The sequence below is a fragment of the Nanorana parkeri genome, unplaced genomic scaffold (genome assembly GCF_000935625.1).
Source record: "Nanorana parkeri isolate BGI_ZX_2015 unplaced genomic scaffold, ASM93562v1 scaffold121, whole genome shotgun sequence".
Taxonomy (NCBI): Eukaryota; Metazoa; Chordata; class Amphibia; order Anura; family Dicroglossidae; genus Nanorana; species Nanorana parkeri.
In genome coordinates, this window is record NW_017306389.1 from 1,561,864 (window position 1) to 1,628,549 (window position 66,686).

The 66,686-nt window shown below is 39.7% G+C and overlaps 4 protein-coding genes across 4 annotated transcripts in view; 1 reads left to right on the forward strand and 3 right to left on the reverse strand.

The window, feature by feature from the left end:
• The first annotated feature begins 6,283 nt into the window (after positions 1 to 6,283).
• Positions 6,284 to 13,371, forward strand: LOC108784627 (xin actin-binding repeat-containing protein 1-like). Its single transcript, XM_018553494.1, has 3 exons — positions 6,284 to 10,451; positions 10,524 to 11,635; positions 11,693 to 13,371. Exons 1-3 carry the CDS (start codon positions 6,284 to 6,286, stop codon positions 13,262 to 13,264), a joined length of 6,852 nt encoding a protein of 2,283 aa, XP_018408996.1. The 3' UTR covers positions 13,265 to 13,371.
• Positions 13,372 to 15,389: 2,018 nt separating this feature from the next.
• On the reverse strand, positions 15,390 to 36,041 carry LOC108784634 (solute carrier family 22 member 13-like). Its single transcript, XM_018553501.1, has 10 exons — positions 35,612 to 36,041; positions 33,024 to 33,127; positions 31,727 to 31,881; positions 27,086 to 27,254; positions 24,332 to 24,452; positions 21,437 to 21,531; positions 18,996 to 19,210; positions 18,407 to 18,515; positions 17,641 to 17,850; positions 15,390 to 15,475 (listed from the first exon to the last, which is right to left on the reverse strand). The coding sequence occupies exons 1-10, from the start codon at positions 35,984 to 35,986 to the stop codon at positions 15,391 to 15,393; spliced, it is 1,638 nt and encodes a 545-aa protein (XP_018409003.1). The 5' UTR covers positions 35,987 to 36,041; the 3' UTR covers position 15,390.
• Positions 36,042 to 40,261: 4,220 nt separating this feature from the next.
• Positions 40,262 to 57,258, reverse strand: LOC108784633 (solute carrier family 22 member 13-like). The gene is made up of 10 exons (XM_018553499.1): positions 56,852 to 57,258; positions 53,581 to 53,684; positions 50,448 to 50,602; positions 49,911 to 50,079; positions 47,097 to 47,217; positions 44,676 to 44,770; positions 42,798 to 43,012; positions 42,318 to 42,426; positions 41,073 to 41,282; positions 40,262 to 40,372 (listed from the first exon to the last, which is right to left on the reverse strand). The coding sequence occupies exons 1-10, from the start codon at positions 57,224 to 57,226 to the stop codon at positions 40,276 to 40,278; spliced, it is 1,650 nt and encodes a 549-aa protein (XP_018409001.1). The 5' UTR covers positions 57,227 to 57,258; the 3' UTR covers positions 40,262 to 40,275.
• Positions 57,259 to 62,128: 4,870 nt separating this feature from the next.
• OXSR1 (oxidative stress responsive 1) overlaps positions 62,129 to 66,686 on the reverse strand; it is a 94,683-nt gene continuing 90,125 nt past the window's right edge. Inside the window, exons 15-18 of the mRNA XM_018553497.1 lie at positions 65,691 to 65,743; positions 65,436 to 65,504; positions 64,372 to 64,436; positions 62,129 to 62,703 (exon numbers count right to left, since the gene is read on the reverse strand). Of these exons, the coding sequence (XP_018408999.1) occupies positions 62,629 to 62,703; positions 64,372 to 64,436; positions 65,436 to 65,504; positions 65,691 to 65,743 (262 nt within the window). The 3' untranslated portion in view covers positions 62,129 to 62,628. The remainder of the gene's footprint in view (positions 62,704 to 64,371; positions 64,437 to 65,435; positions 65,505 to 65,690; positions 65,744 to 66,686) is intronic.

The following is a 66,686-nucleotide window of genomic DNA, read 5'->3' on the forward strand; positions in this document are numbered from 1 at the left end:
TTGAATGATCCCTTCCTTAAGCATCATAGAAGTAGTATGTATCTGTACAACCTATATCTCTATAGCCGTGTCTGGCAGAATAATATGGTCACACAATGCAGCAATCTATTTTTGGAGTTCTAAATTTCAGAGCAGCAGTAAAAGAGCAGGTGTTACTTTTATTTGCCAGCCAACTGAGTGCCGTTTTGAGGTAAATCTTCAAAAATCTTTTGTTTCTGCTCAGGAGCTTCCTGTGGGATCCTAGCCAGGGAAAAGCATAGTTGGCATATTTGAAGGACACATGATGATTATTTTTGGCAGCCTTATCTTCTGAAAAGTGATAAGGAACTGTTCTAAATTTGATTCACTACTGGGTAGATGTATGTAGGACATGCTGAATGATCTAAAATAAACAGACTGGACAATGAAGAAACACAGATGGAAATTGTTGCTGGCTTAACACATGAATTAGTGCATTAATGTCTACAAGGTGAACTAAGGACTCATAGTTTTTGTAGACTTGCATAGGACTCCTCATCCTGACAATGTAAAGGTACATCTGAATGTTCAGTATGGATGATTCTGACTTCCAGAGGTGTCACTTTGACAATCTCCATACATTTACTGCAGGCAAATCTTCCTGATGCATGCGTTTTAAATTATAGGAACTGATTCACCTGTGGTGAACGTTTGATGAATGATTGACTACATTATAAATATGCCTCTAAGTGTATATAAGTAGTATTTTGTTTCTTAGTTTTAGATAGAGTACAAAACGATTAAAATCTCTGTTGGTATATTTTTTGCTGACTCTGTCCTCTTAGAGAGACTTACCTTTACTTCCTGTTCCAAAGATGCAACAGTAGGTTTGAGGAAATGTCTTGTTCTGGTGACAACTGTATCATTTTCGATTTTCCAACACCATCTGTCTCGACAGCAATGGTTACCAGGCAGTGTTAATTTTGACAGCAAATTTCGATTTAGTTTTAGTTATAGCATTTTGACTAAAATGTCATTTAGTTTTAGTCATATTTTAGTTCTTTGAATTGTTTTAGTTTCAGTCGACTAAATAGCATAAGATTTTAGTCGACCAAATCTACAGTAAACTAAGTCTACTAAAATCTAGTGGGTTTGGTTAAAGAGTAATTTAAGAATTTCGCTAGAATTTCCAATCTCATTATATACCCCTGCAGTAAACATCTGTTATCCTGGTATTGCTTATGATATTAAGGTTTGAACATGCAATACAGACACAGACTTAACTGTTGTGATATATAACATGTCTTTATTCATCTTAAAATTAAAATAAACCAAATCTTATAAAGAAACAATAATATTGACTATTTTAAACAAATGATCAGTAAGATATGCATTGATTATAACAACTTGCATGTTACATTCTTCATTCTTTCAAGCAGAAGTGCAACTACAAAATATTAAAATGAAAAACTATATTGGCTGTAATGCCATTGCACATAATACCTAATATCCGTCCTTTCAGAATGGATCCGGAACTGGAAGTCCAAAGAGATTAGTTCTGAATGGATTTCTTCCCAAATCGTCTCTCCCTAACATTTTAGTCTAGTTTCAGTTAGTCGACTAAAATAATAATATATTTTGGTTATAGTTTTAGTCATCATAACGTCGTTTTTATTTAGTTTTAGTCACTGAAAAAGTGTTGTTGATGAAAACCATGACGAAAATTATTGGACAACGAAATTAACACTGTTACCAGGACAAATGGAGAAGGTCAATCTCAGCAGTAGGAACAAAGGAAGCAATACAAAACTGATGAAGGTTCTAATCCTTCTCTACACTATCCAAAACAACAGAAAATACATTTTAAGGACAAATAACTCACTGTGTTTGTGTGTTCAGAGGTCATTCAGCTTTCCACCTTCTGACTCTTTAGTTTTACTGATGGGCCTTTTCCATACAAAGCTAAAAATAGGACAGCAATGAAAATTATAAGCTGATTGTAAAACTAGAAGGGCCAGTCCAAGGCAAAGTGATATTCAGATATTTGTCTAGTATTTGGCTGAATTAGATCTTGGCTATCAATGTCCTGAACACTCCAGAACTTACTCCTCCTTAACATAATTTGTGACTCTGTTCCTGTCTATTATGGAATTGTATGTGTTCCCACTCACCTTGGTATGATCCAGCATCTCCTGTAACATTCTCCATCATATAAAAAAAATTATTAATCCAGCAGGAAACGTGAGAACCCCCATATGGGTCACAGCCGATGTGTTTTCCCAGGAACTCAAAAACAGTACATACCAAAGAGTGATAAAGAATTGAACCTGAATATCGGATAAAGAAGTCTAAAGTAGGCCCAAAGATAATGAGGTTCATTCTTGTCATGAACTCTCCAATATGTCTTGTGCTAATTTACAGAGGACTGTTCAATTGTTTTATGGCGTAGCCATCTAACACCATGTCAAAGGTTATCCTGTACCTGACTTATTATTATGCATGACGTGGCTTTCTTCGTAACCTGTTCTGTCCTAATGGGTTTACTTACAATATTATTACAATGCTATACTATATACATGCGTGTGTAACAATATACAAGGAGAGATATAATACAATATTGCATAAGAAGGATTTTCTTCCGGTAATGTAATAAAGCTTCTCACCTTTATGGGTTTGTAGAAACCAATAATTCTTATATAACGCTACTAAAGCTAAGCGTAAAGCGTCCTTGTTGATGTGTAGGGGCTTTAAAAGAAGAATGTTTATGATCACCTGTCCCATTGCCCATTCCTTCAAACTTCACTCTCTTGCAAAGCTACAGCCTCTTTACATCCAACATACTCTGGAGTGTGTCAGATGCATAAGTCCCCCACTTGACATTGTGGTTCCTCCTGCCAGCTTCTACGTCACCACAAGACATGAAGGGGCTAGTGGAACAAAACACAGGGTGCGGTGGGGGACTCATGCATTCATCATTCCTGGAAGTGTTGTAGTTGATGTGAAGGTAGGATGAAAATTAAGAAGTGTGAAAAAAAACACCTCTATAAGTAGACCCCCTATGTGTACGACTTTGATCACTTAATCAATCTTTCATTAATTATTCACTTGCTAGATGCACTGCATTTGGCAGTCCATGGGTACACCATAGTATAGGAGGGGGATATGGCACAACGTCTAATAGGACAAACAGAGTTTCCATATAGATGGTAGGTATGAATAGACCATAAGGAGACTTGAACATGACTTGTCCTGGTTTTCCTTCTCAGAACCCATCAAAGATCACATACTCCTTGCCTGCAATGGAGCTGGGATGACATATTAAATACTGCGTTCTGTTTTGCTCTGATTAGCTTACAGACTGCTAAGCGCCGTGCAACTGACAGAACACACAAGCACCCAACATGTATGAACAGCTTAGTTATGTAGAAATGTAACACTTAATGAAGAATGACTTGTAATGAGCGCAGTCTGTGAACTGTTCTAACAAGGAATCCTAATTTCTCCCTTGCAGATGAGAACATTCGTAACAGGAATACAAAAAAAAAACAGAATCCGAAGCGTTCAGCCAAGAAAAGCAGATTTATCCCCTCTGAGGGAATCTTCACACTTTTTTATTTTCATTAACAATTTCACGAAGAAGACTTTCATGACACGTTAAAGACATTTGCTGGATTTTGTGGGCAATAGAAACCCCGTAAGTATTATACAAATTTTGACTTATTTTGGGAGACAATGAATAGAGCAGTGCAGATACCCAAAGAGTAGAATCCAAAGGGTCTAAGTCATCAGATTTCAATTACTGCCTCCATTGGAGAAATTAATTATTTTTCCTATGAGTTACTGCATTGAAAAGTACAACAGCACTCTTAACACACAATCTTTTTTTTCTCTTTTTTTTTAAGTGACACTAAATCCAGGAGTTAAAGCTTAAAAATGCAATCAGGTACCTTACCTACCATTAAAAAAATGTATCTTATTTGTGTATCACTCAGCTGTAGATCCTCAAATCATCTCTGAATTCATACTGACGCTGCCCTTCCTTCTGGAGCCACCGCTCCAAGCTCACTTCTGTAATGGACTACAACCTCACATTTAGTTTTCCTATTTGTATTCAGATTGTAGCCCATCAGGGGAGCAAACTTGGAGCGGTGGCTGTTTTACAACACACACAGGGACCATGGGGAACAAAAGTAGCCACCCTTCAGATGGAAGGAGTTTAGTGTCACTTTAAATCCTTTACATTTATTTCCATTAATTTTATAAATGTTGTTGTTATCCAGTAAATATCTGATGTGTTTTTATAGAGATGTACAGTAAATGCTATCTCATTGATTTCAGTAAACTTGTTTCTCTTGGCCATTTTAAATATATAAACATATACAGGTGAAACTCGAATAATTCGAATATCGTGCAAAGTTCATTTATTTCACTAATACAACTTAAAAGGTGAAACTAATATATGAGATAGACTCATTACATGCAAAGCAAGATAATTCAAGCCGTGATTTGTCATAATTGTGATGATTATGGCTTACAGCTCATGAAAACCCCCAAGAACCCCAAATCCACAACCTCAAAAAAGTAGATTATTACATGCAATCAATAAAACAAGGATTGTACATAGAACAATATCGGACCTCTGAAAAGTACAAGCATGCATATGTACTCAGTACTTGGTTTGGGCCCCTTTTGCAGCACTTACTGCAATTACTTTTGCACGATATTCTAATTATTCGAGTTTCACCTGTATATAAATTATAAACTTTATGCATACCTATTCATTGTTTATGGCCACTTCCAAAAACCATTTAGCTCAATGAATAAGCTTTACTGTATTAATCTGAATACAAAATATAAGAAAATTTCTCTCTGTGAAGTTTATGTTGAAAATTGTGGGAATATTGCTGATGATTTTGATCTTAGCATACACAAAAGGAAAGATTGAAGTAAAGCAAAGTTAACTGGCGTTCAAAAAATATAGGCATGTTATATTATTTAATTCCTGTGCACACAATTAGTTTTCTGGCAGTGAGCGCATCATCACTTTACCTCATCTTTTGTAAATCATAACCATGGTGTTTAATACAATACCCTCTCCAGTTGGTTTGTATGATAGTTATGTTCTCACAGCAGTTATTAAAGTTCAAAATGCTGATTTTACAGTCACACATACAGAAAGATATGACGGATAGTTTGGCTGTTTGGCTAAACATTTTCAGTTATGTCATGTTATGTTTCAGTCATTATTATATGTTTTCTTTCAGATCCAGAAGACATAGAAGATAATAAACAAAATTTCTGTATAGACAACTCTTTCTGAGCTGTAAAGGTATAATAAATCTAATCTAGCATGCTATAGGAAACAATTGTTACTCATAGCAAACAATGAGCTTCTATCTCTCATTTCTGCGGCCCAAGTTTAAAAATGGAACAGGGTTTCTGACTGGGTGCTATGGGCAACAAGAAATGCCTCTGTTAGCACTTTTATTTACTTTTAAGCCCCAAAAGAGCTTAATATTTAATAAAACTTTTTGCTCCTGCTAATTTTACTTTTAAAATGGCATAATACTGTAAAATCCCTCTCATATTTAAAAACAAAATCAACTGACAGGGTTAAATTACAGGTTACAAGAGGTGCCCCATACAATATACCTGTAGCCGATTTTAGTCCACTTACTCTGACTAAAAGCCAGCTGTTCTGATCGGGTAAAGCTTCAGTACTTTCTGGTAGTGAAACATCTTGCAGCTTGCCTGCCACCTCCTACCTCCCGCAAGCTTCTATTGAAAGGCCATCACAGTAATGGGCTAGTTAGAGCGCATGCATTAATAGGAATGAAAATGTCAGCAGCTTTCTATTTTTTGTTTTATTTTGTTAAAATGACATCACTTTAATCCTCTCATAAACAAGAGATGCAACTCCAAACAAAATTCATCTCATGTTTATGGGTGCTGCAGACATTTATTAGCCAAAGCCTCTCCAGGGAACAATTGGATCAGGCAGGTTAAAGAAAAAAAACAATCATTACTGTTTTCTCCCAAGATAGGCAGTGAAATCTGACAATGCCAATCTCCTTTATTTATGGTTAACTATTCTTGGCTGACATTTTAGAAAATATTTTTTATGTTTACTAATACCAAATTGCATTTATTAGTTTCCTATCCCACACTTTCAAAATTAAAATGCACCAGTGAAAAGCCTGTGAATATATGATACGTTTTTGTATATGTATGTGCATGTGCATGCGCTAGTGCTAACCATTTTAATCAACAATATATTAGGAATAAAAAACTTTGGAGTGTTAAATGTGTTTTCTTACTTCCTAAGATGGCAGACAACATAATGAAATCATCTCAAGAAAAGAAGTTTGATGCTAATCTACCTTTACCACCTCCCCCCGAATCTGCACATCATACAGTAATGGTAACTGGTGCACAAGATCAAGGCTACCTGCCTCCACCACCACCAAAAGAGTCATTTTCCAAGTTCTATGAGCAGCGGCAAGTGAATGAGCTAAAAAGACTTTATCGCCATATGCATCCAGAGTTGAGGAAAAACTTAGAACATGCTGTAACCCGAGACATTAATGAATTATTAAGCACAGATGAGCCTAACCAACCAGCTTCAGTCAATCTGGATGCAGGATTGCCAGTAGAGGTGCAATCCATGCGTTGGATCTTTGAAAACTGGAAGCTGGATACTATCGGAGAACATCAACGTAATCGGAAATTGACTGAAGAAGAGGATGTACTTGGTGGAAATGTCAGAAATACATCTCTGATGTTTCAAGGTCAGACATGTGTAGATGATAAGAGGTCCTCTGCTGTCATACTTGGAACAGATCAAAGAAAAGGTGATGTGAAGACAGCCTTGTGGCTGTTTGAAACCCAGCCACTTGATTCATTGAACAAAATATATCCCGAGGGTACAGAGGTTCAAGAGGCTGTCTTAAAAGACACAGTCGAAAAAGGTGATGTGAAGGGCACCAAAATGCTTTTTGAGACGCAATCTCTAGATGAAGTAGGCCGCTGCAACTCTGTAGAAGAAAACAGTATCCTTCAGCTCAAATCTGAAATACAGGAGATGAAGGGAGATGTAAACAAAACTATTAAACTGTTCCAGACTGAGCCTCTCTGCGCAATCAGAGACAAAACAGGAAATATACATGAAATTAAATCTGTTTGTAGAGAGGAAACACAGAGCAACAATGTAAACACAGCAAGATGGCTGTTTGAAACCCAACCATTGGACAGTATTCACAAGGATACCTCTAAAGTGCAGATTATCAGAGGGATTTCCTTGGAGGAGATTGCGAAGGGTGGAGTGAATGCAACAAAGTGGGTATTTGAAACGCAACCCTTGGACACAATAAAAGAGCACATAGAAGAAGGAGTATTTCAGGCATCTGGAGACACAATCCAAGAAGGGGATATCTCAAAGCACTGCAATGTATTTGAGCAGGAATATCTGGACTCCATAAATGGCAACGCTGACATTAAAACTGCAACCAGAGAAGAAATTGTTGCTGGCGATGTGAAGTCTACATTATGGTTATTTGAAACACAACCAATGGAGACAATCAAAGGAAGCTTGGAAGTTGGCCAGATGAAAAAGGTTGAACTGTCAAGTGAAGAAAAGGGAGATGTCAAACAAAGGAAACATGTTTTTGAGACGTGTTCACTGGACAAAATTTCTAACAAAGAAGAATCTAGTGAACAGACTGAAGAAGACACAAAAGATATCGTTAAAGGGGAAGTGAAGTCATTTAAAAATCTTTTTGAAACACTTCCCCTGGATAGCATTAAATCCACTCAGAGTGTTCAAGTCTCTAATGAGGAAGATATAAGAGCAGGAAATGTAAAGGCAACTCAGGCACTGTTTGAAAATACACCACTGTATGCTATTGAAGACAGTTTAGGCAATTATCATGAAGTTACATCTGTCAGTCGGGAGCAAATAGTAAGTGGTGATGTTAAAAATTACAAATGGATGTTTGAAACAAAACCACTGGATCAATTTAATGACGGCACCCAAAAAGTTGACCTAATTAAAGGTATCACTAAGCAAGAGATTGTGTCAGGTGATGTAGGAACGGCCCGGTGGCTCTTTGAAACTCAGCCTGTTGATGTCTTTTCAAAAGATGAGCAATGTGCTACCCAGAAAGAAGTCTTACAGAAAGGTGATGTGAAGAAATGCAGATGGCTTTTTGAAACCCAACCCATTGATATTTTGTACGATAAATCAGAGAAACCACAAAAGGAAGCTTTAGTTCAGGGTGATGTTAAATCCTACACTTGGATGTTTGAAACGCAACCTTTAGATTCCATAAAAGACTCAGAAGAACATTACATTAAAGTGAGCAGTGCTTCTCAAAGTGATTTAGAATGTGTCAATGTAAAAACAACCAAACATTTGTTTGAGACTGAACCTTTAGACAGTATTTCCGCTTCTAGGGAGTTCCCAAAAATGATTAGGTATGCAAGTCGTGTTGAAATCCAAACAGGTGAAGTTTCTAGAGTGAAGGAGATTTTCGAAACAATGCCACCTGAACAAGTTCCTTTATGCAAAACAGATATTCCCACAGAAGAAAATATACAGGTTGGCTCTGTAAACAAATTCACCTGGCTTTTCGAAAATTGCCCAATGGATTCTATACAAGACAACAAAAATAGTTTTCAAGAACTGCCCCCTGAGAAAGATACCCAAGGGGGTGATGTTGGAGGGAAAAAATTCATCTTTGAAACCTTTTCTTTAGATCAGATCCATCAGGAGTTTGATGAGAAGGAAGTAAGTAAAGTGCAAGAAACTCTTACCAAAGCAGATGTAAAATCCTGTACCATGCTTTTTGAAACCAAGCCACTATATGCTATACAAGACAAAAGTGGTGATTACCATGAGGTGACATCAGTAAAAAAAGAAGAGATCCACAAAGGAGATGTGAGAGGTGCAAAATGGCTGTTTGAAACCAAACCTTTTGACAGGATCAATAAAGATGAGGAGGTATTTATTATCAGAGCTGTGACACAAGAAGATATTGAGAAGGGCTGTGTAAAGGCTGCACGATGGAGATTTGAGACAGAACCACTTGATACCATCACTGATATTGCAAAGCATGCTGTAAGGACCGTTGATGACATTCAAAAAGGTGATGTTCAAGTAAATAAACAGCTTTTTGAAACAGAACAAGTGAGCCAGAAGAAGTATGTCCGACTGGTTAGTGTTAGTGATGTTCAGAAAGGAAATGTCAGAACTTCTACATGGCTCTTTGAAAACCAGCCTATTGATACCCTGAAGGGGGAAGATCAAGAACATCAGGGTATAATTAAAGTGCAAAGAGAAGATAGCCAAAAGGGTGATGTCAAGAGATGCACTTGGTTATTTGAGTCTCAACCTCTAGATAGCCTGAAAGATATGGAAGATACAGTTACTCCTCAGACCATGGAAGTTATTCCAAAAGCTAATGTAAAAAGTACCACATGGCTATTTGAAAGTACGCCTATTGACAAAATTGACTTAAAATATTCAACTAGTACTCAACAAAGTGAAATAAACATAAAAGATAGCCTTGATGCATTTCTTTCCTGCAAAATCATTCAAAATAAAGGAATTGTCATAGAAAACATCCACGGTGGGAATGTGAAAATGATAAAATATCAGTTATCAACACAAACTAAAGTGGATATCCAAAAAGAAGAAACTGTTGGGGGTAACCTTCAAAGGATACTCTTACAGTTACTCCACAGAACTGATGTTGAACCCCATGGGCTCCTAGTTGAGGAAACCGATAGCAGGCATCTACAAATTACCAAGTTAAATATGTTAAATACAATTCAGTCAAAAGAAGAAGACACAGCATCTGTTAAAGATGATGTAGCTAAAGCCCTAAACATATTGCGCAATGAAAATGACTCTTACAAAACTGGCATTATAATGGAAGAATCAGAAAGGGGATCTGTAAAAATTATCATCTACTCTCTTTCATCACATTGTAATTTTAATAAGGCTGGTGAGGTTGTTGCGAAAGGGGATGTCAAATCCACTATCGGTTCTCAACTTCTTTGTGGTCAGGACAGCAAACCAAAGCTTTCAGTGACACATGAGCAAAATGAGAAAGGAAGTGTTCAGTTATACACAAGCTGTATTGAGAAAGGTGATCTGGGGTACTTAAAAAGTCTTCAAGCTGAGTCAGAAATAGATGCTCTTACATTATCTCAGAAAGATTCCGTTAACCAAGAAACAACTTCCACTGAGCAACAAGGTACAGCAGTACAAAAAGATAATCAAAGCACCAGAAATCCAGAATGTGTATATATTGCACCCACCCCTGTATTCTATGCTGTACAACCTCAGCAACAATTGCAAAAATGCAGAACAGTAGATACTACTGAAGCTACTAACAACCAAAAGGCTACAACAGGGTGCAAACTAGAGAAACAAGACATCACTCTGAATAATTCAAGAAAAATCAGCTCTATAGTGCAGAAATCAACAGCCAGCAAACACATAGCTGAAGAATCAAACCAGTCTACATCAGAGTGTTGTGCTGGGGGTTTCCCCTCCAATGCAGTGGGGAAGGCTTGTGGAGATAAGACTGATCTTCAAGCTGCATTGTTGGATTTGCGCCAAGTTACGGCTGAAGCTACAAGTATTCAAAAACAAGTTCAATGCAAGATTCAGAAAACCAACCAAGAAGTTCAACTTACAAAGCAGGATGAAAATACGGTTAAACCTGTTCAAGCAACATTGCATCAAGAATGTGCATCTGCAAAGCATATCATAAGTGTAACAACTAAAGCTCAAGAAACACGGACATCTTATGCAAGTCTTCAGAAATCTACCACCTCCACAAAAAAGGTCAGTGTTTCTCAGGAGGAGGAGGAGAAAGAGGCTGCACAGAGGAGTAGAGAGATCTCTGTTGCAGGAGATAACAGTTTTACAGATAATTCTGAGTCACCCAAACAAGTAAAAAATTATTTAAATCCCTTTATTGATGATGAATATACAACACAATTAGAGCAAGAGGAAAGAGACCAAGAAATTGTTAGAGGAGATGTAAAGGCAGCAATCAGAGCATTACAGAATGCTTCAACAGAACAAAAAGTAACAGAAAAGGAAGAAGTTGTAAAAGGTAATTTAACATCTGCCCTTCAGTCCCTCCAAAAATCTAATGTTAATGTATCAAAGGGTGACTTTAAAGCAGCTATGATATACAGAAATGCAGGCCAGTCTTATGCTACTAGAAAAAAAAAGGACAATGAACAGCAAATTAAAAATGAAACGTTCACTAAGTCAGTACAACCCTCTGACATTGACTCTCCTCCTTCTTCAGCTGCTGTAACTGGACAAGAGAAGTGCCAACCATCTAATACAAGTAATGCTGATTCAACAAAAGATGACTCTGAAAAGATGAATGATCCAGTACCGAAGTTTCCTGGTCCTATTACCCAAAAGGCAAGTGAAAACACATCTGACAAGAATGCGAAAACCTTTGAGGCAACACAAAGAAAAAAACCAGTGCCACCACCAAAGCCAAAACATCTTCTCCCAGGTAAATGCCCCCCTCCTCGTTACAGAGCTAAGGCTCCCATGACTTCAACACCAGCTTCATCTCCACCACCTACTATTCCAACTGGTAACTGTTCCACAATTTTAACATGTCCAGGCAATGAGTCCAAACAGGTTCATGCTAATACCGATGGTCCATCTAAACCTGCTAACCTTTTTCTTGGAATAGAGGAAAATGAGGTATCCAAAAAAGAAATATTTTCCCACAATACAGATTTGAAATTCAATGAAAGGCATAGAATTACGACCAAAAGCCAAATCTTTGAGGATGAATGTACATCAATGCCAAAAACTACATTAGTCAGCAATGAAAAAGCTTGTACAGCAGTACCAGGACAGTTAGAACCCATTTCAGAAGATAAATCCACAATCCACAAACCTATAGAGAATAAAGATAAAGCACCAGACAAGACAAGTATCACACTAACAGAATCAAAAGACTGTTGTAATCACAGTGATACCAAAGGCGTTGTAATGAGGGTAAAGAAAAGAAAAGAAACAGAAGATGAAAAGCGCAAACGATTATCTATCCATATGGATGAAATTATGAAGGATAATGTCAAAGCAGCAACAGACATTTTTGAAAACTTGAGAAAGCAAGATGAACTTGAGATGATTTTGAAAAAAGTTGAAGAATTGGAAGAAGAGACCAGTAATGTAGATGTGACGTCCGTAAGGGGTTTATTTGAGACTGTTCCAGATTGGATCGCAAGCAGTAAAGAAAGAGCAACCCCACTTCTGAAGCAACAAGAAGGGCGCAAAGATGAAAGCTTTGAAATGCTAAAGGATGATACAGAAAGTGTCTCATCAGTGGAACTTGCCTTTGAGGATCTTGAAAGGGCAAGTGTTGAAATTAAGTATTTAAAAGAACAGACATTAGCAAGGCTACTAGATATTGAGGAAACAGTTAAGAAGGCGCTATATTCTGTTTCAAGTTTAAAATCAGAGTCTGACATCGCAAGTCTTTCAAGCCTTTTCCGAGAATCTCTTGAAACTTCATCAAGTACAACCAACAATATTCGAAAAATCAGCATTGTTTCTAGTAAGTCAAAACCAGAAAAGACCACACAATCATTTGGACAAAAATATGTAGATGCTGTGAACAGTCAAGAAGTAACGGAAAATAAGAAAAGAGAGCTGGAGGTGAATGCTGTTCCAAGTCGTCTGTCTCCTACATCCCCATCATTTATTAGCATAGAATCTACAGCCAGAAAGTCATTGCAACAAAATGGAAACTGTTCATCCTCAACAACAATTTCAAACAAAAATGGTCAAGACTGCACAGACCCCTTTGTTCAGTTGAGTATTTCAAATGACAATGGTCAATGTCCCTCAGCTAGCCATCTTGGCATTCCAGCAGTTTATGAGCCAAATGCCAAAGTGAACATTAACACACCATCAAGTCCTGGCTCTCAACGCCAAAAAAGTGTTCTGGAATTGAAAACTGGACCAGAAGGACCTAAAGTAATTGGAACAACAATAGTGACAGAAAAATATGAAGAATCTGATCAATTTGGCAACAAAATTATAAGGTCTAAGACATCTACAACAGTAACTAAACAATCAGACGCACAGACTTCTTCGACGTATGAAGTAGTATCAGCTACTCCCCGGTATGAGGTGACTGCCTCTCCTCTTCTTAGAAGGCATGTAACGCCACCAGTGGAAAATTCCAACAGCCAAGGAAATGACACAGGTGTTGTGTTTGTTACTTTTGCCAACTCAAAACCAGCCAAAAAATAAGACTTTATTGGAGAGCCCAAGAACACATTCTAATTTTATTCTGAACTGCTCTAGTCATGATATACAAGACTGCAATGGATTGTAATACCTTGTAAATGTTAACTAAAGATTCTAGTAAGATTCTGATCATGGTTCACAGACAAAATTGTTATTAGGAAAAAAAATAAATGTCCAAATTCTGATTCCAGCTTTTACAACTTTAAGTTATTTTTAATGTCAATTTTGTTAAAACGTGTTAGTATTTTCACCAGATCAAGCCTTACACTCTGTGCTACAGAGCAAATGTCAAATGCTTCAAAAGAAAAATATTTTACCATTCAAACAGCAGTATTGAATACTAAGCGTAGAATTTCTTACAAGACAAAGACCCACTTATTGTAGGCCAGGACAAGTATTCCACATTAATAAGTCAGTAATTTATTTCCTGTTTTCTTCTGCTTTCATCAGATATTTAGTGTTAATGCAATAACAGTTTATTATTGTATTGCAATAATAAAGTGTAAGATAGCAATAACAAAGTGCAATATTATTTGTTATTGCAATAACTACTATTGCTGGTCCATGTGTTGTTTTTTTAAGCAAGGAGGTATTGTACAGATATATGAATATAAAACACAATGAATTAATAAATACTAAAAGTTATATTGAAAATTGTATACATAAGAATTAACATGTACATTAATTTAAAGACAAATGGGTTACTTTATTAATAGAAAAAAACTAAAGAAACCAGTCTGATGTTAACATTCATTTTCCACTCTGCTAGAAAAAGGAATGAAGTCTGGTTGCTAAAGGCAACTAACCCATCTTTCTTTAACCTAGTATTTAAATATGAAATTAGAAATAATAACATAAACAATCCCAAAGGGCTATGTAAAAAATCTACTTTATACTGTACCTCACAAAGTGGATACATTACGATCACCCAGGAAATACCATAAGAATGTCTTAATTTAGACAACACACTTGCCTTCTCAGTCCTATGAATTTAGTTGAACTATGACATATGGTATGCTGTGGTGGGAAATCAAAACTTATCTATACCATATTATGGCATGCAATCCCCCCACCTGACATACTTGCCAAATATTGTATAATTCATTTTTCAAGGCAATGTGAACATTTGTGAACAAATATTCAGCAAAATAAGGTCCTAATTTTTCAGCTTTACTTCTATTATAACGTGTATGCTTTTCTTAAAATACAAATGTTTTAGAGTATTTAAATATTCCAGAATAATTTATTATCATGCCAAAGTGATGTTTTTATAGAGTTGTATGCCTTGAAATGTTACATTTATAGAAAAATAATTGACCTTTGTATAGTTACTTTTCTCAAGAAATTGTTTTGTATCTCTCATGCACTACTGTCTGTGACAATCTCTTTGTTTTTACTCTTACATAATAAACAAACATATTTGCATTAAGTAATGGTGTTTTGCTTTATGGGGTTTTTTTTTACTTCATAGGGTCTCCAATAGATAATTGTATGCATTTCCTTTAATAGGGCATCCAATTAAAAGGAAAATGGTAGTTGCAGCCAAAAGATTTTATTTATTTTTAAGTAAAGATATAAACAGGAATTTTGCAGTTGATTTACTAATGGCAAATAGGTTGTTCACATTCCAAGGGAATTCACTCGGGAGTTAAACCTAAAAAAATGCATTCAAGTACCTTAAATGAGAACTATGAGGTGAGTGAAAATCAATCAACCTCATAGTTCGAGCTGACGTGTGACAATTAAACTGTCAGATGTCGGCACAATAGATAGGGAAGTGAGCGAACACATACCGTCGCTCGCTCACTTCTCGATCATGTCCCTGGGAAAAACACTTACCCCATAGTTCTCTTTTAACTATTAACAAAAATTTATCTTATTTGTATATCGCTCGGCTGTAGATCTTCAAATCATCTCTGAAATTGTGCTGACATTGTCCTTCCTTCTGGAGGGTGACTACTTTTGTTTCTCATTGTCCCCTGTGTGTTGTAAAGTAGTCGCCGCTCCAAGAACGCTCCCGGGATGGACTACAATCTTACATTCACTTTACTAAATTGTATTGTGGTTATAGTCTATCACAGAGTGAGCATTCATAGAAAACATGCTGTAACATTTGTTTTTGGTGCAGCTTATAAACGTGTACTCTTCTGCTCCTGCTCTGTGCTCAGTTCAAGATGTCCATTGATCAAGTGTTGTTCTCCATTGATATCACTTCTGTAAGAAACGGAAAGTTCAGTTTCAGTGGTGACCGTGGTGGACTATTTACACAATAATAACACTTTACTGAAACCTTAAAGGGTCAGTACACCTCAAACTGCTATTTCACTAAATGGCAGCAAGTTAAACCCGCTCACCTCTCCTATATTTGCTGAGTTGTATAGCTGTGAGATCTTTACACTTTAGCTCCTAGGTCTTCATGTCTACCAAAGCCATTGTAAGCGGGTCCTAAATATACCTTTTACAATTGTGTATGTATTTTTAATAATTTAGAGCACAGCAGAGGATAGGGAACTCCCAAAACTCCATTGTGGTTGGAAACAGAGCCATGACATACGTCAAAGAGATCTCCAACACTACAACTTTACCCATATTGTAGAGTACAAAATACTCTGCTGCTGAGCATCTGTTTACCACAGGATAATTAAACCGGCTACACACATTACAGCCAGTAATATATATAAGACCAAAATGATAATATGTGAGGCCCTCCTAAACATTTTATTAAATTTGTATCTTGTCAGGTAGGCACTTGCACAATATTATTTTTGGTAGATGAAAAGGAGATTGTACAACCAGACTGTATCGTGCATGTCTGATTTAAGCAAACCTTTCACCAGAAATCACTGACTACAGTATGCCCAGGTGATTTCATTCAGCAAGACAGTGTAGGGAGTTGCTCTTTTCTCTGGTGCCTGTATTTGCAAATTGCTTACAGATTCCTCCAGCTACGCTAAACTGTGTAGATGGAGGAATCTCCCACTGGGCCAAGCTTCAGTATCTTGCTAGTCAGCCCCGCTGGCTGTCCACATACCTGAACAATCTGATTGGATGCAGGCATTGTTCAGGTATTTTGAGAGCCAGCAGGGCCGCCTATTAGGCAGGTTTTTCTGAGGTCTAATCTTTTAATTTTTGCTACACATAGCTTATGTATGCATGTGACTTCTGGTACCTCTGCTCTATTATGATTTCACATGCACAGTGCCAGTGCCACATACCAAGGCCTGGGCTACTGTATGTGTGTGGTGGTCAGTGGTTAGGTAACCATATTTTTTAAAATTATAACTTATATGCAGCTCCTATCACTTTAAGGATCTGACATCCTTCCTGGTCTAGGATTCTTTAATTAGCTTTGGATCAGGGCTCAGTAAACAGCATTGGGGAGAGCCAGGTTAGGTATCCAAAGGTCCAAGGGGTCTCCCTAGCCCTTTCACCTCCTGGGCGGGTCGGTGTTTGCTGGTGGTGCATGCTGACTGGTTGCTAGGAGCTGGGCGGGACGCTGTCCAGAGCATCCCAGGTTGCTAAGAGCTTGTGTATGGCACTTACAAATATCCTCTTCTGGCTCTTAGAAACATGTGATGCAGTGGATAGAAAGGGGCAGCAGGCACACTGCACACATTGCCGCCCCCAACCTGAGATACTGCTAGATGACTGGTTGCATGTCAGATTTGAAAACTGTTAGGGACTGAGAACTAAAGTAGATAGGCTGACAGTGTGCTCCAGTGACACACCACTGCCAGTAAGACACTGCTTCTCGGGTTGGTCGAGTGCCAGCTGGAGGATTTCCTCATCACCATTTACCTAGTATTCAGCTCATTCAAACAGACATGGCACCTGCAATCTTTCCCCTCAGGGCCTCTACTTTCATCTGAAAGTATGTTTGCTAAATAATTGCATATAGCCAGATATACTGTATGTGTGCAATGCCATCAGGGATCCTGTTGGGCCCATTTGCTGTATATTGGATGTATGTACTATAAACTGGTGTTTTACCATGAGGCTAGTGTCCTTTGAAGTGACATTGGTAAGCCGCGTTGCCTTGAATTGGTTTTCTTTTAACTTTATTTGGAGTATACGAACTGCACACTCAATTCAGGTGTACTGCACTGTGGTGACCAGTGTTGCCATATAGTGCGCTGTGGAAAATTTGTAACTGTGTCGCAGTCTGAACAGGGCACATAGAAAACAACTGTTGTATATGTGTCTATGCAAAAAGCATTTTTCTACTGCTGAAAAATGCACCTCTATGCACATGTGTAAATGGGCCCTCAAACAAAGTGCAGTCCTAGTAACTATACACAGAAATAAGTGTTTTAAATCACTAGGAGACACTGATGATTTTATTTAAAAACATACATTTCATTTTAGTAATGTATTTGTACCTTGGTACCCCATTGGCTTCATGTGTATGGTCCTGCAGGTCTCTGTTTCTTGTCTCTGGTAGGAGGAAACAAAAAAGGCCTCCAATGATGGGGCCACTGCCATAAACAGCCATTGGAATAGCAGGATGATATTGGTCCAAGAGATTTATGAGTGGAGCAATTATTCCAGCTACACGGGATGTCATGGAGCAGAGGCCCACTCCATTTTGTCTGCAAAAAAAACAGCTTCACCATTGGTAAGGTTCAGGACACCCTAATCCAAGAAATCTATTAAAGCTGCACTCCAACCTTACATTTTTTTCCCATACTTGTAGCCGGTTTCTCCGGTGTTGAAACTGAATATTCTCAATTTCCTGTAAAATTGCACATCCACAATAGAACCATTTGAAACTGCAGAAGCTATCTTGAGCCCACTTTCATTTCCTGTCTGAATAACCTTCATCATTCATCCACCCCTTCTCCCCCATCCATACTGTCCTTGACCCTCCTCTCACAGCTACTAGCTTTCTCTTCTGCCCATTTTCTGGATTCTTCATAAGAATACATGGAGAAATACCTTAGACTGGTGACAGTAGCAGGTAAGCTAAAAGGTTTTTTCCTGGTGTGCTGCAGCCATGCCAAGGGTAAGGAAGAATCTAACCAGGAGAGTCATTATACAGTGTACATACAGCAGTAAACCCCCATGTACCTCAGCTGCATCAAAACTGCCCAACATGTATACATTCAAACACAGTCACAGACATGGAAGAATTGGCCTTTAGCTCACCGAATAACAGTGGGGAATACCTCAGCAGCATAAATATAACAAATTGAATAGGAAGATGCTGCTGCAAATTTTCCAATTACAGCAAGCACTGTTATTACAATGGAAAAATCTAAAAGGGAAAAGAATATGTGACATATTAAGAATTATTGTGCAAACTAAAACAATATCAACATATTTCTGATCTTCTGAGGGGAGTTTTCCATAGAGACATCTACACTATCTATATTGTTTAGGCATAATTTACAGACAAAAAAAAATAAAACTTTTTGGTATAGGCTGTTATTCGTCAATTGTTCCTTTACAACAGTTCCTCTGCTGAGGAACACCGGCTGTCAGTGTGTGCTTTATGACAAGTCCTGGATACAACATTGCATGCAGAAAGGATGTTAGATGGTGACATAAGGGTGCTGGAAGTCAATATTAATTAAATATTACATTGGTAAATCCAATCAACCTCCACCAAAAAATAATTAGTGGTAATAGTACTGGTGGTGAAATAGTTTTTCCTGGTATTTCTGTAAAGACATGGCTTGAAATAGTCTGTACTTATTCAATCTAACTGCATGCTCCACACCATTGCTGGTCTTACCTTTTGGTATTGCTGTAACAATAAGACAGACAACTCCTCCAAGCAAGAGACAGGTCGACTGGCTTGGTTTCCTTCCAATATACTGCACCATGAATATGGATCCTATTCGAGCTGGAATTTCTACTGCTCCAAATATGAGCTGGGTGAGATAAATGTCGACCCCAAAACTCCCAACACTGAGACTTAGACCATAATAGACCAGACTGTTCACAAACCTGAAAGCAGATTTGGAAATACATGGTGGGACCTTTCCCACAAACATAGGTTTATTACATGCATGCATTTATATTATATATGCCATCTGTCTGTGCACAAAGAAAGTAGAACATAATGAACAGAAACAAAGAGAACAACTTTTATTTAAAAATAAGTTGGACACCATTGTCTTTTGCTCCCTCTCAAAATTTTAAAAATCTGTCTGTCATGTTAAAAAAGGAAAACCATTGTAGTTTTTTAATTCCAGTGCTTAGTCTCTAAATGCCAATTTAAGCTTTTTGTTTATAAATATGAGTGGGGAAAGGTTAGATACTTTGCTATGGTTTTATTACTGTGTCCATCATGGTAACATTTGACCTTACTTCCTGTCCTGGTGACAGAGGGATAGGAATGCAGTGGGATGTGCCTCTAATGGGGACAAAGATAACACTTTTATAGGAGACTCTGAAAGAACTAGAATGTTAAGATTGTGTCATACTGTTCCAGTGGCACTCACTCTAGTTATTTGTTGGTATGGTGTCACAAGGGCAGTGAGTGGAAATCTCCCACAAGAGTTCACATACAGCAGTAAAAATCTATCCCTTTCATATGCTATGATAACAAAATAATTTTAAAATAATTTGGCTGGTGTTGGGCTGTAATCAAGAAATGCAGGTCTTCTGACCCTCTCATCAGTTTATCACCAAGTAATACTTGCCTTCACATCTGTCATCCCTCATCTCACAATCTGACTGATAACAGTGCCACAAGTGCAAACAGATGACATTACTTTACTGTATCAAAGATGAAAATGTGTATCTCACCTACTCTATACTTCTGATTGTTTTTGGGATGAGATGGGTGAAGAGTTATTTTGTTTCCCTTTATGTGGCTTCACTGGGGAGATTTTCCCCGACATCCTACCTGGGCCTTGAAAATTAGAGCTGTACCTATAGTTTCCTATAGCAACAGCATTTTTAGCAAATAAATGTAGGGTTTGGGTGGAAGAAAAATGTATTGATACAACCAGTTAATAATGTTTTAAAGGATTTTTATTTCACTGTCCTGATTTACAGTGCAATATTTATCAGGAAGGTGGTGGTACATCAAAGATCCCAAAGGTTTGTTGCCATCAGCCATTTACAAAAAATTAGATACTTATAAAAGTTGTACTAATCTGCTGTTTGTAACTGAACATGCACTATTCCACTGCAGTGAGTTGTAGAGAGAGCTGCAATTGTCCAATGGCAATGCACTTGCCTATATCCAGGGCTCATTTTGCAACATAGAGCAGATATCACTCTTAGCTCTCCGTTATACTACACATGACTACTGCATACTATGACCTGCCCATTCATAAAATGCACACCGCGGAATGCAGCATTTTGTATCCTACAGAGTTCATTCCGTGATTAAAGTCATGACTTTGATGCGTGAGGTGACCGGGCTTGTCCTGGCTTTTATCTTTTTCTTTTTTTTTTAACAGCTGCCCATTCTTTAGTATCTCATTCTACCAGCTTTGGACCCCCAAAAGTGCAATGGACCTTTGTAAGGCACACTGCTGTGCTTTATAAATGTAAGGAGTGTAGTACAACCATGCCACTGCTCTTTTAATAGACCAGCAAATTTCCAGGTTGCAAAATGAAATAATCCACCTTTCTTTTTGATTAGAGCTGCATAATAATACAGATCAGAATCAAACTACCAAAACTACTTTTAATTCTCATAAATGACAGGCAGTCCCATCTTAAAGAAAGCCTCTACTGAGAGAAAAGTCAAGGCTGTCATTGCTCATCTCTTGTTGCCTGGCTTCAATATTTTATGAATCACAGGCCCAGAAAAAGTATGTGGATTCAGAATAAAATTTGGACTCCTCTGCATACTAGTATCGTCAAAGATAATAAATCCTTTGGATCTTGGCAATTGCAAGTAGCATTTTCAAAAGGAGAGGTCAGCAGTGGCAGCCTTCATATTTTTCCAGGAAAAATGTTTCCCTTAAAGAGATATCTCACCATAATATCAGTTCCACTTCCAGAGTATTTTGCCCTAAAATATTGCATCTTTTTCTTTAAAAAAAAAAAACATCTAATATTGATAGCCTATTCCTGTACAGTATCAAGGAAAATCAGGCTTTTATTTAAACCTCAATGATTTAAATATTTCTGCAATACATATTAATATCTAATGAAAGCACATGCAATCCAACTTTAATTTATTTGTTACCTATTGTCACCTCCAAGACTTACCATATCAAACACATAATCAGAGTTACTTTTCTCAGATTTGGGATCCTAAAAAGATCTATCATGCTTCCAGATTTACTCTGCTTTTCTTCTTGTAACTTTAAATAAGAAGAGAAAAAGAACTGTTTTGGGAATCTACTGTTTTATCACTTCCCCAGCAAAGTGTCCTAGTTCACTAAATTTTTCTTAGTATCTTATGTGACAAGTGTTCTTCTTCCAACTCTTCATTCCCTTAAAGAATAACTACTGTCTTATAATTAGCCTTTATGTTACCCCCTTTCAGCATCACCCCAAAGTTTTTTACTTACCAGTCCATACTGCTGTGCACATTATTAATGCGTGTATTAACGCGCGTACATGAAGACGCGCGTTTTGTCTGGCAGCTCATAAAACATTACGGGCAATGGCATAACGTGCGTTTAAACTAGCAAAAATGCTCACGGAAGCTTGCAACATGCTTCTGCCGCACATTGTTGGGCATTTCCAATGAAGTCTATGGCGCACAAAAGCGTTTTTAACTGCCCAAAGAAGCTCATGTACCTTTTCGGGCGTTTGGCATTTTCCTGCTGGTGTTTTTCTGCTCAGGGCCATTGAAAATCATGGGATTTCTTGTGTTGGGCATTTAAAAGCGCTTTTCCAACTGCTCAAAAACTCCTAGGTGTGAACCAGGCTTTAATGAGAAATAGAAGGTCTGCTTTACCTTCACCCACTCTCAAACAGAATTAGCCTAAAATCTTAAAAAATTAAGTTTTGACAAAACGAGAAAAAAATACTGAAAAACTTACCTCAGCCCCGGCTTTCAACCGTTCTAGGAGGTGCGGATGACATCAGTTTGCCTCAATGCCGCTTTCTCGGAAATATGGGTGCTTAAAATCCCAGTAGAATGGCCTCTAGCCTGTAGCAGGAGCACATTCTTGCAGGATTTCAAACACCCAGAAAGCAATATTGAGGTACAGAAGCATCACATGCGTCTAACAGAAGTATCAGAAGTTGGACCAGGGTATTTTTCCCTCTTTTGTCAAATCCCTTGTTAGGGAACTAATACTTTTTTGTGGGGGGGACCGGCCCATTCCATTTTTATGGAAAGTCAACGTTAAAATAGTGAAGGATCGTGCAGCATTATCTCTCTTTTTTAATATTCTACTTTGACATCTGTCCCTGTCAAAGTAGAACTTTCAAGCTTAATGTCAGACAGAAAGGTCACTCTATCTCCTGTCTAAATTCAGTGCTGATAACAGACACTCACAATAAAAAAATAAAAAAATAAAGAAAAGGTGCTGTCAGGATTACATGAAAGAAAACTAAAAACTGTGTTAATTGACAGTTCTACCCTCTTTTATTAGCCCAGACAGTGTCAGATATTAACCCTGACCTTAGATTCGAGTTTAATCAGCCCACAACAGGGCGTTAAACTGTATAACTGGTCCACTCTGACAGGGAGAGAATACAAGTGAATAACAGCACAAATATAACCCCAAGAAGGAAGGCTGTAATATTAAAATGAACATTCAAATTCTCATTAATGGCCAATTCCTTAATCTTTTTTTCTGAAGTGTGTACAGCTGATGATTATCACTCTTCCTTTAGGTAGACAATGCAGGGCTTAGGAGGAATATAAATAGATCTACTTACAGAATTGAAAGATAATAAAATTATGTTACAGGGTGTGCTCAGAAAACCCAAAATTGCTGTGCTAATGCTATTGAGTTTAGTTCCACATTAGCTTGTAATGTGTATGTAATGTAACAGTAAAACAGTCCCTCTTTGCTATTCTACAGTTAAAGTATATTGGCCATACATTGTACATGACCACTGAACAAAATTAAAATGAGTCAATAGAACTTAAAGTGGAACTTGCAATATTGTTAAGTATGCACAGCAGTATTGCACATTATGGCCGACTTAAATGCCACATCGCCCCGCACACCAGCTTTGCAATGGCTAGGATAATGCGCAACTCAGTGTACGTTCTCAGCATGATTTTGTGCCAGGATAAAGTCACTCCCATGCACATGCACTCAGCCAATTAGGACAGCCAAAGACTTTGAACCTGAAAGAAGACTAGGAGAAGGCCGTAGCACACAAAGGGAGATTACACCACTGGAAGGTACCGGTAGGTAAGTATTCCGGACTTCAGTTCCACTTTAAATGTTCACAGCAATCTGCCACCCACAGTTTCAATTGTTTCCTGGCCCAAACTAATAGAACAATTGCAATTACAGGTGAAACTCGAATAATTAGAATATCGTGCAAAGTTCATTTATTTCACTAATGCAACTTAAAAGGTGAAACTAATATATGAGATAGACTCATTACATGCAAAGCAAGATAGTTCAAGCCGTGATTTGTCATAATGGTGATGATTATGGCTTACAGCTCATGAAAACCCCAAGAACCCCAAATCCACAACCTCAAAAAAGTAGATTATTACATGCAATCAATAAAATAAGGATTGTACATAGAACAATATCGGACCTCTGAAAAGTACAAGCATGCATATGTACTCAGTACTTGGTTTGGGCCCCTTTTGCAGCACTTACTGCAATTACTTTTGCACGATATTCTAATTATTCGAGTTTCACCTGTATAATGGAAATCAATTAAAACTGGTGTAATGGTAGTCTCAAAAGTATTTTAAATTGATTTCCACCCAAATTCCAATTGTTTGCTCGGATGGAACCAAGAAGCAATGACATTTTCCCGTGGAGCCTTCAATGGCCAACATAAGGGCCAGAAGACGACAAATATTTTCAAAATATGTTTTAGCTATACTCAGGTGATCAGTGTCAAATGACAGTTAATACCAGTTACCCCTTCAGGGTAACTAAAACTGGCATTAAAAGCAGGATCACAGCAAGGATACACTACAATAAACAATGTGACCAGGACGAAACTTACCTTTATCAAAAATGTCTCAGATAGTTCCACTTTATTCATAACTGCTGCCTTCTGGAGGAGTTTTTGGGCCTTTTTTAATTTCCCTTTAGTCAGAAGCCACCGGGGAGATTCTGGAAGAAGCCTGTTAAAGAAATATCTCTGTTATGTGTATTAAAAAATGGTAGTGCTGCAGAAATAAAATATTTACACATAATGTACGTAGGATTCTATGAGAGCATTGTCTGTGTAGTTTGAATATTCTATATACTGTATCTGTTTACTTCAGGTGCTTTAAGCCAATCTTCAGTTAAAATAATTTTGGACAGGGCAGAAGGGTTACAGCCTCGGTCAAATCCTTACTGCTGTCTGTGATAGTGCTGTCCATTACTTCTTGTCTTGGTAACACCTGCACCCCCATTTCTTGTGCAAGTGTCAAAGGGACAGAAAGTGAGGGAGAACCTCCCTATGGGGTCCCCCCCCACCCCCACTGTACACAAATGGGTTTATTCACTAAGCTGCCGTAGGCAGCCGAGTGAATGACCGACCTAAATTGAAGTGAGCTGAACACTGTTCAGCTATTCACTTCAGGCTCGTACGGCTGAAATCAGCCGTACATCGGCTTGCTTCACATGGCTTCGGGTGAGCCGAACATGCTTAGCATGTTCGGCCGACCCGAAGTGCAGAAGGAGTTCGACTCAGCCGATCCAACATATGGATCGGCTGAGCCGAACCTCCGGCAGGCTACTCACTGCTGTTCGGCCTATTCTTATAGATGCCGAACAGCAGTGAGTGAATAGCCGAATGCCGCTGAGCGGCATTTGGCTCGGCTGTTCTGCTCGGTCCCTCAGAAAAAGAGTTTTAAAAGTTTTTTAAAAAGTAAATAGAAAACGATTGTGCGGAGCTAGCAGTGACAGCTAGCTCCGCCCAATAGTTTCCTATTGTCCGGCGGCTCTGCTGCCGTCAAAAAAAAAAGAGAGAAAAAAAAATCTCCCAGGCACTCTGGGAGCCTCCAGCTCCCGGCCGCCCAGGAGAGAAACCCCGCTGTGTCTTTTTTTTTTTATTCTGACACGATCGATGGCAGAATAAAAAATAAATTCCCATTGAAATGCATTGGTACATTGGCTATTGCAAATTGAAATAGCCAATAGTGAACTAGCATTGTACCCGCCCTCTGCTGATGGACCTGATGGAGAACTGGGCGGGTACAATGCTAGTTTACTATTGGCTATTGCAAACTGAAATAGCCAATAGTGATGTACCAATGCATTTCAATGGGAAAACATTTTTTTTTCTATTCTGACATCGCTCTGTGTCAGAATAAAGAAAAAAAGACACAGCAGTGTTTCTCTCCTTGGCGGCCGGGAGCAGAAGACTCCCGGGGCGCCAGGGAGAGTTAGCTGTTTGGAGATCAGTGTCCCTGGTTAGCAGGTAACCAGGGACGCTAATCTATACTGGACCGAAGGAGTCCTGGGGCTGAAGCTAGCCGAAGGATCGGCCGAAGCTACGGCTAGATCCTTCGGCAGCTTCGTGAATAGACCCCAAAATATTTTTTTTAAATTGACTGAATTTTGGCTCTTATTCCTGTTAATGGTTCCAAAACCATTGTGATATTTTAACTGGTTTCTAACTTTGTGTGTGCCTAGTGAATGACAGTAGTAAGAACATTAGAGTATCAGCTCCTTTGAGGCCTGAATCTGGCAAAAAGTTTAACACTCCCCCACTCTATGCAAAATTTTTTACAATGTTGGCGGGAGTTTGGCTTTAATTTCCTTTAATGGTTCTAAAATTATAGGTATTTTAACTGGTTTCTAACTTTGTGTGTGCATGTCCTTCATGTGTCTCTAGTGTATGTATCTGAATGACAGTAGTAGGAATATTAGAATATAAGCTCCTCTGGTTCAGTCTTAAACGCTGTCTATAAAATGAATGAATTATATATATATATATAAAAAAAAACTGTCATGTAAATTAGCTATCCCATAGGGGGCTTCTTAGCCCCCCATGTAATAGCAATAAAGTTGTGTGTTAAAAAAAAAGTAATATAAAAATAAAGAAGCAAAAAAAAAATTAAAAAAGAAAACATTTTTTTAAGTCCCCGCCCCCCACATACACACGTAGATATGCGTCGGGTGTGCTTACGTGCGAAAACGATGATTGCGCCTATTGTGCCGCACATGTTCCATATCGCCGCAAATGTCAGAGAGAGAACAATAATTCTAGAGCCATTAATCACTGATAACACTAAACTGATGAGCAGTAAAAGCATTTTAATCGTCGCGTATGGGCGTTTTTTGCGCACGCAGTTTTAAGGCTTGACATGTTTGGTGTCTATTTACCTGACGTGACCCCGACTTTTATGTTTTATTAAAAATATGGGTAAGAATAAATATTAAACTTTTTTTTTAATATATTTATGGTACTTTTTTCATTATATTGTAAAAAAAAATAACCCCCCCGTGGGGTCACAAAGGAAAGCTCTATCTGTCCCCAAAATGTTTTAACATATATTGCAAGGCTATAGTCCGGTCATGCTGACTGGTGAAATTTTTGACTGACTGGTGAGACACCGCCAAATTTTTCAAGCCCTGTATATATATATATATATATGACATTCTGAACTTTATATCACATTGAAGTACAGGCCTATGTATACAACTACAAGAAAAAAAGACACATATTGCTGTGTTATGCAAGGCCTAGAATTGTATCTTCTTCTAGGATGTCTTTACAGACCCTCTACAATGGTGGGGAGAATTGTACAATGAATATACCTACCAGAAGAACCAGAAGAGCAGGGCTGTGGGTGCAGAGCATGCAATCTCTAACAACCTCCAGTTTCGAATGGCATAAGCTACCCCAGCCAAAACTATTAGTCCTACTGCAAAGCAAACATGTGCAATGATAGTGGCAAATGCACGCTGTGATGCTCCAACCCACTCTGCAACTGAAACAAAGGAAGTAATTGTGAGCAATGAGAATATATAGAGAAGGTTTTTGTCTGCACTGCCTGGGGCTGTCTGGGCACAAATCTTATTAGTGGACGCAGACATGACTTGTCACTGGCACAGCGTTTAATACACCGGGCAGAACTTCTATACATGAAACCAATACGAAATTGATAAAATAGGGAAACTAAGTACACAAAGCAAACATGTGACAACATTTGAAATAATCTCAGTAAGAGCATCTCACTCATAGGAATGGTTAATGTTCTCTCTCAGAATATAATACAGTGCAGAGTACATCCAGTGCTAAGAGCGGTGTCAATAAATGCTGCTCAGAAAGCAGTAATACAGTAAAGTTTCTGCTGTATCTGAAAAGCAAGATATAGGCAGGTTAATAATAAGCTATTTATATGTTCCATATAATGTACCCATAAACAGAAGGAAAAAAGTACAGCCAATAGAATGTAATAAGCAGTATTCATGACTTTTTCTATGACAATGTCAGAAGTTCAGAACTGCCATAGAAATCGAGAACAAACATGCTGACTCATTAGGCCTTGTTCACACCAAATGCAGAGCAGATCTGCTCACGTTTCTGCACACGCACGCTAGTCTTTAGACGCATTTTTTATGCATTCCAGATCGTTTTTTTTTTTTTCAGGAAGCTAACAATGTTATGAGGTAATTTCCTTTTACCTATGACCTTTCATTAGCTGTTCTGATTATTTCCTGCTTCCTCTGACCTTGTCTCACATGTAAAATTGTTGCAACATGGATCCATGGGATGCAGGCATGCTCCTGGTGATGGTTATTATACTGCTACGCCAAAGTGCTGTAAGGAGACGTCGTTTTTGGGTGCACCCACTGATGAGTGAAAGAGATCCAAAGGGCCAGTTTGGGACTTTATATGCAGACCTTCGTGCACACCCCGACAATTTTTTTTCATACACCCGCATGTCGATATCTAGGTAGTAATGTTTGCTTGTTATGTTTTTATTGTTATTTTATTGTTTATTTTTTATTGTTTTTTCCACAGACAGGAAGTGACCAAGGAAGATTAGGTCATCACAGATGACCATAGAGTTTTTTTTCTTTATGGTTAGCTTTTTGCAATTCTGCCATGCGTTTTTGATGCATTCCAGAGCAGGTAAAATAGGGCTTGCTGCAGTTTTTTTTTTTTTTTTCTCTTTCACAAAGATTTTATTTGGTTTTTGTCAGTTTTTCATATAAAAGATTACAAAGAGAACAGAAGTGGGGCATGCAATTTTGGTGGCGACAAAAATGTGGGACACAAGGTGCTTCTGGTAACGCGTCAGCTGTGGAATTGGTTGGAGTAACAATGCCTCGCACGGATCCTTCGCCAAGGTGAGTTGGAAGAGGGAATTGAGTAACTCGTAGACACGATTCCAGAGGTGTGCCGCCCGGTGGCATGTCCACCAAATGTGGGTCATGGTACCCGATGCGCCACAGCCCCGGAAGCAGTGTGGGGAGTAGGAGGGGATATATTTCGCCAGACGGGCCGGCGTGTAATACCAACGGTACATCACTTTGTAGGAATTCTCGAGTGCGAGTACGTTGCGGGAGCCATGCGCTATTGCTGACCAGGTATGCTGCCAGTCCTCAAGTGATAGGGTTCTGCCCAATTCCTCATGCCACTGACGCTGATAGGGAGCAAGGGTGGTAGAGGTGGAGGATAGTAGAGAGGAGTAGATCAGAGAGATGACACCTGAGGCGTGTGGGTCTGAGTTACAGCAATGTTCGAATAGGGTCATTCTCGAGGGAGCTGAGGTGTTTTTCAGGAGCGAATTAATTAAATGGCTTATTTGGGTATAGCGGAACCATTCCCGGAGTGGAATGGATCTATTGGTGCGGAGTTGCTGGAACGACTTCACACCGGAGAGCGAGATGAGGGAGTGTACAGTGGTCAGGTCGTTACGGGACCACCATGCGAACGAGTGAGGATCGGTGGCGCCAGGTGGGAATAATGGAGAGTTGAGCCAGTAGAGGGAGGTGAGGTGACATCAAGTTGCCGGAGTACCGAACTTCGTCCCAAATCTTCAGGGAGTGTCTAATCGGGCTGAGATTTGTGGGCTGGTCAGTTTGGGAGAGCCACAGCAGGGACGTGAGGGGCTGGGTGTGACAGTCCACCAAGTCGAGACACGCCCATAGTGGGAGTTCGGTCACTGAATGTAATAGAGCTAAGGGAGCAATGGTGGCTGCCGTATAGTATGCTCGAAGATTAGGGACTGCAAGACCTCCACTGAGTTTGGGGCGATATAGTAGCTGCAGTTTTTTTACCTGCTCTGGACCTGCTCTGGAACGGAATGCTGCAATGTGAACTGGAGCTTAAAAAATACCATTAAAATACATTGGATGCAGTTTTGATCCGGTCTGTAACTGCTCTGCTCTGCACCTGCTCCTCACTTGGTGTGAACAAGCCCTTAAGGTCTCATGTGTTTTCTAATTCCTTTCTCTAATCACGACAACACTCAACATGAGAAATCTCATTGTTTTTTCATTGACCACTTGTTGCCACTTGCATGAAGCTCAAATAAGGGGCAGAATTGTGCAATTTGGCCTCAGATTTGGGAGTTGCTAAAAAAAAAAAAACACTTGAAAATGTGTGTTTATTAATCCTGCGCTGGATATGTGAAAAAAGGTTCTGTGCCCTGATAAAGGTGATTTGGTGAATAATCTATATTTAATGAAGGCTGCAGCAATAAAGACACCTAGGTCAAATCATGCGTGTTTCCAACTATGCAGCGCCAACTAAAGAATAAAACTAGCTAAATATTAACTGAACGTGTTTACCTTGACTTAACAATACACCGTGATCAGTGACATAACATATATCAATCAACAATCGGTGTGTATGGATCAGTGTAACATGAAATTATTAAACCAAATATACATTCATGTATAACATAAATATTAAGACAAAAATTAGAAAAATTGAGTGACTGTGCTAAGTGCTCTTTACGATATAGAATCACAATTACCCTGGACATAGAGTCCCACAGGGTCCCTTGAATATTTAGTGTTGGTGTAGAAACACCATGAATAACGATACAGTGTTCCTGGTGCACAAAGTTTGTGAGTTGATGTGACAATCCCGTGAAAGTTGCTGGGGAGATGGGCAAATGCCGTACGTATCCCCTCAGAGTGTGCACTCACCGTGATGTAGTGGCTGTGATAAGCAGTTAAAAGCGCTTATATGAAAACTCACGGAGCCGTAGCATCCTCACCATGTCTCTTAACGATCAGTACCCAGCAAGCGGTGTGTCTGTGTAAATTAGTCCTTAGATTTGGCTGCTGAGGTGCCTGTCATGTCTGTAGGCGGCATGCACAGCTGAAGGAGTGTGTGCGGCAGAATGACAACGCTGCTGCAAGTACAAGGCAGTCCTAACTCTGTCAGCCTGCAACAGGAAGGACAGCTACTGGCAGGATCCCCGGAGATGGCAGGATCCCCAGAGCCTGCAACAGGAAGGACAGCTACTGGCAGGATCCCCGGAGATGGCAGGATCCCCAGAGCCTGCAACAGGAAGGACAGCTACTGGCAGGATCCCCGGAGATGGCAGGATCCCCAGAGCCTGCAACAGGAAGGACAGCTACTGGCAGGATCCCCGGAGATCCTGCCTGGTTGCTAAGAGCTGGGTGGGGAGATACAGATCCCTTACACATCTCCCCGTCCAGCTCTTAACTCTTGGTGGCATCACTCTCCACCAGCACCCCACCCCACCAACTCCTATTCCGCCCCCCAGATTGCGTACCCCAAAACAGCACCAACACCCCCTACCTCCTTCAGGTGGCAAACATGTGATTATAGCAGAAACTAACTGTGCCATGCTAAGTTTGAGAAAGGGTATACTGGCAAAGGCCTACATAACTACCTGGAAGGGATTTCCACCCATCAAACATATAATTTTATTATTCCAAACTGGGGTTTTTTGTATAGGAGATATTACAAACAACCTTTAGCAATGGACCACTTAATTCTTTCAGAATAGGAGTTTGCTGATGGAAGATGAGGTAACTGCAGGAAAGAATCACATGTCATTTTCCCTCGGAAATATTTTTCTATTTTGTTGAAACTGGGGAATATTGTTAGCAGAGCAGATCGATTCCGGTACAGTAAGAATAAGTATATTTGGTTATTTGTTCAAATGCAAATTAAAATGTTTTTGTTCAAAATCATCATTATGGTAATGTCCTGTTACCTGAGACATTGCACAATTAAAATTAAAGCTTTAATTGCCTACAATGCTGAGAATTCAATATGGGGTTAAGCTAACCTCAAGAGGACTATTAGTGGACTATGATTGTTGACCTGACAAACAAATAATTATTTCCATACACATTTGGATTGTAATCTGTTTAGCACATCTATCAATCAAATAAAGTATTTACACAACATTACATTTCCAGAAAGCCAAAATATGTGTATATACTGTATACACAGTATGTACATTACCTAATGTGAGATTGTTTAGCATAACGCCAGCCATTCCAATTCCTACAACACAACGCAGAACCATATAGACATAAAAATGTGGAACAAATGCTGCTCCGACACCAAAGGCAAACATCAATAACATTGAGATTAACATAACAGGACGTCTACCAATCCTTCAAGAGAATAGACAAAAAAAAGTGCAGTTATTGTATACACATGTTTATGTAACACTGTATATTACCATATTCCTAATACTAAAAAACACATTCATAAAAATCACGGATTTAAAATTGCCAGGTGTCTTTTTTTAGGGTCTATTCACACCGGAATAGGAGACAAAAATGCAAGTCAATGGAGGTACGTTGAGTTTGCATAGTGCGTTGACATCTGTTGCTTTAGGTTGCGTTTTTTTGGTTTGGTTTTTACACTAAGCTATATAAGGTAAGGTTCTGCCTTGCGTTGACACGCATTAGCAGTTCACACCAGTCCATTGCATGGTGTTACACTGAAAACATTTAGAACCTGCTCTACTTTTTTTTTCAGCGGACGGCAGCGCAACACAATGCACTAGTGTGAACTACTCTCATTCACAAACCTTTCATTTCCAGAAGTTCATGCATTGGCATCATTTGAAAAATGGATGCCAACACATCTGGTATGAATGGGGCCTTAATAAATATGTATTTTGGCTGGGCTGGTTCTATAGGGACACAAGAGGGTAATTTCACAAAGCTTACACACCAGGATATGGATCCTTTTTTTTTTTTTTAAAGCGAATCCAATGAGATTTGAAAATGACTGCTGCATGAAATAGGCATCTTTATCCTTGGGTTCAAGTTTTGTGAATTGAGTCTAATATCTCTCTTGCAGGAAAATGGAACGGATGCAAAATTGGAAGTGTTGGCCATAGCAACTAATAATGCTAGCTTACATTTTCACTAGACGAATGTCAAAATGGCTAATCCTTAACAGGAACTTTATCTGGCCCAATAACTCTAATAATGTAACTGTAGGCTTATAGGAAGAGATCCCGGGCACAATTCATATTAGGGAACAGTGTGCAAGTTCTTTCAAGTTTGGTTTTCTATAGTTGCTCTATTTTTCATCTACAGATAACAAGAAAATCTACTAGTAGGCTAATTCATTTGTACCCAAAACTGGCCCTGGTGTGCATGTGTGTGTCTTTACTGTATAACTGGAGTAGGAACATTAGATTGTTTTATGCAGCCTGAAAACAAGATTAATAAACACTCATTTAAAGAAACTTTATTTGAATATTTGGCAGTGAATAAATAGAAATAATAAATACTCTTACCTGTCTCCTAAATGACCAAAAATAATAGATCCAATAAGCAGCCCCAACATGTGAATGGACTGGGAGATATCCTTCTGTTCTTTTCTGTGACACACCAGGTCAAACTTACATTGAATGAAATGCAAAAGTTAATTGAATTGGTTTCAACATTTGTCCTTACAGCACACATATACATTAAAGTGAATGTATAGCCAAACTTGTGTTTATAGTTTTAGATCGAGTAGGGAAGGGTAAAACTCTTGTCAGTTTGTCTGTGTATCTTTGTGGAAATTACCTTTTACTCCCTGTCCCAGGGACACGACAAGTTAGAGAAAAGATACAAAAATTAGGGAAATTCTGCTCTGATTAGTACGCCATACGCCGGCCTACGCTCACCCCAAGTGCAGGTCCATACGGGTGCAGGTGTCACGGCTCGGATGCAGACAGGATCCATCCTATCAGTGTACGAGTACGGACACCTGCGCCCGACGTGCAGGGCGCATGAGCATAGGGCGGCGTACTCCCATAGAGAAGGACAGGGGCTGCGTACTAATCACACGCAGCACCTGTCCTTCCTGGGAGCTGCCCGATGCGGCCGTACACGCAGCACAGATCTGTACGTGCCGGCCTTTTCTTGTGTGAATGAGGCCTTAGACAGTTGTCCCTGGAACAGATATCCCTAGTGGAAGATTTCTCCTTAACCCTTGTTCTGGGGACAACTCTAACATTTTGGATTTCCTCTCACTTTTTTGATGACAGTGGTCATCAGTACAAATTGATTTGTGAATCCTCCCAGTGAAGACACAGGCATCAATTAAAACTTGACCCTTCACTGCCTATCCAAAACTAAAACGTTTTGCTTACAGATACATGTTACCTGTAGTCCAACAATGCAGAAAGGCTTCATGTTGGTTTAACAAATGATCTGACCATCTAATGATCCTTTCATTAAATATGCACATTGCCTACAGTGATCACCTAAGAACTACAATCTGATTGAACAATGGAAAACTGTACAAAGTATCCCTAAGCTTTTTTGTAGTGAGGTTATTTTGAAAGAACCTCTCTCGTGTATGGCCAACCTTATTCCTCTGCATGAAATTGCTCCACAAGAAATATCACAAACATTTATGACTTTTCATTTCATTCACCTTCCTATTGGTAAAATAGAGATTATTAACTCCAAATCTTGCATATGGTCATTCAGCCATCAATCAGACCAGTAAGGTACATCGGATGACTCCCGAACTGTACATTCAAACACCTATCACAGGCATAGCAGGGACTTCTTTACCAAACTGAATTTTTATATACATTTTATATCCTGTAACTTTTTTTGTTATAAATATAAGAAATAGTTGGACCTTTTTTTATGCAGTCAGTCCACAGCACTTATTTTCTCATAGGTTAGACTTCCCATTATTTGGGTAAGTAAGTTCTAAAATAGTTTATAAAGATGCCTTGTTTAATTTTTAAGTGGATGGTTCTGTTGTATTAACAGAGTGCAAGAAACTTCTAGACCTCAGAGTTTGTTTTATTTGCATCCAAGTTTGCTAGACGCATCACACAGTGAGGCTTATTTATTAAAGTGACACTAAACTCAGGAGTTAAATCTTAAAAATGCATTCAAGTACCTTAACTATCAATGAAAATGTATCTTATTTGTGTGTCACTCAGCTGTAGATCCTCAAATCATCTCTGAACTGGTGCTGACACTGTCCTTCCTTCTGGAGGGTGGCAACTTTTGTTCCCCATGGTCCCTGTGTGTGTTGTAAAGTAGCCACCACTCCATGCTCACTCCTGTGACGGACTACAACCTCACGTTTAGTTTACTAAATTGTATGGAAATGATAGTCTATCAATGGGAGTGAGTTTGGAGCAGTGGCTACTTTACAACACACACAGGGACCATGAAGAACAAAAGTAGCCACCCTCCAGAAGGATGGACAGTGTCAGCACCAATTCAGAGATGAATTGTAGATCTACAGCCGAGTGATACACAAATAATATACATTTTTGTTAATAGGGTAAGTGACTGCATTGTTAAGATTTAACTCCTGAGTTTAGTGCCACTGTAAATGGATGGTTCTGTTATATTAAAAGAGTGCAACAAACATCTAGACTTTGTAGTATTTTCATTCAAGGTGACTAGCTGCTGCACACAATAAGGCTTATTTATTATCAGCAATGGTGTACAGTGATTCATAACAGGAAATCAAAAATAATCTTTAAGTAGTTTAGTTTAGTAAAAGGTGACATATGAATGTTTTATACCATTCTCAAATAAGGCCATGAATTAAAGCGGAGAGGAAAAAAAGTCTAAAAGCATACTGTTAAAAAAGTACTTGTATTAGCAGTACTGGTAGTAGTATAGTAAATGAGACTGTTCTTTGTCCAGTTTATTTGAAAAATTAAGTGGGATTTTGTTAAAATTTATAGACTGATTCTGTAAAGTTAGTCTGTGTGTTAGTAGTCCATCTACAACAGTGGAAAGTCACCAACGGCTGTCTGTCAATATTGATGCCAGTATTTAAAATGGACATTTAATCAGCTTATTTATTGATTACTTAACAAAAACCATTTCAACTGAGAGAGAAATATTTACAAACCTCTGTGACCAGCGTTGACTTCTGCTGTGACATATCATAGACCCAACCATCCTGGCAGACCTCTGTGCTGTTCAGTCCATACCTTTCAATGGATTCTATATCCCAGTCCACCGGAGTGTACATGAGGCATTGCTCATAGCTGCCCTCTGTATTACAAGGGATGGTTAAATTCAGCTGATATTTCTCTGTGAGGTTTGGATCCTTTGCTAAGATCCAGTCAGTATTGCAGTGATGAGGCACCGATATTCCCATAAACACTTGTCCAAACATGTAGAAGGCATTGAGGAAACTAAGTAAGCACATCTGAAATACCAAAAATTTCTGGAATCGGCCAAATTCCCCAACATTTTTCAGAATTTCCCCAAACTCAGTCATTGTGTCCTGGATCAGAGTTGTGAAAGGCAGGAGCAGAAAGACACCAGGAATTAATGTTTAACCCCTATCCATGAGACAAATGTAATAAGTCAAAGTCTCATAACACATGCATATTGTACATTTTCTGGCGTCATATAGGTGTTTCGCGTGCTATTACATACATAGTACTGTATGTATATAACAAGCTACAATGGCTACCAACCTTCAACTTTGCAAAAGGTGAGTATGTGTCTTAGAACAAACAACACACTTCCCTACAAGAAAGTAAGAAAAGCATTTATTTACACCTCAAACAAAATAAAACATTGAAATGATGAAACCTTTATTATGACAAAGAAACAATAATGTTTTATTAGAAAACAAAAGTATACTGTGCAATAATAACATGCATCATCCTCATATTTTTCGTTTAACAATAAACATGTCCAAATGTTAAAGAACTCCGGGCAAATAAAATCTTAACCTGTGCAGTAGTGTGACCCCCCTGCAATGCAAGGGTTAAGTGCTTGTTTTTTCTATGGACAGACAGAGATATACTCACCTGAACCATGATTCCAGCTGGCTCCTAGACCGGTGCCTTTAGCCTCACTCCCCCTCCACTCCGGCGATCTAAGATCCCATGAGCCATCACATCCTATACAGTGTATAGAACATGAGGGACATTCCATCACTGAAGTGGAGGGGGAGCGAGGCTGAAGGGACTGGTCTAGGAGCCAGCCAAGATCACAGTTCAGGTGAGTATATCTCTGTTATTTTAGCTCCGTAGGCAACATGAGCACTGAACCACTGCGGTGCAGGGGTAGTCCCACTGCAAGGGTTAAGATTTTATATGCAAGGAGTTATTCTTTAAATTAAACATATAGTGTAGGAGACGTCAGAATGGTTATTGCTAGTCACAGATCCGCTTTGCAGGCTGTGCATTTAAGAGAATCTGTTTATCTGCCTTGCTAGGGCAGATTTATTGCTCTCAGAGCTTCTGGTCATTCCGGCCAGCACTGAAATTAACCCTGTATGCCTAAAGCAGTGCTTCTCAGATTTTAAAAATACCCAGAAAAAAACTGACAAGACAGCTGTAGTGAGTACTGACAATGATGTCATAATATAAAATATTGCGATGGTCATTATTATTGCTACTACCACTGTTGTCTTTTGTTTTTTGCATACTACTACAACACCTCTTGTAGCACTTGCTTTCTGTGACAGTTAGAGGGGTGTGAGGACTTAAAATTTACACTGAGACCCTAAGACATGAGACGCTGAAAAGACCGCTGAGTTAGTGAGGACTACACTGGGCAAAGCCTAAGGGTCCCCACACACCTTACGATTATCGTACGATAATCGCGGGAAATCCCGCGATCGTACGATGATCGTAAGGTGTGTGGAAGCCGTGCGACCTCTACTACTGTAAGGTCGCACGACTTTAAACTTACGGACATGTTCGAAAACCCGCCGAGCATCGTACGATGTTCGGCGGGTTTGTGGCATGGCCATACGATAACAGCCGTACGGGCCGGTGTGCGCAAGCGCACACTGCCCGTTCGGCATTGCGGTCATTGGAAGCCCGCCCCTCAGGTGGCGTGGCTTGCGATCATCGCAAGTACGATCTGCCTATGCAACATAGGCAGATCGTATGTTTTTTTAAGTACCTTACAACCATCGCAAGACAAAAGTCTTGCGATGGTTGTAAGGTGTGTGCCCAGCCTTAGATGGGAAATGCAATCCCTGATCTTTTGTGTGGTCTCTCCAACATAGAGGAGTACAGTATCTGCAGTTTTAGGTGGTAAAAGATTTGATGTAATTAACCAATTTCTAAAAGATTTACTCCTCCTGCAAGATTCCTTGATCTCAGGATACGCATTTGCCACTATTTGTGTATAATGTTGTATTCCTGTTTGCTCTATGAGTGGAATTGTGTAGTGAATGACATTCTTCTGGGCTTCTGTCTCCTGTTCATATCCTATCCCCTGCTGATAGTCTATTCCATTTTTGGACACTAGAATTTGTATTTAAGGGAATCAACTCAATAGCAATCTTTATGTGAAATCTACAGATCATTCAGAACCATCTGCTAAATGTTACCAGTTTTTATCCTCCTTCTGTGTTCAGATCTGTCCCCAGAGGTCAGCTACAAAGGGTGCCATGTATAGTTAATGATGAATCAGTTTAAGAGACTAGACTGGACTTTATGAAATGGCTGATAAATTAATTGAACGTGGTTATCCAAAACATGACATTGAAAAAGTTAGATTAGTTAAGAAAGACTCTGGTGATAGAACAAGACAGAATAAATGTAGCAGGATACCGTTTGCATTTTCATTTTCTTTCTAATACAATTTTTTTATGTATTGAATGTAATTGGCATATTTTAGGAAAAATATACCCTTTGGTAGCTGAATTCCAGATATGAATATGATTAAATACTCCTTTGGACTGCTAAATAGGGGAGACTACTCAGCGAGTGAAGGAGAGAATTGTCTGACACAACTATGCCGTTAAGAATAATCAGACTGAACAACCGTTAGATAGACTTTTTACAGAGAAATTTCATACGGTGTCACAACTTAAGTGTTTAATTTAAGTTAAATTTAAGTTAAGTGTGATTAATTCAGTATTGAAATTAAAGTGACACTAAACTCAGAAGTTAAATCTTAAAAAATGTATTCAGGTACTTTAACTATTAACAAAAATGTATCTTATGTGTGTATCACTCAGCTGTAGATCCTCAAATCATCTCTGAATTGGTGCCGACACTGTCCTTCCTTCTGGAGGGTGGCTACTTTTGTTCCCCATGGTCCCTGTATGTGTTGTAAAGTAGCCAACGCTTTGAGCACACTCCCGTGAAGGACTACAATCTCATGTTTAGTTTACCAATTTGTATTGAGATTGTAGTCCATCCCAGGAGTGAGCTTGGAGCTGTGGATACTTTACAACACACACAGGGGCCATGGGGAATAAAAGTAACCACCCTCCAGAAGGAAGGACAGCGTCAGCACCAATTCAGAGATGATTTGAGGACCTACAGCTCAGTGATACACAAATAAGATACATTCGTGTTAATAGTTAGGGTACTTGAATGTATTTTTAAGGGTTAACTCCTGAGTTTAGTATCACTTGAAAAAGAGGGATCGAAAGGGAGTTACTATTATAGTAGAATGAAGTGTTCAAAATGCATCAACTAAGTACTATGTATCCATTAAGTGTGAATCAAGATTTTGATTTATATTTATTTTATGTTTGATGTAAAGTTAAGTAATTTTGTTTTTGGTTTTCCTTGTTTAAAACCCTTTTCACTGCAGAAATGCGTGAAGATGTGCAGTTGACATCAACGTCTCTCTTCTGAACCTTGTTTATATTAAACTGTTACAACTTTGGAATCAATGAGTTCTTTCATGTGTGGATGATGTTACTAGTTCCATTCTTGATATTATTTGTGTGTTTTGTAACTAAAATGTTTTCAGATATTACTGCTACTTGATGATGAATGGATTTTCCACAAAATCATTTTAATTTTGTATATGTTCTTTAGAACTAAATAAATTATTGTTCAGTACTACAACACCTGTTTTTACCTACATATTGAGCAAGTGGCTCTGGTTTGGTGGCATGAAACCAAGCACATTCTCATGCTATTTACCCCTACTATTGTCTAAAATTACATGTACAGATACTTTTCCAGCTCCAGGACTAGAGAAAAATTCAAAAGTTAGGAGGCAGCTGTCATTTTTAAGGAGCATACAGAATTCATGGGATTTGTACATCCCCATTTTAATGCATTATTATTTTTTTTGTAAATATATATAAGTGATGCACCAATACCAGTTTTCTGATACTTGTCCAAGTACTCACAGATACAAGTGCTGATATATTTTTGTTTATTGCCATGTGATAGTTTTTTTACAACAATACAGACTAATGATTTCAGGACAGTGGTGGAGAGCCAGAGCCAGGTCCCAGCTGCAACCGCTGCAACCCTGGTAGTTTTCATGAAAATGCCAAGTATCGGCATTGGTATCTGAACCGGTATCTGAACTGGTATCTGAACTGGTATCTGGACATCACTAATATATATAGATATTTGGAGTACAGAAGAATGTACTCAGGGACAGGGGGCTGTGGGCAATATTATTTTAATAATATAATAATATTGGGGACTGGCTTCTCTTGAGAAAAGGTAACCAAACCAGCATATGGCAATTTATTTTCAGAAGCCACAGGGATAAGTATATACTGTATGTACAATGTACAATGAAAAAAAAATAACGCCTTCCAAATGCTGGTAAAGAAAACTACTATAAACGGGTTTTCTTGTACTCTTGTTTTGTATTCTGTATTTCTTGTTCCTGGTGACTTTCGTATATTATTTGCTCTTCTGATATGTCATGAGACCTGTAAGAAAGGGAGCACAAAGTTGTATCAGTAAAAAAACAAACTAGTTTGAAAAGCAAATAGCCTGTTCATTGCAAGAAAATTTGCACTTTGGAGGGGAATTTTCTCCTTAGTTTAGTAAATAAGATGAAGCTCTGCTGACTTCCAACATCCAATCATGTGTAAGCAAAGTTTTTATTTTTTATTTTCTTTGCTTGTGATTGGATATTCTTTGCAAAGTAAAATTTTACCACATTCACGAAGCTAAGGGAAAATTCCCCTGCAAAGTCAAATTCCCTTACAAAGTGAACAGCCTATTTGCATTTAGTAAGCAAACCCCAGTGTGTCTTAAAGATAAAGCACTTTATAATGTTGCCAAGGTCTAGTATCATTGTGTCCTAAAGGTAAAGCTATTTAGACTGTTGCCTATTAGACTGTTGTCCAAAACTGGAAAGGGTTGTCTTGATGTATATTACTGTTCTGAACAGGAATTTGGTTTCTTAATATATACCATTTATAACATGTCATACCCTTTATAACTACCATATAGTCATGTGGAGGTCAACAGATGAATCACTGTTTTAACCCATTCTCTTGTGCATTTACGTTTTACATTAAGCTACATGTTTTTTATCTTTAAGGATTATTAAAATGCGTTTACCATGTTTTTCTAAACAGAAACCTAATGGATACTCGGAAACTAGTTATATTGCCTCCTTACCTTGGTAACCCATTTGCCTCATGTGTATGGTCCTGCAGGTCTCTGTTCCGTGTTTCAGGAAGGAAGAAGCAGAGGAGGCCTCCAATGATGGGACCACAGCCATAAATGGCCATAGGAATAGCAGAGTGATATTTGGCCAAAAGACTAATAAGGGGAGAAATGATCCCAGCTATCCGAGCTGTCATAGAGCAGACACCCACTCCATTCTGCCTGCAACAAAACACAGCTGGACCATTAGAAAGGGTCTCAGAAGAAATGGATTAGCATACTTGTCTATCAAGACTTTCTTTTCTCTGTTGTGGTTTTTCTTGCTGCTGGTTTAAAACAATATCCATTATTTCTCCAATGTGTACTGACACAGCACGAAGTCTGCACTAACCACTACAAAAGCTGTATTCAACTTGCTTATCAGACTCACTGTAAAGTCCATATACAGTGACAAATGCCACTGCTGCTTTGAGGTTTGTCTCAAAGGTTCCTACAGAGGAGATGTTATTGGTCTTTAAATGGCGTGCTGAGCATGTCAGTTTTTAGAAGATGCCAGCTCTTCTGGGTAATAAAGTGTTTCATTTTTGCTGTGTTCTGAAGGTGAAAGCAGTTATGTTGCTGGACCTCAGTATGCCGAGGACCAGCAGTTCAGGCCTGCAAATGTCACACTAACAAAATATAATACTCTGTCTTGTCTCACTTTAGTCAAAATGCAGAAGCTTACCACATATCTTTCTAGTGATCTAATGTAGGAGAAGAAAGGTCGATGTTATGTCATGCTACTAAAGGATGTAGTTTTCGGTGGATGATATACTGTGCTGCTGAGGGATATAATATTGTATACTGCTAGGTAATATTAGATGGCATTGGCTACCTAATACATTATCATTTAAAATGTTCAAATAATTTTAAGAGGAAACAGCCACATCTGTGATTTTTTTCAGAAGGATAAAGTTACTGACCTATCATGGATTATTTGTCCTTCCTTTCTGTGATTGTAAACTTGTGATCACTGCTGCTGTACAGTGGGTAGTTTATACATGATCTCTTATGGACCACATGCAAATAGTCCTCCATTCTAATTTTAAATCCATTGCATAATATTGTTACACATGCCCTGACTACAAAGAACTTAACTGACCTCTTTCTTAACTTGGTAACAGAAAGTAGGCAGCTAGCAGCTGAGGAGTATGACTTAGTGTACATAGCTTTCAAGTTCTGGTTTAATACTAAATAAGGTTGCTCTAAACAGCTCACCTGATAATTGTAGGGAATAGTTCCGCAGCATATATGTAACAGATAGAAAATGAAGCTGCAATTGCAAATTTTCCAATCACAGCAAGCACTGTGATTACAACAGGTAATGCTAGAAAAGAAGACAAAACAATTATTATATAAATGCTTTAATAAAAAGGGAATTCAATTAAAATAAGGATGCACAAAATCTTAATCGCTATGTAGTATATCATTTATTTGGACACATTTCTGTATAGTGTATTGTAATGAAAGGACAGACCCAGGAATCAGTTTGACTAAGTTCTCTCCTACAGTAGAAGCCAAAATGTTTGTCTCCCTTGAGACGTTCATCGTGTCATGGTTATAGAACATAAAGTATAGACTGGAATACAAAGTAGCAGTTTATACTGTTGGTATAAACAGATACAAAAAAAAACTTTTATACTGTATAATTGTTGCATTTATTCAACTAAAAAAACAATCACTATAATAAATACTTACTCTTTGGTATTGCAGTTAAAATAAGACAAACTGTTCCACCAAGTAATAAACACATGGACTGGCTGAGCTTCCGTCCCAAGATCTGTACTATGAACATGGCTCCAAGGCGAGCTGGAATTTCGACTGCTCCAAATATGAGCTGGGTGAGATATATGTCCAGCCCAAAACTGCCAACATTTAGACTCAAACCGTAATAAACAAGACTGTTCACAAACCTAAAACCAGAAAAAAAGGAGACAGGAAACATGAGGACGAAAATAAAAATCAATTGACTTTATAGAAAACACAAAGGGCGTTAATAATTCAGTCACCAAAACCAAAGATTCTACAACTAATGAATACCCACAACTGAAATATTCATTTTGTGTGAAGTGACCCTTTAACAGAGTTTTTCTGCAGAACATTAAAGGAGAATTATGAGGCGAGTGATTTTCACTCAGCCTCATAATCTGAGCCGACCTGTGACAATGAAACTGTCACAGGTCAGCTCAGTAGATCGGGAAGTGAGCGAACACATACTGTCGCTCACTCACTTCTCGATCTATCCGTGCAGAAAGCCGTGACTGTCACTCACCTGTCCGATCCTCCAGCGCTGACTGGCGGAACGGACGGGGAGGGGGCGGGCACAGCTGGCTCTGCCTCTGGATAGGCAGAGCCAGCGGTCAATCCCGCAGCTGGGTGGATCTCGACAGCAATGTCGGGATCTGTCCCGGCTGTGGCGTCTCAGTATACCGTGAGCTGTAGCTGTATACTGAGCTTTGGGTCACGGGAGGACGCTAGTTTGTGTCCTCCCATTACCCTTAGGAGAACTATGGGGAAAAGCCCTAACCCCATAGTTCTCCTTTAAATCCAAATTCCAGCTATAATGAACCTATGCCGTTTTTTGTGTCCTTTGGCTTTCTATCCCCTACCTGCCATTGGGTCCAGAGATTAAGGAATATCTCTCCTTCATATACCAAGTAATAAAGTTATAAACTTATCATTATCAACAAAGTATTTATAATTAGTAGGGAATCATCGGTACCGATACTAGTAGCAGTATCAGTGCCGATACTGAGTATTTGGGTGAGTACTTGTACTTGCCCAAATGCTCCGATACCTTTGCCGATGCTGGAACTTCCGGTCAGAGGGAGATTTCCTTTGACCGCCAATGCCGCGAGGGAACATGGAGCCGGGAAGTTGGCTCCCTGCTGTTTAGCTGGCTCAATGCTGATTGGCCAGGAAGCCGACTTCCCAGCCAATCAGCAATGAGCCGGGCAAACAAATCTGATAATATGGTGACACGACTCCCACCTTGCAGACAAAGCATTCCCCTCACATAGATCCTCAGCAGCAGTCATTAACGTACCAGTACCTTGGCCAGCTGGGCAGACACCGCTCTCCAAGCTCTCCCGGAACTGCTCACGTCTCCTGTGTGCACAACGCCAGCACTGCCTGCTTGATGCTGTTAGAGGATGTGTGAATGAGAGCACTGGGCAGTCTGCACATGCGCAATAGCAGGCTGAGGGCCGATTCACATGGGCGCTGTACACAGATGAGACGTGGACAGATCCAGGAGAGCTTGGAGTGATGTGAGGGGAATGAGGTGTCTGCAGGGTGGTGGTTGTCTCACCATATTGTCAGATCTGTTTGGCCGGCCTCGATGCCGATTGGCTGGGAAGCCGGGCGGTGGCTAATGACATGCCACCTGGCTCCCTGATTGCCCGGGAAGCCGGCTCTATGCTACCTGAAGCACCGGTATCAGTACCCAGTATCGAGTACCAAAATATAAATATCGGTACTTGTACTCAATACCGAAAAACGGTATCGGTGCATCCCTAATATTTGCAATAATTTAAATTGCATTGGCTCAGGCCCATGCATTAGATAAGAACTTACCACACAAAGCTCATAACAAGCGTGACTCTTCTTAGGGTTGGAATCCTGAAAAGGTCTAGTATGTTTGTTGATTGTGTTTCTTTTTCCTCTTGTAGCTTAGAGACATAATATATAAAATAGGCTTTGAGAAATTACCAAAATGATTAGTGTTATTATCGTAGCCAAGAACTCTGCAGTTCACCTACCCTATAATTCTGGACACTATGATGCTACCGTTATTAATTACCCTGGTATAGGGAGTTATGACTAGTAACTGAATATAGGAGGAAATACATTGCCATAATGACTGTGGAAAATGCATTTTAGTATTTTTGGGGGGTTTCAGGTACTTCTGGATAAAATGCTTCTGCATAAGATACATAACCTGGTATCATAAAGTGTATGTAAATACAAAACTTTTGTTTTCTTTCCCTGGTGTACAATGTCCAACATTTTAAAGTTTACATGACAGCAAGAGAAATCATGCAATGGGAACACCAGTTAAGAGTTCCCCACACTTTGGGGAGATTTCATCTTACTTCCTGTTGCATCTCCAGGACAGAAAGTGAAGGGAAATATCCTCAGCAGGACAGAGACAGCCCAAAAAGCTTATAGGGGTTTTAACCCTCCTCCCCATCCCTACTCTAGCCAAAAGAAAAGCAAAAACAAGTGTTGACACTTTAAATTTAATTGTCATCATTCACAGTTGATATTTAAAGCACAGTATTGATAGCCAAACATGTTTTACGTTTTCTATAGAGAACATAAAATGGATAAAACCCGTCAGGTTTTTATTGCTGTCACAGGGTCAGAAAGTGATGGGAAATCCAAAATATTGCAGTGTTTTTAGAACTGTAATAGAGGGATAATCCTCCAGTTGAGGCACCTGTTCTGGTGACATCTGTCTAAGGGCAATTTACCCTCCCATCGGTTCCTTTTTTAACTTCCTGTTATGTTCCTGGAACAGGAAGTCAGGGGAAATCCCCCCAAGGAACACAAACAGAAAAAACACTGCCAGGGGTTCTAACCATTCCTTACTCTATCCAGAATAAAACATTTTAGTTATATTTTCACTTTGGGGTCTATTCACTAAGCTGCCATAGGCAGGTCAGAGGGACCGAGCAGAACAGAAAAATAGTTTAAAAAGGTTTTAAAAAGTAAATAGAAAACGATTGTGCGGAGCTAGCAGTGACAGCTAGCTCCGCCCAATAGTTTCCTATTGTCCGGCGGCTCTGCTGCCGTAAAAAAAAAACGAAAAGAAAACCTCTCCGGAGCGCTCTGGGAGCCTCCTGCTCCCGGTTGCCCAGGAGAGAAACACTGCTGTGTCTTTTTTTTCTTTATTCTGACACGGAATCGCCCGGGAGAGTTAGCTGTTTGGAGATCTGTGTCCCTGGTTAGCAGGTAACCAGGGACGCTGATCTCTCTGTAAGATCACGGCTGGCTCCGCCTAGCTGTCAGAAGCAGGCTGTCAGCCGGTCAATGGCCGGCCGCTCGGCCAACTTCGGCTTTCAGCACGGCTCAGCCGAGCCGATGCATATGCGCTATTGTGAATAGCCCGTACAGCACCCCTTTAGTTCTACTGAACCGAAGAGGCCCTGGGGCCGAAGATAGCCGAAGGATCGGCCGAAGGTGCTGCCAGGCACCGCCATCTTGGATGTGATGTCAGCCACCTCAACTGACTCAGAGCTGTCACGTAAATGCCACTCTATAGTATTCCTCTTCCCTCCTCCCCCGCTAGCTACTTCAAAAGTTATGTAGGGAGGTGAAGGAGCTAGGCCAGCACAAAGAGTAATTAGACACTGCCAAAAGAGGAGAGGGCTATGGTGTACAAGGAGGGAAGGGGCTGTGATAGGGAATTGACTCTTCCTGGAGTAGTGACATTGCAAGTGAATAAAGAATAATGTATCGAAAGGAAAGACACACTTTGTTGTTAATGTTACCTATTGTCACCAGCATTGTTTGTACTATGTTTGTAGAACTGTTATCTTCTAAAACTCTACAAACACTTATTCAATAATAAAAAAAGAAAGGTAATGCTGCAGGTGAGCATTTCAAATACCTTTTTTTTTTGTGTGTGTGTGTGTGTGCTTTTACATGCAATATTTTCAGTTGGTGACAGTGTCTTTAAAACAATGAGGGGAATTTATCAAAACTGGAGCAGACAAAATCTGGAGCAGTTGCCCATGGCAACCAATCATCTTCTATCTTCAGTTTGTTCAGTTAAGATTTGAAAATGAAAGAGAGAAGCTGATTGGTTGCCGTGCTGGTTGCCATGCACAGCTGCACCAGATTTTGTCTGCTCCAGTTTTGATAAATTCCCCTCAATGGGTCTCAAGGTCAAACTATCAGTAAGATAAAGATTTGCTATTTTATGTCAGGTCATATTTCCGATAACCATTTGCACCACACAATATGCTGAGCACAAACAAGAATTCCTGATACCTGTGTCAGCAATTTCTCGGAAAACTTCTTTTTATTGGCTGAGGCTGCTTTTTGGAGGATTTCTTTTGCTCTTTTATGTTTTCCTTTAGTTAGAAGCCATCTGGGAGATTCTGGGAGGATCCTGCAAGAGTGTAATTTTGCTTTCAAAGACTTCTATATTTCCAAGTAAAGTAACAGCACAAATGCAAACTACGAAATAAAGAAGATACCCAACATACAGCAAATCCCCAGCTTCTCAGTACCATTTTTAAATCTTACCTGAGCAAACTGAAGAAAGAAGCTGATTGGTTGCCAAGGCAGTATAATACAATTACATGGAAAGAATACAGGTGTAGTGAGGAGGGGTCATGAATTAGCCCATAAAGGGGTGAAAGAGCAGATAAAAGAAAGAGGTAAGGAAAGAAGTTCTGGAGGGAACGCTTCCCGTCCATCACATGGGGTCTTCTGCACTGTACTGCACAATCCAATATAGTCTCTTGTTGGGTCCCATACTGGCTGAAATTGCTCTCATGTACTGTGCAGAAAACATTTACGTTTTTCATTATCCAAGAAATCTGGCTGCCCGCATCATTTATATACCTATCTGTATATTTGACTGAAGTGGGGAAATCCCACCATTCTTCTCGCTTCTATCCCCTTTCTTTTTATCTTCTCTCCTCTCCTTATCACTCTTGGTTCTCTTCTTTTCTTCCATCTTTTCTTGTTCTTTCATTACATACTTTCCAGGTAATCGCCACCCTGCGGAGATTTTAATTTAACTATACCATAAAGCCACATCCTGAGCCGTCTGCCAGTTATGTTTCCTAATGACTAATCACACATGAGTCTTGATCCAATATCTACCGCTACGATGGACCTTTACTGTATTGTGATGCCAATTTTCACTGAAGGTTTGATAACGGACTGTTTTCTTCACAGGTTTGTGATACCTTCTCTGTAAACCCAAATGTTTTCTTTATCCTTCTATCATTTGAGTGGAAAAATTGTTTCTACTTGACAAGATAATAAAAACATTGAAACAGAAAACAGCACGATCCAAAGCTGTTCTTACAGATGGGGCAGGTTGGAAATGTTGCAGAGATAGGCTTAGGTCTGAGGACAAGCCAGATCGGCCAAGGAGTAACATTTCAGGAAGTTGAAGACTGCCCCCCAGTGACATCATCGAAATCACATTTCCTTCTCATGGAAGCATTAAAGTGTGTGTATAGGCAAAACTTTGTATTTATTTTTTTCTTTAGTTTTAAATGAATTAGGGAAAAGCTCAAATCCATCAGTTTATTTTTTGCTGTCTATGTCCATTTTGTGAGTTTTGGTTCACTTCCTGTCCTAGAGACGTGTATGCTCCTGGTTTTTGGTTCTGGGGTTAAGTCACCACCAGGGAATATATTTACATGGAGTTTTTATGTTTACCCATGTTTGTAAAGGTTTTCACTAATCCTCCAGCTTCCAGCCACAGTCTCGAGAAATATACAGGAAGGTTAAAACTAAACTTCAACCATCCCTTCAGTCTTGCACCGTTGTACAGGTTCCTCTCCTGTAATGTAATTGTTTACTCTGATTTCACTGCACACTATGAGCTTCTTCTAGTGTGCATCAGAAGCTGCAAGCAAGTCAGATAGAACCCACCGCATTTCCTGACAGAAGAACATCCAGTATCATCTAATTCTTTCTTCCTCAAGCGAAGTCTCCCTGGCCCACTACTTTTATATATTGGATTTCAGTTTTATCAGTCATGGATGTTCAGGGTCACATGTGGGCTTTACCTAGGGCGGTCTACAGTGGCCATCTCCACTACAACATCACAAGGGGCAGGGCAGTCTCAAGTGGCTATCTTTCTACTAGCTTGGAGAAGAAAGGGGGGGGGGGGGGAAAGAGGAGAGGGCAGCAGGAGAGTGGCTTGCCTTGCTGTGACTGTGTATTTGCGGATAAGAAGTACTATCCTTGTCGCACTCCTTACCGATATGTCCCTTGTAGTGGGGGGTGCTCGCAGTAACTGCGGATGGCGCCGCGAATGTCAGCAAAATTCTAGAAATGTCACCAGCACACCAGTCCTTTTAGGATAGCAAAAGCTTTATTTATTGAAGTTTTTTGTCATATGACCAAACAAGCGCTTTCAGGACCGTACAATGCTAAAGCCTGATGAAGGGACCCTGTGTGGTCCCGAAAGCGCTTGTTGGTCATATGACAAAAAAACTTCAATAAATGAAGCTTTACTATCCTAAAAGAACTGGTGTGCTGGTGACATTTCTACAATTTTCTGTATTTGTGGAGACACACAACTTACTAGTATTATGAATGAAGAAGTCACCCGCACTCTTAGGTCCAACGTGAAGAACATGCTTTATTGAGACGCTAGGCAATCATGGAGTCAGTGCAAATAGCAACGTTTCCATAAGTGGTCCCTTCATCAGGCAAACACAGTAACGAGGCATTATGCTTTCAAACAGCTGGCTCCAACTCTCTCTGGTCCACTTCCCTGAACTTCCTGTCCAGTACAAGATCACAAGGGACAGCAAATTCTCCAGCAGCTGTCCTTCTACTAGTTGGGAGATGGGAAAAGGGAGGACCAGGGAAAAGGGAAGTGGTTTGCTTTGCTGTGTCTGTGTGTTTGTGGAGACACACAGCTTACCAACACAAACAAGGGTGGCTCCATAGGACCCTGCAAGGGAAAGGAACCATCCCAAAACAGGATATCAGGGCCAGTGCTTATTTTGACTTTAATTTCATTTTAAGTATGCCCTCCGTTTCCTTTGCCCAGGATACTTCAGTTTATGATAATACCTGTTTTCATTGTTTCATTTTCATTTTACTCACCAGATGTAGAAAAATAATAGGGCAGTTGGAGCTGAGCAAACTATCTGCAACAACCTCCAGTTCCTGAAGCCATAACCAAATCCTGCCAAAACCATTTGTCCTACTGCAAAACAAACATGGCCGCTGATGGTGGCATAGGCGCGCTGAGACGATCCCACCCACTCAGCAACTGAAATGAAAAATATTTAATAATCATGTTGTTACATGTTTTCTGTTCGCTTTCACAATATTATAGAGAATGGAAAGAATGGTCAGAGCAGAAAAAGAAATATTCCATGAGAGTTTACAATGTATATTCTGTGTTGTATTTTGGATTATTAAAAATAAGTGCATCACTTTTCAGACTGTAAACTTTAAGCAATATAAGAAACACTAGCGCAGGAGTTTTGTGAACATAGGGGGGTGGTAACTAATCCATACCGCTGCAAAAGAAGGACCCCAATAAAACAGGGGAATATTTTAAATGCTTTCAAAAAAATGACATGTATTAGAAGAACACCAAATTGACTGTAAAGTGAAAAGTCTTGCACCTATTACCTAACACAAGATTGTTGATCAGGACCCCCGACATGGCCATTCCCACAACGCACCGGAGGGCTGTATAGACGTAAAAATCTGACACAAACGCTGCTCCAACACCAAACGCCATCATCAACAACATTGAGATTAATATGACTGGACGTCTCCCAATCCTTCAAAACAAAGCATTACTCATTCCAAAAATATTGACGTTTCAAAGTGATTTTTCGCTAGAAGACGATTAGATTTATACTGGACACGAGACCAGATTTGGAGCTCAAACTCTAGAAGCAATACAAATCCCTGATATATACAGGATTATATTATATTAAGTGCATATTATATTATATACTTATTATGTTATAGGTGACACTAAACTCAGGAGTTAAATCTTAAAAGTACCCTATTAACAAAAATGTATCTTATTTGTGTATCATTCGGCTATAGATCCTCAAATCATCTCTGAATTGGTGCTGACACTGTCCTTCCTTCTGGAGGGTGGCTACATTTGTTTCCCATGGTCCCTGTGTGTGTTGTAAAGTAGTCACCACTCCAAACTCACTCATGTGATGGACTACAATCTCACTACAAATTAATTGAGATTTTAGTCCATCACAGGGACCATGGGGAACAAAAGTTGCCACCCTCCAGAAGGAAGGACAGTGTCAGCACCAATTCAGAGATGATTTGAGGATCTACAGCCGAGTGATACACAAATATGATACATTTTTGTTAATAGTTAAGGTACTGTAATGCCTTTTTAAGATTTAACTCCTGAGTTTAGTGTCCCTTTAATATGCAAGGCCAGATTTACCTTTAGGCACAGCAGGCTTGGGCCTATGGGTAGCAGAATTAAACAGACAGCTTTGCCCTGTATAGTTATTATCAACCATGCATTTTTTTATCATTATCAGTAGAAATAATGTAATCTCATGTAACTTTACTCACACAGTATCTTAAGCCAGGTTAGAGCCAGTCACATAAAAAAAGTTATGGCTAAAAGCAGTGATGCTAGCAGATGGGTATTGCTCTGAGCACTCAAGCTTCTGTGTCCACTGTCCAGTGATAAAAGCCTGCTTTGTTCATATAACAATCTGTGGAATGGGACTGTTCACTCCCTGTTGAACTGTTCACTTGTTCAACTTGTTAAAAGATGATATGATTATTAATAGTTATAATATGCAGTGAACCTTTCATGTCCCCTCACATGCTGGTAATAATTGTGTTTGTTTTTTGTTGGGTTTTTTCAATTTGGAAAAAATCAAATAAAAAGTATCTTAAAACATAGCTCTTAATGTGTAAGAGAAAGGACACAACCTCCCATCTCTCCTAGCAGAGACAGGAACACCTTGCTTTAATGTAGAGAAGCAGCCAAAAGGCATGTAGGAAATGCTTGGCTTTCTTGATAGAAACCTTAGCATGCTCTGTAAACTGAGTGTCATAGATTCAGCCTGAAGTAAATGTTTATTTGTAAAATAAAGATTTTATGAAAGATGTAAAAAATATAAAATATCTGTGTATGCCTCGTGCGGATGAGGCACTGCGGGAATTTAACCCTAGAAACGGTTTACCTGGGACTATGTTACCAGATCCTCTAGTAAATAAAATAAGGAGTTGGTATCAATGTCTGCTGTGAACTCTCCTTCAGGTTATGCCCATCTTTAGCAAATTCTGAAAACTTGGGGTTACACAACATCCTTTCAGGTCTATGCCCCTTTTGTCAAGTCATATCAGAATGGTATCCAGCACTTGGCTTCCATTGTAAGATTGAGAAGTCTCACTAAATTTGACATTTCACATCACCAGGATTTGCCAATATTGGCAGGAACCTTGAGAAAGTCTACCACATAATAAGCAAACTCTTTTTTTTTAAACTGGGGTACAGTCTCCCTTAAAGTGGACCATTTTCCCCCTTCATCTAAAAATTTTAGTTTACTGGCTGTCTCTTTCGGGCTCAGAACACGTATGCAGGAAGCCAAGTCAGGACTCTTAATGTGCATTTCTTATTCCAGGTACGTGACTCAGAGAGTATTAAAGTAGAACAGAAGGCAAACGTTTCGCTTTGGATAGAGTAAGGGGGGGTTATAACCCCTATAAGCCTTTTTGCCATTTGTGTCCCATTGGGGAGATTTACCGTCACTTCCTGTCTGATATCCACAACAGGAAGTGAGAGGAAATTCTTCCAAAGATAAGGAAATCCTTGGTAGTCAGTATGGTCACCAGGACAAATAGAGAGGGGCACTGGCTTCATTTGCACTTTAAAGCCCTTAGATCAGCTTGGAGGCCGGACATCTAGCCCTAAAGAAGGAGCGCTCCACAATGGCAGTTTACCTATTTCTCTCAGTACAGGGTTATTTTAGGGCACTGGCCACTGTAAATTAATGCACACATACAAAGAAAAGAGCATAAACCCCAATTAAACCCTTAATCTTTATAATTGTAATGAAGCCAGGCAGTCAAGCTGCCTGAGCAGTGTTGTTGATTGGAGCACAGGAAGCGTGTTAAAGCACTCATCTTGCTTCACCCTTTCTCAGTCTCATTCCCTCAGTCAGTCAGTGTTCAGTACTGTACATTAATATTTAAAATATGCAAACCTAAGTAAAGTCCTGTATATTAGAGCTGATGTTCTCTAATATAGATGTGTGTTAGATTATAAATGAAGGACACACTTAGTTTATTTTGATTATCTTTTTAATATACAATGATAAAAAATGTTGATAATTCGTTATTGTTATTTGTGTATTGTTTTCCCAAGGATTGTATCCCTATGGGGGTTATCTCTTTTCCTACTATTACATATATATATTGGGTTTAATACTCCTTGGGTATATACATTAGGTATTGTGCATGTAATTAAGGTACTTGAAGTCTGGATCACTTCGGCTTCCCTGGTTTGGGGGTCCCCCACGTCTTACTGATGTTCTCTATTCCTAGCTTAGTGTCCAATTTTGTTAACGACCTAGTTGAAAGAACAGAATTCGGTCCTGAAGTGGCAATAATTTAAAAAAACACTGACTCATCCTTGACTGTTTATGCAGTCTGACTATGTTACTGTAATTAAAAAGGGCTCAATTGAACTTTAACTCATTCTTAGAGAAACAATTTATCTTCTGTAATGATTGATTAAACTGAAATAAAGACGTTTTCTTACCAATCCCCTAACGGTCCAAACATAATGGATCCTATGAGGAGTCCCGCCATGTATACAGACTGAGATATATCTGTTAGTTCTTTTCTGTGGCAGACAAGATTAAACTAAATAAAAAGATATAGTTTGATTAGTTTATGCATTTGTACTGTAATGTATGGATTTATTGATAAATATGCATAAGTAAACCCCAGTTATATAATTTTCTGGATAACAATGTGTCCAAGAGCGCCCTTTCCTTTACCCATGCAGGGCAAAGGTCACTTTACTACCCCCAGCAGCAAATATAGCTATAGCTATGAACTCTTTCCTCACCCCCATGTAATAGCGTTGGGCCAATCATGAGTCACCAACACTGCGACATGGGAGATGCTGTGTGAGTCACATTCTTACCCATACCTTAAGTCCTGGTTCCCACTGAGCGTATTATCACAGCTGACTCATCGCAAAAAAAAAAAAGCTTCCCCCCAAAAAAACCCATTTATTCCTATGGCCCCTTGTTCACACCTGAGCGTTTTGTCACAATAAGCAAAACGCCTGTATCTGGAAAAAGTGCATGAGCTTCTTTTTGGCAGATTACAACTCGTTTTGTCCTCATAGAGTCCATAGAAAACACTTAGAAACATGCATTGCAATTGGTTTTGTGCGTTTTGACACACGTTTTTGCCATTTACGTCAATGTGTCACAATCTGCTCATAAATAAACATGTGACTTAATGTATGTGCATTTTAAGCACGCGAAAATATTCAGCCGTGAAAAAACCGCTGTCACCTAGGTGTGAATCAGGCCTGGTAAAGTCCACTTTTTAGAAAAAATTATAAATGCACATTTCTTCATAAAAGAAAAAATGTGCATTTATTTTTTGCATTAGAGCCAATAAAGCATTGCAACTGTGATTCCTCCCATCCATACCGAGATGCAGACATTCAGTAACAGGGACAGGAGGAAGAATGAATGGACTACAAGTGTGGTGCCATCAGTGTACTCGTATTCAATTGAGAACTCAAGTTCCTCTGCCGTGATGGCATTAGGATGTCAGTATCAGGAACTTCATAGACCGTTCACTGCTTGATTTTGAAGATTTATAGTAGTAGTGAACCACTGCATGCTGGGTGGGTTTTTGCAATAATGTGCAACTATGCACAGTATTTATTATGGCACATTCATCTTACAAGTGTGCCCTTCTCCTGTGCTGTGTAAAATAAATGGCACCCTAACTGCAACTGGCCAAGTGCCCAGTGTTACTGGGCATTCATGTAATATGCAGCAAAATGCACATTACTGCAAAGCATAGATCTGACTGGTGCACACCTAGGCGATTTATTGCACGGCTAAATTGTGCAAAATACAGATTTACATTGAAGTCAATAGAGGCTGTTGATGTTTGGTTCCGCGGGTGAAATTGCCTGCGTCACGCAAAAAGGTGCAGGAGCTATTTTCGGGTGGTTGTCATGTGCTTTTGGTCCCATAGACATCTCTATGCATTGAAAATTTTGCGGTTTTTGAGTGGTTTTCAAAGCAAAATCGCTGGTGTAAACCTGGCCTGAAGGCAAACTAATTCTAAAGACTCCCTTCCCTCCGCATGCTAACTAAACCCCCTGGACACTTATCTTAGATTAGCAGGCGATGCAGTCCAGGAGCATACATCATATCTGGTAGCGCTGAGTTAGGGAAGCATCCCAGCATCCTAAAAAGTAGACAGCGTCTGCATTCAGGCCTAGGAAGAGCTCAGTACCCCAAGCACTCAATGGCATTGCATCTCCCTATCACCCAGCACCCCTAAGCAAATCAAGTGGCTGCACGGTTCACTGTTAAAGAATGCGCCATTGCTGCATACAAATTGCTTTCCTTGGAAACAGTGCATTGTCTTTAGACATTGTTAAACTGTAAGGCCTCTTTCACATGAGCAATCCGATTAAGTCCACCTATTAAGTTTTTCAGGTGGACTTGCTCGGATGCCTAATGCTAGTCGATGGGCAGACGGGTCTAAACGGATGGGCATCCGTTTACACCAGGTTATTCCCGACTCTGATCATGTCCGGAAATACAAACAGAACAGGCTTCCTTTTCCCTGGACCTGATCGTGCCAGATCAGGGTTAATCATGTTGGTCTATGGGGATCGGATTTAAATGGACGTGTCTGTTTACATCCGGTTTTCCCATTGGGTCCGACAGTTTTAGTTATTTCCTCCATCACAAGTTGGAGGAAAAAAATGGACAGATACGGATGTCACAACAGTAACATGTGATCCATACTGCTCCGATCAGGAGGGGATGCGTGCATGGATTCCCTTCTGATCAGCCCGTGTGAAAGTGGCCTTATGATCTCTGCATGCCACCCTTGGTATTTTTTTTTCTTTTAGCTTTTTACAATATCTGTCAACATTTACTTAAAAGCCCAACTTTACTTGTTAACATTTTCTATTTGTAACATATGTTTAGTATATTAATAACTGATCTAGCCTCATTAGCTTCTGAGCATCTGTTCCTGCTTTTCACTCTTTTTCTAGTTGCCATATCCTTCTTACTTGTCGACATTGTTTTAGAGATGAGATGTCATCTGTGGGAGACATAATTTGCTATGGATGATTCTTCTGCTTTACGAGGTACCTGTGCCTTTTGTATTTGAAAAGAAACTCTGACATACTGCCACTGATGTGCTCTAGTTGGAGGTTTCCAGAACCAACACAGATGCTCAAATTTGTATCCCCAAATACTTATAAATAGCGTTGATTGTTCCATATATGCACTGTGACTGACGCTTTGTCTTTGACAAGGCTTGACATGAATTTGACATGGCTTGTTTGACTGCTGCATGGTCCCTGACAACATCTAAAGACCTGAACTGGTCCAGTTTGCTATGCAAAAACTCTCATGCTCTCCAATCCAACACATAAGAGGTATTGATCAAGACTGGAACAGTTGCCCATAGCAACCAATCAGCTTTTCTCTTTCATTTTCAAATCTTAACTAAACAAACTGAAGAAAGAAGCCGATTGGTTACTATGGGAAACTGCTCCAAATTTATTTTTATGCTTTTATGTGTGTATTTACTACCACAGAAAGGGAACAGAATCAGTCTGTACATCTTCAGTATGTATAGTGCAAAAAATAAGAAGCATAAGAAAAAGTTGAAATAGATATTTGGCTTCACAATATTCCATACCCTCATATTAATGGTGCAAATATAATTTTATACAATAAGGACGGCATGATTTTCTTATCTAGACAAATAGGTAAAAAGCTATTTTTATCACATATATTAGAACAGACCTCTGTGACCAGCGTTGACTTCTGCTGTGACGTGTCGTACACCCATCCATCCTGGCAGACCTGTGTGCTGTTCAGTCCATACCTTTCAATGGATTCCATATCCCAGTCCACCGGGGTGTACATGAGGCATTGCTCATAGCTGCCCTCTGTATTACGAGGGATGGTTAAATTCAACTGATGTTCCTCAGTTACATTTGGATACTTTTCTAAAATCCAGCTGGTATTGCAATGATGTGGCACTGATATTCCCATAAACACTTGTCCAAACATGTGGAAGGCATTGAAGAAACTAAGTAAACACAGCATAAAAACCAATATTTTCTGAAATCGACCATATTCCCCAACATTTTTCAGGATTTCCCCAAACTCTGTCATAGTGACCTAGATTAAAGTCTAAACGAAAAGACACGAACCAGACGGCCAGGCATTAATATTTAATCCGTGTCAATGAGTTACCTTAATAAAGGCAAAGTCTGACTTTTAGTTCCAGTGTCTGTTTGCCCAATGGTGTGAACAAAGTAAAAATAAATGTTTAAGCAAAATGTAAACTACTGAAAATGAATGCTCAAAGGTTATACACATCACATACATTAGTGGTGGCCAGGCCATGTTCCCAAGGCCCCCCTTGGGGTGCATGTTTTAGATCAGTGGTTCTCAACCTGTGTAACCTCAGGACCCGCATTTGTCCTTGGCCATTCAGTCGTGACCCAAGTCGCACTGCAATGGAATGCACGAGAATTGGAGTGGATATTCAGCCTGGGGTCCAGTGTTGACTGCTGTGCTGTAGCAGAGCTCCTTCCACATGTGCATTGCTTGTACAGCTCCCTTGTGTGCCCTGTAGAGGTGCCGAGAGCCAGAATGTGACGTCACTCCGGTCCAGGCACCTCTATAAAACACGTGAGGGAGCTGTAAGCAATGCACATATGGATGGAGCTCCCTCACGGCCATACCCCTCAGCCCACCTCAAGCTGAAACTTGGCACTAGGCAGCATATTTTGAATGGCTGCTTGGCACGAGAACTGACAGTGCTGCACTAGGGGGAGGCTGAGGAGCCTCTCACCTAGAAAAGTAGAAGGCACGCAGCAACCCACTGAACACTGGGTCGCGACCCACTTTTGGGTCACGACCCACCAGTTGAGAACCAAGGTTTTAGATTACATTCACAGAGTAACAAGTGGTAATTAGTGTTTTCTCATGCACACATTATAGAGATCTTCAACTGTGCAACTACATGGTAATGAAAAAACAGTACAGTAAGTGAGCCAGCCCTTTAAGACTAACATAGACAATCTAGGCAAGTACAAAGCTGTGCCTTACGAATCAAAAATGGTTTCATATTAATGGAGGGTTAGGTAGAATAAAGATAAAGAGACCCCAACTACTAATTTAGGGCATTTTTGTCCAGACTGTATTGTAAAAAGTACAAGCATAAGTTCTACTCTGTAATATACAATGTTGAGCAAGGTGCGCATTAATACAAAAAACAATACATTGCACAATTCTCTAGTATAAAATTGCACCTTGACATTATATCATGTATGGCATTAGCTTTCCAGACTTGATAGGTCTCGTGGCTTAAATTTGGTTGTGTTTGCATGGAGTGACTTCTGTTTCTGTGTCCGTCAATCCCCTCCGCCTCCCCACAGTCCAAAAACTACCAGGAAACAATGGAGCCTTTCCATTCAGTTATACCCAGTGAAATTATTGTAGAATGTTCTGACATTGTAGTGTTATAAGAAACCCTGTAGTGATGTACTGAAGAATCACAGAAGCCGTCACATCTTTTTGCGGAGTCTTCCATATACAGAAAGCCTGATGTAAACAAAAATATCAGTACTAAGAAATGTCTACCAGTTAACAATCAGATTCAAAGCTGACTTGGAAGTTTGAATGTGACTGGTGATGTATGAACCAGGGAAGGAGGAACTTACACAACACAAGCTTCAGGACTTTCAGCCCCAGTGATCCTGAGCAATTACGGTACCACCTTGAAAGTGGTGTGGATAGGTCCGTTGGCTTTGCACTTCTGCTAACCTCAATTATATTTTTTCCAAAACTACTCAAACTTTGTAAGACTTCATGGGGATTGGCACGTATTGTTTTTTTTTGGCTTGAGATCTTGGCCCAAGGCTCAGGTTTCTTGCAGACTGCATCAAAATGTATCTTTATGTAGGATCTCTGTACTCATCCTACCCTATCCAACATCCCCACAGCATGATACCACCACATTTCATTGCTTAAAACCAAATATGATTTAGTCTGATGGCCCAAAATCAAAACGTTGGTCTTCTCAGACCACAGAACCGTCTTCCATGTGCCTTCTGGCAAAGTGTAGGAGTGTAGATGAGGTTTCATTTGAATTTTAGTTAGGTGGCTTTCTTTTTGACACTCTTTTAAAGAAGTGATTGGTGAAGCACCCATGCAATAGTTGTATGCATAGTCTCTCCAGTCTCTGCTACGGAGGTTGTAGATCCATCAGAGAGGACATAGGGCTCTCTGTGGCCTCCACCACCATTCATCTGCCTATATTCAGATAGTCGGTTCTTGGCAAATTTACAGCTGTGCTATACTCTCACTGATCGATTTACCTGTACTCCAAGGGATATTCAGTCATTTGGAAGTTATTTTGTACCCATCCCAATATGTGCTTTTCAATCATTTTATTATGGAGTTGCTTGAAACGTTCTTTTGTGTTCATGGTGAAGGTTATATCATGATATTGACTTACCATTAGTTGGATCTCGCGGAGACACCTGTATTTATGCTACAATCACTTGAAACCCCTCAAATATACACATGACTTTGGCAAAGATTTGTCTGTACCAGTGATTTGGGAATGCCATATTATTACTTATTTTGTGTATTTTTTCTGTTATTGCAATTCATGTAAATCACTTTAAAACCACTGTGATTTAATGTTCAATGGCAATAAAACATGACACTTTCCAGGACGTGAATGCTTTTTATGGGGACTGTATAAAGTATATCTAAATGTATTCTTATTTTTTCCCCTCAAACATTTGGAAGTTTGAAAACCACCAGAACTTGAGAAAAATATATAAACACACCAACATCATGACAGGAGATATGTAAAATGTGATAAAGTATGTGATGACTGGATGAATTCAACTCTACTCCTAGTAAACATTACAACATTACAACAGTTTGACTGCTTACCCTTTATTCTTTAACCAATTTTCTACCGTGATGAGTTTATAAATGGCGTGGTGGACTGTTATTTATCAATGATCCCACTAATCTCTGTGTACCAAGCATTGGACAGCTCCGTACACAGATAATGTATAGAGCCAATCAACGAGACTCTGCAGCATGTGATCGCTGTGAAAACCAAGCATAGCGATCACATGCTACTGTTTAGATTGTTAGTCCCTCCTGTTCTTCATACAAGAGAGAAAGGAAAGTAAATAGTAGTAAACATGAATGAAAAATTAATGGCTGAAAACAGTAGCAGCTGCTGATGCATTCATTCATTTTTACTGACTTGGATAATTTTTTAAGCCTTCCCTCGCTTCGCCAGCGGTTTAAAATGCAAACAGTATCCTGCTCGTGTGCACAAGCAGGAGAGGACCTATTAAAAAGGCCATCCGCATTGAAGAAGCCACCGTGCGGCCGTTTAATTAGAGCGGCCGGATGGGAAGTGGTTAATTCTCACTCCAGTAGGCTTTGGTGATCACCTCTTCTCCCTTACGCTTCAGGATAGTCCCTCCCCGTCCCAGGTACAATGCTACAAACTAGCGTCCTCCCGTCACCCTAGGCTCATTATACCGCGAGCTGTAGCCCCGTCAGCTACTGCTCGCGGTATACTGAGACGCCGCAACTGAAGCAGATCCCGACAATTATGTCTGGATCCGCCCAGCTGCGTGACTGACAGCTGGCTCGCCTATCTAGAGTTAGAGACAGCTGTACCCGCCCCCTACCCCATCCGATCCGCCAGTCAGCGCTGGCGGATCGGAGCGGTGGGAATCCAGCCCCTCCCCTGTCACGGCAGAGAGCCGTGACAGGATTGAGGAGGTGAGCGAACCCCCGTATGTGTTCGCTCACCTCCCGATCTACTGAGCCGACCTGTGACAGTCTCATTGTCACAGGTCGGTGAGAACTATGAGGTGAGTGAAAAGCACTCACCTCATAGTTCTCCTTTAATTAGTATTTATCACTTATGGGGGGCACTGTAAGGGTATTTTTTTGTGTAATTCCTGGAGTTCAGCTTTCAAGCTTTTTTTATTATTGGATATGTTCTTTTTTTACATTTTGCAATGCAGTTGTTGTACAAAATGTTCCTTTGTGTATACCTCAATCTACAGGTTTCTTCTTTTATAGTTTTGATAGTTTTTGTACATTGCCCTGTTACATATTACTAATTAATACACCATGCCTTGAGGTAAAAAAAAAAAAATACAACAAACTTTAGATTAATCTTATTGGTTGCCAAAGGTTACACTACTGTTTTCTCTTGTAATAGTGTTTATATGGAGAACCCTTGGACTCTTCCTATGCACTGCCATCATTAGCAGGAGAAAGTCTGATCTACTTGTTCAATTAGCTTTGTCATTTATTTACAGGATATTCTAATCTCTCTGACCTCTGGATGTCCACAGTTCACTTACTCAGCATAACAATGTTACATTACAGCAGAGAACAATCCCTCACTTACTAACTCGCTATAGGTAGTAATCAATATATACTTATACCCTTATATACTTATATAGTAATGGTTAATCTGTCACAACTAATCCAATGAGTTGATAAACTAAGCTTCGTTTGTGTGGGGGTATGTGTGTGAACGTTCTGTAGAAAGATAGTTAAAACTGCTGCTATGGTGAGTGTTATCGCCTTAAAGAGACACAGACATCTTGCACAAAAATACATTAAATGTATTTTTACATACGATTAGCTTAAGTACCCGAGTACAACCAGGCTCTGTTGTATGCACATGTGCCCACATGGAACATGCTGACAGGGGGAGAGCAGAGAGTGGTGCTACAACAGTGTCATTGTCCAATCAGCAAGCTGCAGGGGAGACCACTGTATTCCCTAATTCTAACAAAGAAAGTAGTTGTCTGGCAGGGGTACGTATTTGTCACAAAAATGGCTTTGGTGGTCAAGATGGTTTACAAATGTGTATTTAGCAGTTTGCCTGGCGGAAAATCAAATTGTACAGGCGCAAAAAGAGCAATCTGGCCTCCACGGCCAGTTTCAAGTTGGGAACAAAGCATACAAAACCAAACGGGAGGCAGTTTCAAATTAATTATGTTTTTATTTAGACTATTTTTCTGTTCACTTTAAATTAAAGCCAATAAAAATCAGATCCCAAAATTCATTTCTCTTTGCCTTGTGTGTGTTTTAAGAGTGGTAGAAACCCATATCTCCATCCTCAGTAGTATATAAGGCAACAGTAACAAACAGGTACAAGGAGATCTGGCTGAGCCTATACAGTGACAGAGGGGCAGCCAGCACAAACTACTGACGGCCCCGTCAGCACTTACAAAGGCAACCAGAGCGTTTCACATGAAAAGAAATCCAAATGAATGATGTATGGAAACACTTTTGTTCGCTGTCGGTTACAAAGCTCTGACCTCTCAGTGTGTTACACTAAGTTAGAGACATCTGTGAAGAGAGAAATTAATACGTGTTGTTACAGCTCCAAAACAAGCCAGAGTTTTGATTCTTTGGCAGTAGTGGTCCTTCAGGCCAAGAGAAGCGTTAGAAAGATGAAGGTGTAGATGTTTCCTTAAGAAGCAGCTCATAAAAATGGCAGCTTAGCTGATGCTGAGCTGTGCAAATCCTATGAGTTTTCCATCGTCCGGAATGTCAGAGGGATCCACCCCAGAGGCCTGCAGAGAGAAACAATGCAAATACACAGTTATTAATACAAAAATGATACTTGCTGTGAACACAGCAGCAATACAATTGTAATAAATGACACACAACCACAAAAGGATACAACTCTGCTGTTATCCTTCAATTTTATGGCAAGGTGTCAACTTGATGTCATGGGAAAAAAAATCCATTATACCACCTTCAATTAAAGTGGAACTATAGCACAGGGAGCGGTGGCAGCACCTGCACTCATTCCAATATGCATTGCATACACTGAGTGGTCAGATTATTATGACCACCCCATCAGTACTTCGTTGGGCCACGAGATGACTCCATGAGATGGCTTCGTTGGGCCGCCTCGTGACTCCACGAGATGTTGAAAGGTGATGCGAGGAATCTGACACTGCACTGTTGCCCTTCTGTTGTCGTGTACCAGTCTTGCCACTCTCCGTTCTGCCCTAACATTGACTAGTCGCTGACGGCCACAATTCGCACGTTCAGACCCAGATTTTCGGCTGACAGTTCAGTCTTTAAACACTTTAACAATGAGCCCCTCTTGAACATTTAATGAATTCTGCTGTTTTGCTGATACTCGCTCCATGGCTCCGAGCGCCAACAATCATCCCACGTTCAAAGGCTTTTAAATCGCGTTGTTTACCCGTATCTTCAGAACAAAATCACTTCTACTGTCGTGGTAAACAACCTGCTTCCCTATTTATAATGGTCTGGCCCTCTAGCAACTTCAGCGTGAAATTACAGCTAATTTGCCTACAAACGTCAGGTGGTCATAATAAACTGGCCACTCAGTGTATATCCAGTAGAACAGAACATGTCTCTGAAAAATACTGCATCCAGTATCAGCTATGTTGCACCTTTGACACTATGCCATTGTTGCAAGGGATGCTCCAATCTTTCACGTTACCAATGGGGATCACATAGTGTATGGTCAATTGAATAGTTTTGCCTGTTTGATTTATCTTAAATAAGACACTAGGAGATGAGACATTTTGCAGGACCATGTAATGGTAATCGGCCAAACTTTTACAGTTAAACTTTACAGCCATAGTCACAAAAAATGTTTTGTTAATTTAACCGCAAGTCCTGTTAACAACTGTTTGCTATAGAATCCTTTGTGCTGCTTTCAGGTCTTTTGATCCACATTCTCAGCATCAGTGAGATACCAGAACAAGAAATCCTGAAAATTAGGGTGATAAGACACTGACTCCACCAGCATCATGAGTTCACATGAAAGCTGACAATAGCATTGCAGAAACTATTCACCCAGCAACAGATCCTCTCCTGATCACAGCAGTACGAAGCGGACGTCAGCGCTGTGACATCCGTGTCCATACAGTTTTTTCCTCCATCTTGCGATGGAGGAAAATACTGAAACTGACGAACCTAATGTGTGTCTATGAGGAATTGGAAGTAAGCAGAGACGTGTTCGTTTACTTCAGCTTACCCCCAGTCCATTGAAGCGGATCTCTAACCCATTTGTTTTTCCAAACCTAGCCGGAGCCGGGGCCAACTGGGTGTAAACAGACGCCCGTCCATTTACACACGGCTGCTTGCCCATAGACTTGCATAGATCATCCGATTTGTTCTGGCTGAAAAACTGTCAGGCGGACCTGATTGGACCGCTCATGTGAAAGGCGCCTAAGTAGCCATTTCCAATGACTTACCAACTTGAAGGTGACGGCTCTGTTAGCCTGTGGCTCTTCCACAATCTTCTGTAAATTAGCTGCAACTGGGTGAGAAACAGAAAATATCTAGATTAGGAGGAGACAGACAAGATAGACCTACTACGGACTCATTACCCTGCAAAATCATAACCACAACACACTATAATTTAATTTATAACACCTTTAACCAATAAAAAAGAAAGGGCATAGCAATGATTTCACTTTAATGCCACACTCCCCATGAGTATACTTACCTCCCATCACTACATTCAGTCAGCAGCAACATAGGAAAGCACTGTATAAGCTATGAGTTAGGGCTTGTTCACACCAAGCGCGGAGCAGATCCGGACCAGAGCAGGTGCAGACCGGATCAAAACTGCGTCCAATGTATTCCTATAGTATTTTGACCTCCAGTTCACATCGCAGCGTGCGGATCCAGACCAGATCCAGACCGGATGAAAAAAATGCGGCAAGCCCTATTTTACCTGCTCTGGATATGGTCTGGAACGCATCAAAAACGCATGCAAGTGCCTGAAAGCCCATGTTAAACTTTAAAAAAAAAATTGTTTTTTTTTTTTTACCAAAACCGGCCCTAAACGCATCAAAAACGCGTCTAAAACGCGGCACAACCCACTGCACTGCGTGTGCAGAAACCTGACCGGATCTGGTCTGCATTTGGCCTTACTAGAATTGTACCTTGTATACAGGGCTATGGATAAAAAAAACCACCTGGGATAATAGGTACCTTTCTCCCCAATCCACCAATCTTTCTATGACATGGTCCTGGCTGGTTGCTCTTCATACTGGGCACACACGCCATTCATTCCTACAGGAAAGCTGTACTCATGGCAGCATTCAGAGGTCTCTGGGAAAGATTGTGGATTGTAGGAAGGTAAAGATTTCTGATCTGGGGGGGTTGATGGGGGGAGAATAAGTATTATGCCAGGTGGGCTGCACTCAGGGGGGTGGTGAATTATTAAACACTTGTTAATGAACCTTTAAGTTAGTCTTTTTTCACTGAATAGTGGAATGTCATAGTAATTTGTAAAAGTAATAAAAAATACCTATTACTACGTCTCGTCCATCTACAAGGCCAGCGGAGACCAGTTCTTGGGACACACCATCGGCTGTATCTAGAAAATAAAAATTCATTAAGTTGGCAGAGAGTGAATGTCATATGACCTTATATCTATAATGTGTAATATCCTTTTATATAAACTAGAGAGGTGGTATGGAATACAGTGTAACAGAAGTATTCATAAATGTACATTTTAAATTTTAAGACAATAAAATTTTAAAGACAATAAAATCCGTCTTACCTCTTCCAGGAGTAAACTCAAACCGAATATCATTGAGTTCTTTCTTTGTGTTTCTAGAAACCAAAAAAGTGAAAATGTACATAAAGTCGTCTTAGGACCAGTTCAATCTTGTGCAGTATACTGTATACTTAGAGCACAGTTGATAGACTATATACCTGCACCAAAGCACATTTCTATGTCCACAGAATGATTGATTATGTACACATATAGATACATCATGAGTTTAAACACATCCAGTCTATGAATATATTTTTTACATAGGAAAATATAAATAGAAAATAAAGTAAAAAATGCTTTCCGTGTATTAAAGTAAATGTTTCCTAAAAGAAACAAGGAGGCTGTGACGGCTGTTTAACCACTTCAAGACCAGGTGTTTAGACCCCCTTCCTGGCCAGGCCATTTTTAAACCCGTCACAAACCCGGGCAACTCAAATTGAGCATATATTAAAAAGATGCAAAAGCATAAGTTACCTTTAGCGAGAACTGCATGTCAAATGATAAGACTCCAAGATAGAGGCTGTTAAAATTATAAACTATATGACCAAAATGTTGAGGACACCTGACCCTTACGTCTATATTTATAGCTGAAAGTATGTGCTCACCCCTCAAAATGACTGATTTTCCAATTAAGAATACAGCGTACAACAAATTTTGGAAAACTGAGAGCATCCAACCATAAAGGCAACAGTTTAAGGAAGGCCCTTTTATGCCCCGGTGTGCAAAGACCGAACTGTAAAGACATGGGTTTATGAGTCTGGTGCAGAGGAACTAAAGCAGCATGCACAAAGCCCTGACTTCAACCCTACTGAACGGCTTTGGGATAAACTGGAGTGCAGACTGTGAGCTAGGTTTGTGTCTCACCTCAGTACCTGACCTCACAATGCTCTTTTGGATGAATGGGCACACATTCCCACAGACATCCTACAAAATCTTGTAGAAAGCCTTTCCAGAAGTTGAGGCTGTTTAAGTTACATGGGGGGGGGGGGGGGCCCCAAT

Coding starts and splice junctions, on each gene's coding strand:
- LOC108784627 (XM_018553494.1), top strand. CDS start 6,284: ATGGCAGACAACATAATGAAATCATCTCAAGAAAAGAAGTTTGATGCT. Junction 10,452..10,523: donor AGTGCAGAAATCAACAGCCA/GCAAACACATAG, acceptor CCTCCAATGCAG/TGGGGAAGGCTTGTGGAGAT. Junction 11,636..11,692: donor CAGGCAATGAGTCCAAACAG/GTTCATGCTAAT, acceptor CTTGGAATAGAG/GAAAATGAGGTATCCAAAAA.
- LOC108784634 (XM_018553501.1), bottom strand. CDS start 35,986: ATGACTGAGTTTGGGGAAATTCTGAAAAATGTTGGGGAATTTGGCCGA. Junction 31,882..33,023: donor TTTGGTCATTTAGGAGACAG/GTAAGAGTATTT, acceptor ATTCTCTTGAAG/GATTGGTAGACGTCCTGTTA. Junction 17,851..18,406: donor GTATTCCCCACTGTTATTCG/GTGAGCTAAAGG, acceptor TTTTTTTTGCAG/ACAAAATGGAGTGGGCCTCT.
- LOC108784633 (XM_018553499.1), bottom strand. CDS start 57,226: ATGACAGAGTTTGGGGAAATCCTGAAAAATGTTGGGGAATATGGTCGA. Junction 42,427..42,797: donor TTTAACTGCAATACCAAAGA/GTAAGTATTTAT, acceptor CTTCTTTTCTAG/CATTACCTGTTGTAATCACA. Junction 41,283..42,317: donor CTATTCCCTACAATTATCAG/GTGAGCTGTTTA, acceptor GTTTTGTTGCAG/GCAGAATGGAGTGGGTGTCT.